This window comes from Lissotriton vulgaris, chromosome 1_1 (assembly GCF_964263255.1).
Source record: "Lissotriton vulgaris chromosome 1_1, aLisVul1.2, whole genome shotgun sequence".
Classification (NCBI taxonomy): Eukaryota; Metazoa; Chordata; class Amphibia; order Caudata; family Salamandridae; genus Lissotriton; species Lissotriton vulgaris.
In genome coordinates, this window is record NC_141685.1 from 481,631,006 (window position 1) to 481,703,094 (window position 72,089).

At 45.6% G+C, this 72,089-nt stretch overlaps 1 protein-coding gene across 1 annotated transcript; it reads right to left on the reverse strand.

Annotated features, from left to right (window-relative positions):
• Window positions 1-26,960: 26,960 nt before the first annotated feature.
• On the reverse strand, window positions 26,961-31,083 carry LOC147747376 (uncharacterized). The gene is made up of 2 exons (XM_086936256.1): window positions 30,765-31,083; window positions 26,961-27,586 (listed from the first exon to the last, which is right to left on the reverse strand). The coding sequence occupies exons 1-2, from the start codon at window positions 31,081-31,083 to the stop codon at window positions 26,961-26,963; spliced, it is 945 nt and encodes a 314-aa protein (XP_086792382.1).
• Window positions 31,084-72,089: the final 41,006 nt, after the last annotated feature.

Here is a 72,089-nt window from a genome sequence, read left to right on the forward strand (position 1 = left end):
GATAATGCAAGAAAGTTTTTAACATCTAGAATGGAAAATCATGAGTACGGGGAAACTATTGGGAAGAGGCTGGCTGTTCAGTTACGGATGAAGGAGTCGGCTAGAAACATTCAGGTGATGAAAAATGCCACTGGTGTGTCGTATTCTGATCCCCAGCAGATTCTTAAGATTTTTCAGCAGTTTTACTCTGAATTATATGCACAGCAAAGAGGGATAGATGATGGATCTGACTGGTTAGAAATGTTGGCAGAGGGCCTAAAAAAACGAGATCCTATATTAGCACAGGAATTGGAAGCCCCGATAACTGAAGAGGAGCTGGAAATAGCCGTAAAGAGTCTCGCTTTTGGTAAAGCTGCAGGCCCTGATAGAATACCTAGTGAGGTTTACAGACAGTTTTACAATATTATCAAGAATGAGTTGCTAGTTGTTATGCAGAAGGCTCAGGTGGGCTTCCCTCCTAGATCATGGTCAGATGCCACGATAGCGGTGTTTTGCAAGAAGGGTAAGCAGCCGGACCAAGTAGGATCTTACCGCCCAAAATCGCTACTAAATGCTGATAATAAAATGTACTCCAAAATCCTGGCCAACCGATTATCTGTATGTATGGTTTCTTTAGTATCGCAACAACAGCATGGTTTAATACTAAAAAGAGGAACGGTAGAGCATGTAAATAAGGTTATCACGCTATTTGATATTGCAGCCGTGAATAAAAATGAGTTAGCGCTTATTTTACTCGATGCGGAAAAAGCGTTCGATCGGGTTCAGTGGGGCTATATGTGGAGACTGATGGATAAAATGGGATTTGGACAAAAAATGATTGTTGCTTTACAGTCTCTTTATTTAACCCCTATTGCCAAGAATTCTGCTATGGGTTTACTCTCAGATTCTTTGAATATTACACGGGGTACCCATCAAGGATGCCCGTGTTCTCCTCTTTTGTTCGCGTTATATATTAATCCTTTTATTGAGCAACTGACTCGAAGTACACTGATTCCACCCTATCGAGTGTCTGAGCATATTTTTTCTGTTTTCGCGTATGCGGACGATATTGCTGTCGCAACAGTTAATCCAGGTACCGCTATTAAAGAAATTGAGCGGTTGGCGAAGGACTTTGGTAGAGTAGCGGGATACAAATTAAATGAGTCGAAGACTCCGATTTTGTGCTCAGATTCATTAGTATGGCAGGATGAGAGAGTGATGAAAGAGGTCACGTACTTAGGTATTCAGCTAAAGGCAAATATGACTGAATTAGTGGATGGTAATTGGAACACATTGATGGCTAAAATTAAGGACGCTTTGGATAGGTGGGAACGACTATATCTTACTATTATTGGACGGTCAAATATTATAAAGATGAATGTGCTACCAAATGTTCTATATCTGTTTAGGTCAATACCTCTAGAAATTACCAAAATAGGATACAGGCTTTGCAGTCGATGTGCGGTAGATTTATTTGGAGTCCAGGGAAACCTAGACGTGCAATGAAAAATATGATTCTACCACTCACTAGGGGAGGGATCGGGGTGCCTGATTTCTTTTTATATTATGTAACTTGTTTTTTATTGAAGATGAGGGTACTGATTACGGGGGAGTCAGTGGTGGATGTTGCTTTTGCCCCCTCTATCTTTGAAATGCAGTTAGGTCCAATCTCAAAACAATCATTATTTATTGAGCCAGACGGGAGTTACTATAAACGGACTCGTTTTAAGGTAGTGGCTGGTGCATTTAAGGTTTGTAAATGGTTTGTTATTACAATGGCTATAGGGAAAATATCTTACTATACGCCTTTTAATGCCTACAGGCTTGTTCCTGGGATATTTTCTGACGATATGGCAACAAAGTGTCAGAGGAAGGGGGTGAGACAGTTAGGGGATATGCATAAGGATGATGGGACTTGCAAATCATTTGAGGAGCTAAAGGATCAAATTTGTTTTCCTAGAATTTTTTTTTTAATTTCTGCAAATACGAGATTACTTACTTCGACGAAAGGTGGTGTTTCAGGAAAATACAGCAGTGGAAGCAATTAGGAGATTGGTAAAAATAGGAACGTTATATCAATTATTGCTCACTGGGAGAAGCGATGATCTAGAAAAAGTTAGGTTGAAATGGGTGAGCGCATTAGAGGACCCAGAAATAGTTGTAGAAGATTTGCTTTTGTTATCCAAGGAGGCGTTAATGTCTGGAAATTTAAAAGCCCAATTTTTTAAGACTTTGTTTGACTTATATTACACTCCGATCCGAATGACAAAATGGGGAGGTGGGAACGAAGGCAAATGCTTTCGCTGTAGGGCTGATGATGCAGACAACACAAATATTTTTTTCAGTTGTGTGAAACTTCAATGTTTTATAACTGGAATTGAAAAGTTTCTCTCTCTTGTCATAAAAATGCCTGTAGAAATAACACCAGCTATGATGTTGCTGGGGAAAATACCGAAGGATAGGTCAGTGGAGCCATTATATCAATATAGGCATTTTATTTTCTTTGCTATGACTGCTGCATGGCTATGTATAGCTACTGAGTGGCTTCAGGAAAAACCACCTGACTTTCATCAATGGTGCGCTAGAATGTATAGTTTATTCAATTTGGAGTGGGGTCTTTTTTCTAATAGAGGTTTCTGGAAGAAAAAACTGGGTATAAAAATTTGGTGCGCGTTTCGTGATTATTATGAGGATTGACAACGGACGACGAAATGTATAGGAAAATTTATGCTATTTTGAAAGATAGGGGTCTATGTACTACGGGCAGGATGAGATGTTCGATTACTACTGAACTGTTTTTGCTGTAATGAATTTGAAAATGTACATGAACTTTGATTTTTAATCTGTGTATGTTATTTGCTGTGAATGCATAAATAAAATTTAAAAAAACCAAAAAACAGAATAATTGATGAAATCTGAAAACGGAGGTATAATTAATGATCATGGAAAAAGTGAAGGTTGCGTTTTGGCTACCTGAAGCCTGTGCAACGATAAGAGATCCCCCTCCACTCCACCACCACCAACCCCTCGGTACAAGGGCCTTGTACAAGTAAAAAGTTGCAACAACTGAATTCTGTCATTGTTAGTGCTACTCCTGGAGGACCTATGGATAGACAGAGTGGCCATGATAGCAATGAAATCCTGGCAGTGAGTGGAGAGAGTGGTGAGAACGCAGTGCCAATAATAGTAGCAACAATGACTGCGGCTGTGGTGGACAGCAATTCATTACAAAGATCTGACTGCGAGCTCCATCTCCAGGATACGGATAAGGCTACAGAATCTGAATATGCTGGATCTGACGGCAAATTTTATTCAATGTCAGACCTAATGACAGTCTCGGACAAGGAACATGAATTGGATAGCTCAAGTAATTTAGGAGACTGGGGAGACCTCCCTGGTGATAATGATATGGAGGACTATGAGCAATCTTCATCTCATGATACTGTAAGGAAAATCGGGGAGACTTCTGAAGGTTTCCAGCATGATCAGCATGACCAGGAGCCGCCTTTAATCCATCTGAACTTAGATGAGGACTTTGAAGAGGACTCAATCACTTTAGGTCTGATATATAAAACTATTATGGCTCATCGTAGTGAAACAAAAGCTGAGGGGCTACGCACTCAGGGAGCCGTAAGCAAACTTCAGAACACCGTACGACGCCTTGTGAAGACTTGTGCAGAAGTTACTACTCGGGTTTACTTTGAAGAAGACTCAATTACTTTAGGTCTGATATATAAAACTATTATGGCTTATCGTAGTGAAACAAAAGCTGAGGGGATACGCACTCAGGGAGCCGTAAGGAAACTTCAGAACACCGTACGACGCCTTGTGAAGACTTGTGCAGAAGTTACTACTCGGGTGGTCGAAGTAGAGGAAAGAGTCTCCTCAGTTGAGGACTCTTTAGTGAAGCAACAAACAGCCATGGAAACTTTGGTAAAATCTAAATCTGATATAGACTGGAAGTTAACGGATTTAGAGAACCGTGCGCGGCGTAATAATTTACGCGTACTAGGTAAAGCCGAAACAAGAGAAGGATCAGACCTGCGTAAGTTCATTGTTCAGTTGTTTAAAGAAGCCTTCCCAGAATTGAGCGCATGGAATTGGGAAATGGAAGTGATACGTGCACATAGGTTTCCTTTCGTGATACGCCAACAGGGAAAAGAACGTCAAGGCAACCAGAACTCATATCCCAGGGCAATATTAATATGTTTGAACAACTATTTATTACGAGAAGTGCTTTATGATTTGGCACGCCCTGGAAAAAAACGGAGTGGCATGGGAAGCAAGTTTTTTATTCGCCCTGACTTTTGCCCTCCTACTGTGAGTGAACAATGGCAAATACGGAAATTGATTGAGCCTATCAAAGTGAAGGGGGCTCAGGTCTTTTTGCTTAATCCCTCTAAATTAAAGGTCATTTTTAAAGGCCAAACAAGGTATTTTACATCTGCTAAGCCCGCACAGGACTATTTAACGGACTTGGAGAAGAGTGCCAAAAAGTAGAAGTATTATGCATGTTGTACCTGCAGGGGGGTGCCATACCCTTGGGGTGAGGTGCACTCTGTCTGTTTTACCTTATAGTGAGGGCTGAATCACGATGTGGTTTTTCGTAGTTTTCTCTTTTTGTCCTCCCTCTTTCCCATGATAGTGTAATTTTTTTTTTCTTTTTCGTTGAATCACAGTTAGACAATCTGTCTTACTTTCCTCTTTATTAAATAGGCAATGATGAAATTGCGTTAGTAATTGCATATGCAATGTGTCATGAAGTCTGAATCTATGTGAAATTATAGTTTATAATATCAGTTGGATAAAGACAGGGTAGAAGATGGTATGCTAAATCTCTCTGTTTTCTTACAGGGTTCGACCAGATATGATCAGTCAAATATGGGAAAGAGGGGCACATGATGGTGGTGGGGAGTGTCAATGGGGGGTGGGGTTGGTCAAAGCACCCGACATCACTGAGGACATAGTCCTTAAGCCTCATTATGGGTGGGAGGGGTGGGGGAAGGGAGGGGAGGGGAAAATATAAAATAATACATGAATATTGGTCGGAAATGAGTTACTATGTTGAAAGTATGTTTTGTTTTCAGTCGGTACATGGAGCTAGATTACTGAAGACTAATATAGTTAAATGGCCGGTAGGGGTATTAGGATAGGCACCTGAATGTTAAAGGGCTGAACTCAATAGATAAAAGACGTCGGGTAGCACAGGAATTACGTGCACTCTACTGTGATATAATTTGTCTCCAAGAGACTCATATTCTATGGTCAAAACGCCAATTGCTTGAAGAGTTGGGATTTAATCTTATTGCTTGTACTAAGTACTCAGGTACGTCAAGAGGGGTGGCAATTATGGGTAAGAGGCATATAGGCAAAACAGGTAAAATTTTTGCTGACGATTTAGGAAGATGGGCAATCGCAGAGTGTGATGTACGGCAGGTAACCTTCACGGTGTGTGCTGTCTATGGGGCAAATCTTGATGAAGCATTAACTTTTGAGTTCTTGAATGTTGAGTTAGCCACTTGGCCTACACCACTGATTTTTTGTGTAGACTTAAACATAAATTTAGCTCTGAACATTCTATGTAATAAAGAAGTTAAGTATTATGGTCGGAAGCCACAGGTGTTTAAGGCCCTGCAGGGATTAGTGATGGAACATGGGGTGACGGACGCATGGGCTTTTTTGAGGGGTGAGGCTCCTGGGTATACATTTTTTTCTTTTCCACATTGTAAGTTAGTTTGGCTTGATTATTTTCTAACTCCTCAGTCATTGTTGAAATCGGCTATCATCCAGGTTTATCCTAGAATTACGTCCGATCATGGGCCGGTGGTTCTCTCTATAACAGATATAATAACTCCTACTAGACCAAGGGCGTTCTCTTTTGACCGCAAGCTATTAGTGGAGTAGCAATTTCTTGAATATATGAAACAGTGGATTGTAACATTTTTTAATATCAACCAGGGGACTAGCAGTGTGGGCAATGTCTGGGACTGCTTCAAAGCTGCATTTAGGGGGGGAGGCCCTGAGCTGTGGTTTATATAATCAAAAACAACAGGCGGCAAACTACAAGAGCTGTATCAAGAGTTAATAAAGGCTGAGGAATCATTGGCGCAGGATATACATTCTGGGGGTGATATAGAGGATCAGATGACGTTAGTGGCTAGACTCAAGGCAAGGCTCAATCTGAAATGGTCACAGGAAAGTTCAATTTTTTTTTTCATTAAACAACAAATCCAGTATGAGTATGGGGAGGCAAGTGGCAGATGTCTTACCCAGAAATTAAGGTTAAGGGAAGCAACACAGCGGATAGATAATATAAGAGACACAAGAGGGAATTTGGCATTTAACGAAACGGGCATACTAGAGGTGTTTAGGCAATTCTACGAATCACTATGTCAAGGAGATGAGTATGACACGGATAGGGCTGCTACTCTCATTGATCAATATTGTATGACAGATCTATCTGATGATGAAAGAGGAAGACTGGAGGCACCTATTTTATTAGAAGAACTAGAATTGGCAGTTAATGGATTAGCCAGTGGCAAGGCTGCAGGACCAGATAAGTTACCCCTGGAAATTTATAGGACCTTTTTCTCTGTTTTAAAAACCGATCTCCTTGTGACGATGAGATCTGCTCAGATAGGTGTACCTCCGGGGAGTTGGAGTGAGGCAAGTATAGTGGTCTTTCATAAAAAAGGTAAACCTGCGAACCTCCCTGGGTCATACCGCCCAATTTCGCTTTTGAATGCGGATGGGAAAAGTTTCTTGAAGATCTTGGCGAATAGGCTGTCCGGTGTGATTTCTAATTTAGTCTCTACCACACAGCACGGCTTTATCCCGCAACGCGGAACGGCGTATCATGTCCGCCGGGTGATTACTTTATTCGATTTTGTTAATGTCATTCAGGAGCCATTATGTTTAATTTTATTAGATGCCGAAAAGGCTTTTGATCGGGTCTCATGGTGCTTTTTATGGGACGTAATGAGGCGAAGGGGGTTTGGCCCTGATTTTATAACATCACTTCAGACGCTCTATTCCCATCCTACTGCCCGTATTAGTACCATGGGACTCGTGTCTGATCTGGTCCAAATACAGAGGGGCACCAGACAAGGCTGCCCTTGTTCCCTTCTTTTATTTTCACTATATATCGAGCACTTTTTAAGAATGCTGGAATCTAGTCCTAGGATCTCTCCGGTAGTCACACAAAATTATTGTTTCAAAGTCCTAGCTTATACGGACGATGATGCAATCGTGACGCCATGTCCTGCAGCTGCAATGCAAGAGATTGAATGTTTGGCTACGAAGTTTGGGGCAGTTGCTGGCTATAAGTTGAATGCAGCTAAAACCCAGTTATTATGTGCTAATCTGCCAAAATACTCTGATTCGCGGGTTTGTCAAGAGGTTACTTATTTGGGGGTCAAGCTAAGGGTCTCTCCAATGGCTTTGGTTAAGTCTAATTGGGAGGATCTAATATTAGGAGTACGGAAACAGTTTGACCAGGCAGAATGTTTACATCTTTCGTTAGTCGGTCGCTGTAGTCTATTAAAAATGATGATATTGCCACAAATATTATATTTTTTCAGGTGTGTTCCTTTAAAAATCTCTATAGCAAGCCTGGCACAGCTGCAGACTCTCTGTATGTGTTTTATGTGGGCTGGGGGTAAGGCTCGTCGTGCCGGTCGCTATATGATCTTACCAAGAAATTTAGGAGGCTGGTCGGTTCCTGATTTCACTTTATAATATTATGCCTGTATGCTTCAAGGCGTGAATGTTTTGCTAACAGGGATAGGTCCTTCAAATTTGGCAGAGAGTCCTTCAATTTATCAGATGTTATTAGGTGTAAAGGCTAAAAATAGTTAAGTTTTATATCAGGAATGGAGTTACTACGAACGTACACGTTTTAAGATTATGATCGCTCATATAAGATTTGGAGAACACTACGGAGAATGTTTGGTATAGAGAAAATTTCTTGGTATACACCATTAACATCACCTATATGTTTGCCAATTGACTTATGGGATCGGGTGGTGTATGTATGGTGGAAAAAAAGATTAAAGAGACTGGGGGATTTTTATAGAGATGGCTCTCTGAAATCCTTTGAGCAACATCGGGAGCAATACCCTCTCCCCAGGGAGGATTTTGCAAAATTTCTGCAAATCAGGAATTTTCTATCTCAGAAAGTAATAAATCTTCAAGCAAATTCTTTAATGGAAGCACACATATTTTTTTCAGTTGTGTGAAACTTCAATGTTTTATATCAGGAATTGAAAAGTTTCTCTCTCTTGTCATAAAAATGCCTGTAGAAATAACACAAGCTATGATGTTGCTGGGGAAAATACCGAAGGGGAGCCATTATATCAATATAACGATTCAGAAAAGGGGGTGGTGATGAACAGAGTGTCTGAATTAAGCAGACCACTCTTACCCAGTCCAAAGATCAGGACTTGATCCATCACCGTTTTTTAGCTCACTGCACCATCCCAGCTCAGAACCTGGCTACATGAAAATTAGTCTGTCCCTGGCCCAGGGCATCACCACCCCCTTTTCTGAATCATTTTTGTCCACCATAAGCGTGGAAGGGTATACTCAGATGTGAGTCCCTTGCTCATTGCACCTTCAGGATTCAAGCAAGCCGGGCCGAAGACGGCTGAAATGCCAGAAACCGGTCCTCGGAAGCTTGTTTCCTTCCCAGTATAAGAATTGGCTTGGTAGTTTGGTCTGCCCTGTTCCCATGATGCACTGGGCCAGGGTCAGACTAATTTGCATATAGCCAAGTTCTGAGCTGGGATGGTGCAGTGAGCTAAAAAACGGTGATGGATCAAGCCCTGATCTTTGGACTGGGTAAGAGTGGTCTGCTTAATTCAGACACTCTGTTCATCACCACCCCCTTTTCTGAATCATTATATCAATATAGGCATTTTATTTTCTTAGCTATGACTGATGCATGGCTATGTATAGCTACTGAGTGGCTTCAGGAAAAACCACCTGACTTTCATCAATGGCGTGCTAGAATGTATAGTTTATTCAATTTGAAGTGGGGTCTTTTTTCTAATAGGGGTTTCTGGAAGAAAAAACTGGGTATAAAAATTTGGTGCGCGTTTCGTGATTATTATGAGGATTGACAACGGACGACGAAATGTATAGGAAAATTAATGCTATTTTGAAAGATAGGGGTCTATGTACTACGGGCAGGATGAGATGTTCAATTACTACTGAACTGTTTTTGCTGTAATGAATTTGAAAATGTACATGAACTTTGTTTTTTAATCAGTGTATGTTATTTGCTGTGAATGCATAAATAAAATTGGAAAAAAACCAAAAAACAGAATAATTGATGAAATCGGAAAACGGAGGTATAATTAATGATCATGGAAAAAGTGAAGGTTGCGTTTTGGCTACCTGAAGCCTGTGCAATGATAAGAGATCCCCCTCCACTCCACCACCACCAACCCCTTGGTCAAGGGCCTTGTACAAGTAAAAAGGTGCAATAGAAAGTGTGTAGACCAAAGAAATACAGGAGGATGTATCTATGAAAACTCATAGCACAGTAAGGGCCCTGCTCTAAAGAAAACCAGAGAAAATAAAAAAACAAAACTAAGAAATCCACGCCCGGTCAAAGCGGGATAAAAGCCAAACCAATTGCTGATAACAGCCCCTTAAGAAAATGGGTACAAGCCAAAGGCGGTGTTAAGTCGATGGTATTAAGACTATCCGGAAGTAGTCCAGGCGAGGGAGCCACCACTGACAATCAGATAAAAAATGTCAGTGTATCTAACAACTGCACATTAATCATGTCTGGTCAAAGCCTGCCTTTGGCTATACCCGACACTCAGGCTGTAACTGAAGCAATTTACAATATGGAGGGCCAAAATAGGGGTATGGGTATGGGCATGAATCAAGCAAGTGCCCTGCCGCAGATTGAGAATGTTGCGGAGAACGATGCTAATAAAGAGGACATATCACTCAATATGATTGTTCAACTTCTGAACAGACAGAGACAGGAGTGCCAGCACCATTATACACAAATGCGTGAAGATAATGATAAAATGCAACGGTCCTTAACCACCCTAGAAAATAAATTTGATGGCCTCACGTCAGAGATGACAGAACTACAACAAAGGGTTGCGGATACAGAGGAATTATCTACACGCACAGAGATATGTGTTTACAAACATGAGACTCAGATTGCAAAGTTGAAAACTAAAGTCGAGGATATGGAGAATCGACAAAGAAGACAACATTTCTGTGTCTTCGGTGTACCAGAAGGGGCTGAAGAGGTGACCCGCGGGCGTTCATGGTTCAGTTTGTCGGAAGGCATTCCCAGATTTATCGGATTGGGATTGGGATTCACAGTTGCAAAGGGTGCACAGAATATCCCTAGCCCAACGGAACAAGGATAATCAGTATCCAAGACCATTTTTGATCTATATGGGCAACTTTTTCTTAAGACAAGCGGTGTCATTAAAGGCTCGACCTAACAAACCAGTCAATAACTTTCTTTGTAAGGTCAGATCTAAGTAAAATCACCATGGAGAAGCGATGGAAGCTGAAGCAATATATCGATCCAACTAAGGCTCTGAGGGGCCAAGTTTTTTTTACAAGAGTCGGCGCACCTTAAAGTATTTAAGAATGGTCATACATTTCTTTTTTTTGATGACCAAGAAGTGGAGAAAATGCTGAATAAATGGAAGTGAGAATCCACTGAAAAATCCACTGAACAGTAGTACAGTGAACAATTATATAAAATGACTTTAAAGTTGATGTATGTAGAGGTACAGGAATCTCCCCTATAAAGGGGGAAAAGAAGCCTCTCCTACTTCCCCTTTCTTCCTTGATCTTTTTTTTCTCTTCTATTAGGCTAAATGAAAGAAAACCTACCTACAGGACTAAGGAAGTAATGGCTCACTGACTTATTATTTTTGTGCTTTATATGATGATGTCTGAGTTGCTGGTATCTGGAGTATATGGGGGGAGGGTTACTGCTGTGACTCTTTTGGCTGCCCAAACCAACGGCAGCTGGTTAAAAAGAGGAATCCTCCTCTAGGAAGAAGTTGGTGGGTGGGTGGGGATGACAAGGTATGGGTTGGGTGGTGGGGTAAGGGGTTTAGAGGTTCTGGGGGTAAAAATTATAAAATTGACATGAGGCAAGTTCTTAGAAAGTCAATAATTTTCAAGGTTCTTTCTTTACGATTTTATCTTTTACTTCTTCCTTGTAAGGGGCAAGGAAAAAGGGGAAAACAATTGTTATGGATAGAGGAAGATGGTTAGCATGGAATGTGGCAGGACTAAATAGCAGGAACAAACAACGTTTAGTGTTTGAAGAGTTAAGGATGTATAACCCGCATATAGCTTTATTGACTGAGACACATATATGTTATTAGGACTGGAAAGTCCTTAAAGAATTAGGGTAGAATATTATCATAAGCTCAGATCTAAATGCGTCAATTCCGGGGGTCCTATACTACAAAATACATTTTTTAAAGCTGAGGTAACTAAAACTTTCACAGATAAAAGTGGCAGATGGGCCATTGCCCAATTTATTATAGAAAGCAAGAAATATACGTTTTGTGTGGTGTATGGCCCAAATATTGATGACCCCACCGTTATGGACAAAATTAACATGGAACTTCTTGAGTGGGAGGGAGAGCGCTTGATATTTGGTGATTTCAACTGTATTATGAATTTCGATATTGATACTACCAGACGGGGAGCATTTAGGAGGATGCGCAAAACACGTGCTGCTTTTAGGGAAATAGGGCGAATCCACAACATCAAAGATGCTTGGAGGTTATTATACACTGATGTTGCTGGATACACCTACTATTCTGCCGCGCATAAACTATGCTCCCGCATAGATATGGCCTGGGCATCAGATAATATTTTGGAAACAAGCAACATGGAGATTTGCCCATGGGTCACATCAGATCATAACCCCATTATTCTCTCTTTTAAGACAATAACAATGACATTTCCAAAGCGCCGCTTTGAAAACATTGTCAGAAATCAGATTCCCAGACCTGAGGCAGAAGCTGGGTCCTGGAGGTACGCGAGTGTTTTTTAAAACTGTGCAACTTGCTTTTAATTGTGTTGACTTGATAACCTTTAAACAGCTTACTGATCTCTGCATCCCACCTTCTTACCACGCAGCCGATTGAGCGCTGCTGCGGTAATTGTTTGATCTCATCCAGCGGCCGCCATCGCAGGCGTGCTCGCTAGCCACGCCCCCTTGAGGCCACGCCCCTTCCTTCTCCTTTATCATGTGCCTGGGCAGGAAACGCAGCGGATGAGCGCAGCGGGAGCGCCGTTTGCGCGCCGAAGGCGCGCCTAAGGCAAGCCCGTCTGCGCCCGTCCACGCCTGGACGGGCCCAGGGACCAGGCAGAATGAAGAATTCATCAGGTACTCCTCTCTAGAGTTGCATTTCTGCACGATCCCGTTCCTCAACCACTCGACCCGTCCACTCACGCCCGCCTAAAGGCAAGCAACATCCTTGCTCACCATCACTCACAAGAACCGACTCCTATCCTCTCTCTAAACTCAAAAAATAATGATCCCCCCCTAAACCTAATCTCCGGACCCTCCGATGTTTCTATCTTAACACCAGATCCCTGGTCAAACACCAACTTGACATATTCTTGCTCCTGAAAACGGATAGCCCTGACATACTCTTTGTCACTGAGACATGGCTCACCATAGACTCTCTGCCAGATATACTCTCGGCCTTACCATCAGACTATTACATCCTGTCTGCAAATAGAAAACCAGGTAAAGCTGGGGGAGGTGTCGCCGCTATTATTCACAAAGACCACACATTTACCTCCTCACCCCCCCTAGACCTACCAGACACGGATAACCTAGTTATCAAATCCGACACCGAGACAGGCACCATGGTGCTAGCATTGATATACCGTCCACCCACATCTATGCCTTCCTTTCCTGCCTCCTTGTCTGAGCAAATAGCAGGTCTAGTCGTTGACTACGACAAGGTTATGGTCATAGGAGATTTCAATTACTGGTACAACAACGCAGATGCTGGACCTCACGCCACAGAACTGTTCGAACTCCTCTCCAATTTAAACTTCCACCAACATGTCTCGACCCCCACCCATGAAAACGGACATATCCTAGACCACATTTGGTCTCACAACATCTCTACCTCCTGTCCCACGGCCTCACCATGCATATGGTCCGACCACCACTTACTGCAATTCTCTATTACCACTCAGGGTCACCAAAAAAACAACGCGCCCCCGGGAGGATCAGTCAGGAAATGGAGATCTCTAAACCTCCAAGACTTTCTCTCCACCCTGACCAACTCCACCCCTACCCAGGGACCAGACATCAATCTGACGGACAAAGCGCACTCTGAGTGGCTCCTCTCCGCATGTAATGAACATGCTCCCCTTACCAAGTTCTCTCGCGCCCGTCGCATGGACGCCCACAAATGGTTTTCCACTGAATTAAAAGAGCAGAAACTAGAACTCCGCCAACTCGAAAGGAAGTGGAGACATAGCTACCACGCCACAGACAGAGCACTCTATAAGACAGCCCGCAAAAATTACAAGGACTCTATCTTATCTGCTAAAGCCACTTTCTTTTCAGATAAAATTTCCAACGCCAAAAACAAATCACGGGAAATCTTCAGAGTCATCAACGACCTTTGCAATGACGCCAGAACCGCCCCCTCCCAACCTGCATCACAAATGCTATGTAACCAACTCAACGACTTCTTTAAGGAGAAGATCGACAACATAAAAAACAGCATTCAAACCAACCACCCTGCAGCAGACGAGTCGGACATCTGTAGAAACCCCAATATCCTGCAAGACATCCCCCCCATTGACCCACCTAAATTATTGGAACTAATGAACCGAGTAAAATCGGGCTCACCCAACGACCCCTGCCCCCCGTATATTTTGAAAGAGGTCTATACCATACTCCCTCAGAGCATACTCCCCATCCTGAACACCTCCCTTTCACAAGGAACAGTACCCGATTCCTTAAAAAATGCCACCCTGGTCCCTCTTATCAAAAAACCAGGTGCCGATCCCTCCAACCTCTCTAACTATCGCCCCATCTCCCTTCTCCCTTACTGCGCAAAACTACTGGAAGCCTATGTAACCAGCTACTTATCCAACTTCATCGAAACGTCAGACTATTTCGAACCCAACCAAGCGGGATTCCGCCAGGCACACTCCACCGAGGCGGTGATCCTCGCCGTGCAGAACACCCTAAGGACCAACGCCGACAATGGAATTCATCAGGCCCTCGTATTACTCGACCTATCGGCCGCGTTCGACACGGTGGACCATACTATACTATTACACCGTGTCGAACAAGCCGGCCTCAGTGGCGCGGCTCTCTCTTGGATTAAGTCCTTTCTGACAGACAGATCCCAGGCGGTAAAGCTGGAGAACTTCACAGCTCCCACTCTCCCAACCACTTGCGGTGTCCCACAGGGCTCCTCATTGTCTCCCCTACTTTTTAATCTATATCTCAAACCCCTTCTGCACTCCCTGAAAAACAGAAAAGTAATTATTTTTAACTATGCAGACGATTTGCAGTTGGTATTCCCCCTCAACTCCCCGGACTCCGTCGAGGAATTCCAAAAGACCATGCTGCATATCCAGAGCTGGATGGATCGGAACCACCTTAAGCTAAACCCAGGAAAGACTGAGTTAGTACTCCCTAGCGACAGCGCACTCAGCTGGGGTCCCCACTTCTGGCCACCCTCAATGGGCACACCCCCATCCCCCTCCCAGTCAGCTAAAAGCCTCGGGGTCACTCTGAGCGCCGATCTCTCTCTGAAAACCCAGGTCGGAACAGTGATCTCCTCCTGCTTCTTTCAACTAAGAAAGATTTAAAAAATTGCTCATTTGCTGTCCCACTCTGCTCTCATCCAGGCAGTACTCGCACTAGTCCTCTCGCGATTAGATTTCTCTAACTCTACCTACCTCGGCCTCCCCCTCACCATCTCTAAACGCCTGCAGATTGTGCAAAATCAAGCAGCCAGATTAATCTTCAAGAGCAATCGCAGGAAGTCAGCCAAACCTTTGCTAGCCTCCCTCCACTGGCTACCCATCACCCATCGGATCACCTTTAAGACAGGCTGCATAATTTTCAAGGCTCTTCACGGAAAAAGCCCTAGGTTCATTAACCAACTCATCAACAAACACGTCCCGACCCGCGAGCTTCGGTCTGCCCACCTATCCTTTCTCACGGTGCCGACATTTAAAAAGAAACAACTCGGCGGATCCAGTTTCGCATACCTCGCCCCAAAAACCTGGAACTCTCTGCCCTTATCTATCCGGAGCTGCTCCAAGCTGACAGAGTTCAGGCGAGCATTGAAGACCTGGCTATTCAAACAAGCGTACGGCTAGAACACGATACCTTCTGACCCTTCACTATCCATCTCTCATCTGTTTTCTTCAGCGTCATGAAACCCCTGGGTGTCCGCGCGCTTAACAAATTCCGCATAGAAATAGAAATAGAAATAGAAGATATTTATTTCTTAACGCAGACTTTATGATTAATCTGAAGACTCATATTAAAGACCTTTTAGAATTTAATCTTGGCTCAGCTCTACATAACGTGGTATGGGATTCTTGTAAAGCCAGTATTATGGGCTTTGCACAGCAGTACATTTTTAGAGAAACTTTGAGAATAAAAAGAATAAAGTTGATACCATAGTGAAAATACTACATGCAGAGGAGCAACTTGCGGCCGCACTCTTACAAGGTTCCAGTTTATCAGAAGAGCTAGGCTATACTGTAATTGATCTTAAGTCCACTTTAAAACAAAAACTGAGAGAAAAAAGCTTAATTAAATTGCACACATATCGTCTCTCTCGGTATGAGGGTGGGGAAACTATAGGGAAAGTGTTAGCTTATAAGGTAGCAGAAAATAGGGCCAAAACACTGGTTAGGACTATTAAAGGCCATGATAACGCGATATATAACAGTCCTCCTCAAATTCTGGAACAGTTTGCAAGATATTATAAAAATCTGTACACCCCTGAATGCTGTCCAGGAACTGGTGATATCAACTTATATCTACAAACCAATGCAGTGAATCGTATTAGCGAGGATCATCTGGAAAAGCTGAACAAAGAAATTACTTTAGCAGAGATCCGACTGGCAGTTTCTTCTCTACCCTCTGGTAAAGCATCTTTGTAAACACTGTATTGAGGAACTAGCCCCTATACTTAGCCAGGCGATCGGACTTACGGGACAAGAGGGAACAGCCCCCGAGTCTTGGACTATTATGCAAATGATATTTTTCCTAAAGAAGGGCAAAGCGGCGGACAAGTGTGGGTCGTATCGACCAATTTCATTAATAAACACTGATGCAAAGATATTTGCTAAAATATTGGCAAATCGACTTTCCCCAATAATCTCTACTTTGGTATCTTCACAACAACATGAATTTGTACCGGGTAGGGACACTACAACTCCAATCATGCCAATTAAGCAGCCTCCACAGCATTTTACAAACTCAAACTCCTAAGAAAAATAATTCCATTTCTCTCAGAAAATGCAGGGAAAACGGTGGTGAGCTCACTGGTACTGCCCGCCTTGGATTACTGTAACGGTTTATTTGTGAATGCCCAAGCTCAGTTGGTTGCCAAGTCACAACTGGTCCAGAATGCGGCAGCAAGACTGCTATCTGGGACCCCCAAATATAAACCGATTAAACAAGTAATCAGGAGCTATCACTGGCTGACGGTTAAAAACAGGATTAAATTTAAAACATTGTGCCTCACCTTTAAAGCCCTCCATCAGCTAGGGCCGGAGTTTCTTCAACAGAAGCTCATTTTTTATCGCCCCACTCGACAATTAAGGTCAATAAATTCACTTCATCTTATTGTACCAAGAACTAAGACAGTCACTTGGGGAGACAGATGCTTCACCAATGCTGCAGCCAGACTCTGGAACACGCTCCCAGTGGTGATTAGATTTACACCCACATTGTTACAATTTAGAAAATTGTTGAAGACATGGCTGTTTGACCAATGAGTTCCACCTCCCCCCCTTATTATTTTTCATGATTAAAACTGTAAATTGAGCATATTGAGGCACCTGTGAGTCTTAGCGCCAAGACGCCCACGGGCATATGATGCGCTTTATAAATTTAAAAAATAAATAAATATAAACGCAGCTTTTATTGCCTTTGATGCTGCCAGGGTTAGTTTCACCCCACTCGGTATGATACTACTAGATGCTGGGAAATCATTTGACCATGTGGGGTGGGACTATCTATGGTCTGTTTTGAACATGATTGGCATTAGGGCCCATTTTTGCAATGGATAAAGGCTCTTTATGATTATTCTCGAGCCAAAATATGCTATGCAAGGGCACAATCAGATATATTCTCTGTCCTGCGTGGCACCCGTCAAGGGTGTCCACTATCACCTTTATTATTTGCTTTGGCTATTGAGCCTTTTTTAGTGGCACTACAAAACAATAGACACATAATTCCGTTCTCATCTGGCTTAGATACTCTCAAGATGATGGTATACGCAGACGATATTGCGGTCTACTCTACAAATATAGACGAGACTATGACAGGGATCATCACGGAGGGTAGGATGTTTCGTATAGTATCTGGCGACAGGTTGAATACTAATAAAACTCAAATAATAGTGAATTATAAACCAAAGGACTCTATTCAGGGGGTATGTAAAAATGCCATTTACCTGGGAGTTAAAATTTCAGCATGTCCAGAAGAGACAGCTACGATGAACTATGAATTATGGCTAAAGGAAACAGCCATTACTGTAAAAAAGTGGCACAAAGTTCCACGTAGCTTAATTGGCAAAATTAATTTAATTAAAATGAAGATTCTCCCCAAGTTTATTTATTTATTTCGGTCTATTCCACTGCGCAGTAACAACCTTTTTTTAAGCGATTAGACGGCATACTAAGTAGCTTTATTTGGAGTTATAAAAAAGCACGTCATGAACTAGAGGTACTCAAACTACCATATGTAAATGGTGGCTTGGACTTTCCTGATTTTAAAACATACTTCTGGTCAGCATTTTTAGGGTGTATCCGTAGTTTGTTACACCCTGATAATGAACCTTTTTTTATTATACATTTATGATGGGAACACAGTCTAAAATGTTCTTATACCGAATCAACGATCCAAACTACTTAAAGCGGGTCAAATTTAAGACTGCACGAGATATAGCATATATTTGGAAGGCTATTGTCAGTACATTTCAAATACCGATATATCACCCTAAACTATCATTATGGGATAATCCAATCCTCCCTGGAATTTTTCATGATAGGGCAGAGAGACAATGGGCATATTGTGGGATCAAACACTATGGGGATCTACATGACAACACAGGTTTTTTAACGTTTGTCAAACTTTAACAACTGTATAATGTCACCGAGAGCATGAGTTTTAAATATTATCAAATCAGAGATTACTTTCAACGTAACCTTAAACTTACTAAACCGACTGACTCTAGTATGTGAGAATGTATTTACTCAATAAAAGATAAATCGCTGATCAGCTCTGTATATAAAAAATGTAATTCTCAAAAGGAAGGTGACTGTGGGAAATTAGCTACACGCTGGAGCCAGAGGTTGGGGTCTACTATTACTGCTAATTCAATACTTCTTGCACCTGATACTATTAGAAAAACAGTTCAGTTCTCCAGCTTAAGGTTACAATCATATAGAACTATCTGCTTTCTTTATTGCACCCCTGCACGTATTTCAAAATGGGCAGTAACTAATTCAAATAATACAGGTAATGATTGGACTAGATGCCCAAAATGTGATCTATATGCAGCAGATTTAGAGCATATGTTGTATACATGCCCATCATTACTATCATTTTGGGGTGTAATAGAAAGGATTATGTCTCAGAAACTTAAAAGATATATCCTATTTACGGCTATAGACATTTTACTGGGGCGACAATTTTGTGTCAACAAACAAAGAGGTCCCACAGTTGACCCTGATTGGGTAATGCGTTCTTAAGGGTGCCCAACGTTATATCTTTGCAAATACCAATCACACATTGTTGTACTTGAAACTTAAGATTCTATCAGTCTATAAGGCGGCCAACACTCAGATATAAACAGTAATTTCTGTAGGTTTTGTCAGAATTTAGAGAAGGACAAGACATTCAGGTTTTAGAAAAATATAACAATTGTATATTTATTTCAGAGTAAAAAAAGTCATTCGCAAAACACAGGTAAAAACAATTGATACAATAACTAATCTAAAAACATGGTTAAAAACATTCAGTGATATCGGCAACAAACAAATAATTCATACATTGAATTTATAAACACAACAGATTTATCAAAAAAATTTGTTTTACAAGAACAGGGGTCGACGCAGCGTTTCGGTTTTGGGAAACGATTGGAATCCTTCTTCAGGACCAAGTTCTAGAAAGAAACATAAAATTACTTCTTTTGCGTATGACAGATACTAAGTGCATATAAATAGTATTTCCTCTTTTTTACAACAACCTTCTCAACCTAAAGCGTATCCTTACAGTTATTGAAACGGAACACTTAGTTTTTATTCGTAGTGGGCCATACCCTGTGTCACTGGGTTAAGTACAGATATTGGTATTTGTAAAGAACATATTGGCTTCAAAGTGGGGCATGTCGCTGGTGGGTGTCAGAGACTGGTATATATAGTTTGTCTCTGCAGTAAGGTTAACAACGATTACCTTAATGTCTGTTAAGCTAAATAAGTAATTCTGACATGTCTAAGTGTCATACACATAGGCAACTTCTTTTTAGTCAAATGTTGGGTAGTCAGTGTCTCTAACTCAATATAGATTGTTATTTAATAAGGCTGATTTACCTTCAGTGTATAATAACTTTTACTCCCAGTCATTCAGGGGAGATTTACTGCCCAATTCTATTTTTGGGTTTCAACTGGGTTGCATATTGCCAGGTCCGCATATAATGCGTATTTCCTATGGAAAAATGGTAATGAGAATGTTCACGTTAGATACCAACCATAAATAGTGTCTAAGATCAAGGTATACGTAATTGATTGCAACTACCTTGTAGTATCTCTCTGGAAGTATTTACGATAGAGGTAGGAGCCACCGATATGTGTAGGTCATAGGTCTGAAAAATAAGTCAATAAGGAGTTCGCCTCCAGAGCAAGGAGTAGCGCAGTATCATAAAGCAGCGCTCATCAACACAGCGCCATATGAAAAGGTTGTGTTGGATTGGGGATCCAGTAATGAAAAATCTGGGTAAGTTAAATACCCCATATTTTTGTGCTTGAGCAATAATGTGACAATCCCAAAAAAATCGCCACTCAGCACTCCTTATTGACTTATTTTTCAGACCTATGACCTACACATATCGGTGGCTCCTACCTCTATCGTAAATACTTCCAGAGAGATACTACAAGGTAGTTGCAATCAATTACGTATACCTTGATCTTAGACACTATTTATGGTTGGTATCTAACGTGAACATTCTCATTACCATTTTTCCATAGGAAATACGCATTATATGCGGACCTGGCAATATGCAACCCAGTTGAAACCCAAAAATAGAATTGGGCAGTAAATCTCCCCTGAATGACTGGGAGTAAAAGTTATTATACACTGAAGGTAAATCAGCCTTATTAAATAACAATCTATATTGAGTTAGAGACACTGACTACCCAACATTTGACTAAAAAGAAGTTGCCTATGTGTATGACACTTAGACATGTCAGAATTACTTATTTAGCTTAACAGACATTAAGGTAATCGTTGTTAACCTTACTGCAGAGACAAACTATATATACCAGTCTCTGACACCCACCAGCGACATGCCCCACTTTGAAGCCAATATGTTCTTTACAAATACCAATATCTGTACTTAACCCAGTGACACAGGGTATGGCCCACTACGAATAAAAACTAAGTGTTCCGTTTCAATAACTGTAAGGATACGCTTTAGGTTGAGAAGGTTGTTGTAAAAAAGAGGAAATACTATTTATATGCACTTAGTATCTGTCATACGCAAAAGAAGTAATTTTATGTTTCTTTCTAGAACTTGGTCCTGAAGAAGGTTTCCAATCGTTTCCCAAAACCGAAACGCTGCGTCGACCCCTGTTCTTGTAAAACAAATTTTTTTGATAAATCTGTTGTGTTTATAAATTCAATGTATGAATTATTTGTTTGTTGCCGATATCACTGAATGTTTTTAACCATGTTTTTAGATTAGTTATTGTATCAATTGTTTTTACCTGTGTTTTGCGAATGACTTTTTTTACTCTGAAATAAATATACAATTGTTATATTTTTCTAAAACCTGAATGTCTTGTCCTTCTCTAAATTCTGACAAAACCTACAGAAATTACTGTTTATATCTGAGTGTTGGCCGCCTTATAGACTGATAGAATCTTAAGTTTCAAGTACAACAATGTGTGATTGGTATTTGCAAAGATATAACGTTGGGCACCCTTAAGAACGCATTACCCAATCAGGGTCAACTGTGGGACCTCTTTGTTTGTTGATCCATTCTCCCCTGTCCCGGAACTGACAGTTAAGGGGGCCTCCTTCATTTTTATTTGCGACAATTTTGTGACCATAACCTGAGAGAACTTATAAGTATTATAGTGGCTTGTGCTAGGATAACTATTGCTCGTGCTTGGATTGCTCGAGCTCCACCATCGACGGAGGAATGGTGAGCTTTAGTTAAGGATACATACAATATGGAACATACCTTAGCTAAAACTCGGGGTGTTAAAGCATTATATAAATTAGGAACATTTTGGGGAGAATTAGTTTAGGTATCAGTATAAAAATTATTATTGTTTTTCATTTTGTTAAAATACCAATTCTATATTACATTTTATTAAGCCCCTTTGTGCTTTTATTTCTAAGTTGCTATCCAGGTCAGTCAGTTTGACTCAGCAGCCCACCTGTACATGGTTTGGCTGATTGGTCTGTGGCCAATAGGTGTATTTGGGCTGCTCTTTCGAGGCATCTTAGCTGTATAGCTGAGATTGTTTTCTGTAGAGCAGCTCATAAATCTGCCCTAAAATGGAGAATGGGTATTATCAGTTTAAATGTGTGAAAGCAGCTGATACAGGCTAGCAGAATTAATTACATTTTCCCCTGGCAAGTGGTTAACTTTTCCTTTTTTGGTGAGAGCTCTTGAACTTTCGTGTCTTTTCAGATCTCATCTGAGCAGTGAGTTACTCCCTTTAAGCATAGATATAAAGTTGGCTACTTCAGATCCCCATATTCTCCTTTGACCTTAAACATTAGCACTTGTTTTACCTTCTTTGATTATAAAGATGAGCTAGCTGCTATTTCAGAAAGTGTATCTGGTAAAGCTACTGGACCAGACAGCATTCCCATGTCCTTATTTAAATCTAACATAGAGCGGTGGGCCCCCTTTTGTCTAACATATTGAACCCTGTAAGTCATTCCACATTACTGTGCCCCTGGTCTAATTCAATGTTGGTCCTTGCATTCAAGAAGGGCAAGCAAAGTGATGCAAAATTCTATAAACCCATCTCGTTAATTGATTCTGTTATTAAAGTAGGGGGGGGGTCTTGAAAAAATGTTTAGCTTTGTCCTCTGATAACAATACTCTTGCGGACGTCTAATATGCTTTAGACAGCGAGTATACTGTGTCAAAACAGGTGTTCATCTATTTAGCTTTTATGGATTTGAGCAGTGTGTTCGTTCAAGGTAATAGATCAAAGCTCCCACAGAGCTTATTTTCTATGGGTCTTGATGTATCAATTATCCATTTCACTGCTACTACTAGATTTGCAGATTGGGAAATATTAGATTTGCAGATTGTGATGAAGACTCTCAGGGGCAGATTTACAAGGAACTGACTCATCTTCATAGATGCGTCAGTGTCCTTGCTCCAGCGGCAAATGTCTTTGCGCCACCATGGATGCGCTGCATTTACAAAACTGTGCTCCATGGCGCAAGGATTAACAGATGCGTCAGAACATCTGAAGCATCTGTTGGCCCAAAAGTGACACATTGCTGGAGTTGATCGTGAAAGTGACGCAACTCCAGCAATGCACCACAACAGATAGGTGAGGCCCATTCACAAAGCCCTGAGTCATTCCTCACGCCTGGTCTGAGCAAGCATAGGGATTTTGACTCAGTGAAGGCATTGAGTGACGCAGTGAAATCTTGTAAATTTTATTGCGTGTGTTATGCATGGCTTTTTGCGTGGGAACGCCCTCCCTGCATACATTATATATGACGCAGTATAATGTGAAGCAGAGCTTTACAACGTGATGCATCTCCCTAGATGTGTCACATTGTAAATTGCCTCATTGTTTGCACCACTGTTGCGTCAAAAATGTGACGCAATGGCGACGCAAGGAGGCATAAGGGCCTTGTAAATCTGCCCCTCAATCAAAAAATAGTCTTAGGGCCATATGTATGAAGCAATTTTGCGATCGCAAACGCCGATATTCACAGAATTTTGGCATTTGCGATTGCAAAATAGCTAAGTGGTATGTATGTAAGCAAAATAGCCTCGCAAAATAGGAAATCGCAAATTTGCTATTTCCCTATTTTGCGATTGCATTTAAGGAATTGAAAATTGCGATTCCTTAAATGCAATGTATGAGGCCCAGAAAAAGTGCAATTAGGCCATAAGAAATCGTAAATTACCACCAACTTCAAGCTGGTGGTAATTTGCGATTTCTTTGAAAAATGCACTTTCTTGCATTTTTCAAAGTGGCATGTGGCACACATACATGCCCTTAGGGCATGTATGTGTGCCACATGGGCATTCATGCACATTTCAGGGGTGCAACAGGGTGTCCTTTTGACACCCTGGCACCCTTGAAATTGCATTCTCAATTTGCGATTCTCTAATTGAGAATCGCAAATTGAGAATGTCTTCCCATTCACTCCTATGGGCCTCTAGGCCCATAGGAATGAATGGGGAGGTATTCCTTAATTGCCAATTGCAATTTGCGATTCGCAGTTAAGGAATATGTAGGGTTCGCAAAATTATTTGCAAATCCTACATACATAGCATTTTGCGATACTTAAATAGCGATTCACTAAAAATCGCTATTTGAGAATCTCAAAATTTAACTTTCATACATATGGCCCTTAATCCTTATCTAATCTCCTAGGTACAAGATATGCTTCAAATTGCGCAAAAGACTACTAGCTGGATAGGTCATCACGCAGAGGGTGCTGTTTTAATTTATCAAAGTGCTAATGCCTTGAAAACATTTGTAGATGATCTTGTCATCTTTATGGATTGGAAAGTGATATTTCTAAAACCCATATGTGGGCCAAAAACAACTAACACCAAAACCAGTGTGAAAACCAGAACACTGAGAGAGTTTATCACTTCTGGAGGTTACATTTGATCATGCAAGTAACATGCAATGTATTAAATGTGCCCAATCTGTAGGGGCTGTTTCTAAATCTGTCTCTAAATTGGGACAGAAACCTCTTGATCGGATGTTAGTGATTTACAAAATTAAATGTGTCTCTATTTTGTTCTATGACACTTTTATTTCAGGTTATTCTTCCAACGCCAAACTACAACAAAAGGAAAAGTGCCTCTGCCATAGGTTATTGTGTTTGCCTTCTACTACTTCTCATGAATGATGTAATGAGGAGTTTGGTCTGTCATACATTGAGGCTTTCATTCTGTTGGATCACTTATCATTGTGGCTATCAATTTGATCTAACCCTAAAGCCTCTCTTAAAAGGTCAATTTTTAATGATTGTCTCAGCTCCTGCGATGCACTTAGAATTCCTTGGCTGAAATATATTAAATCCTTGTTCAGCAACCTCACCAGATTGTCTCTATTGTATAACTTCATTAAGTTAAATGAAAACAGGGTTAGGTAACATTTATTTTTAATTGTATGACCTCACACAAGGCATCTGAGCTTCTTAACCTTCAGTTTGTGTGTACCTTTCGTTCCATAATGTATTAGACCATGGGTTATACTTAACAACTGTTATTATCCCTTGGGAGAGGCATTTCCTTTGTTGCTTCAGGTTGGGCGCAGTTTGCTGTATACTTTTCCAAAGGGGGGACACAGCTCTGAGTCCATCTTTTGTTGTCAATGTTATCTCTTTTTGCTATAAATCATTTTCTTTAAAACTGTTGATCTGTTTGCATAAAGCTTGTGGTGTTATCAGGTGAATACCCACTCTCATGCATTTAGAGATGCTGTCTGATTTCAATGTTTATTATGCAACAGTGTCTTGTATTAACATATGTGGTTAAGTACCTTAACTGGTTATTGTACTGCATTTCATGCTCCTGGTTTCAGTATTACGTTTGTGTGTTATATTATAATACTTATTGTTATGATTGCTGTTTGTGCTTTCATTGCATTTTTATGCAGCTGAATAAACCTTCCTTTGATTAATCGATTGACTGTTATATAGTTTTAGCTTACATTTACTTTTTTACTGTCTTCAATGTCTTGAATCAAAATAGAGTGGCAGCGGGAAGTGCATCGCAATAGCAGCTGTGTGATGTGACTGTGCTTGGGTTATTCCTATATTCTACAGAAGGCCATAACATTAATTAGGCCACAACATATTATTACTTCTGCCAGATGGTTAGTGGATAGCATCTGTACTCAAATTTTCAGCACAGTTTTTAATTTAGTCTATTACAAGTAAATTAAGGTACTGTAAAGGTGGACTGTAAATGTGCCTGAAGGCACTCTTCTGATTGTCATATTAATATTAGGTGTTTTATACTACTCGCCAAAGCATAATACACAATACTAGCACCTTTTGAGGGTAAACAACAGGTGTGTCCTGTGGGAGAACATGGTGTCTGCTACGTGAGCAGCCGCTTGCACCCAGAGCACCTCTCTTCCGTTCTAAAGCAGGATACCGCATTACCTGGTTTTGTTCATGCGTTGAGTTGACGGAGGGTTTTGGGGCACACCAGTAGGTGCGGGGGGGGAAAGCACTGACACAGACAACCAAATTGTGTGAAAAAGGCCGCTTTATTGGAATCAGGTGCACCTACAACAATGTCCCACCTGGCCTGTGCCGAACAAAACTACTGCTCACTAAATAATAACTGCCTGACAGCCCCCCCCACCCCACCCCTAAAATGTTACCCCAAACATTGCAACTGTAATACAACACATCCGCTCAGCAACCTACCCCTCTACTGAATGCCCCAATGACCTCCATGACCTCACCCCCGCTTCCATACAGTCCCAGGCCTGCCGCAAAACCACCCTATCTCCTTAGGACAGCGCCCCAGAAACCGCACCTGTTCCAGCGACAACACAACTGTAACCCTAACCAGTGCACCATCAACCAACAAAACACCTCAAAGCCAGTACCAAAACCCCCCAACACCCCAGAAAGAACCCCAAAGGACCAAATTTTTCATGTAGGGTGGGTGGGAGGGCCACGAAAATGCCTATGCCCTGGCTGCTGTGTCACCACAAACAGTGTGCGGTGACACAAAATGGCCGGTTAAATATACAACCAGCCCAAAAAGGGGCCTAAACCACCCGACCAGCCCAAAAACGCCAGCTATGGCGAGCCCCTGGTGTCACACTTCCTCCCCTCCCTCCCCTGGTGCCCCAAACTTCCCCGGGGGGGCGAGCCTCCCGCTGGTCGGCCACCCCCCCAAATCCCCATTGGGGCACACCAGTAGGTGAGGGGGGGGGGAAGCACTGACACAGACAACCAAATTGTGTGAAAAAGGCCGCTTTATTGGAATCAGGTGCACCTACAACAATGTCCTACCTGGCCTGTGCCGAACAAAACTACTGCTCACTAAATAACAACTGCCTGACAGCCCCCCCACCCCCACCCATAAAATGTTACCCCAAATATTGCAACTGTAATACAACACATCCGCTCAGCAACCTACCCCTCTACTGAATGCCCCAATGACCTCCATGACCTCACCCCCGCTACCATACAGTCCCAGGCCTGCAGCAAAACCACCCTATCTCCTTAGGACAGCGCCACTCGAAAGTCGCTTATGACTTTTGACCCCCCCCCCCTAGGACTCCTGCCTCCTGGGATACCTGAGCACCCCCAAAGCCCCATCCAAAGCCTCCTTCAGTTGGACTATATACAGCTCCATGCCATACCTGGACGGGTGAACCCCATCCTCCCGGAAAAAATAGATCGCACCATAGCGCAACTCCGGGTGCTCCATCCTCCCCACCCCTTCCCTGGCACAGAATTCACGCATCTCTCGATTGATCTTCCTCCGTGCCCTGTCAATGGCTCCTGGACGCTCAGCCCCCCTCCACACCCGCCTGGGAATAAACTCAGACCAGATAATATGGCAGCCCGCCCATTGCTTCTTGATTTCTCTCAGGTCCCGCTTCATTTGCTTGAGTAGTGCCAACCCCTTGCACTGCACCAAATCGTTCTCGCCCAGATGAATCACTACCACATCCGGGCAAACCCCCCCCCCTCTCACCACCATGTTCAACAAGGGCAATAACTCATGCCAATGCCTACCCCCTTTTCCCCTCCAATGACACCTGTACAACCCCGCACCCAATCCCAAATTGAGTGTCCGATGCCTGTCCCACTCCGCCTGTTCTGCCCTCTTGACGAATGAATGTCCCACAATATATACATTCAGAACAGCCACTTCCGGCCCCGCCACAGCACCTGCAAAGACACACATATCAAAATAGGGCATCACTGTGACAACAACCCTTCCGCCTCCCTCAACCGCACGTCCCCCGCAGGTCCGTCTTCGAGCGTCGCAAACGCACCGCCACCTCCTGAGCTCGCACCTCCACATCCCCCCACAACAACCCCCGCCTCCCCTTCGCGCCCAGCAACTCCGACACTCGAAACGCCCCGAAGAAAAGCCAAGACATCAAGGTAGAAAACCATACCACCTCGCCTTCATCCCTGCACACCCCCGGGAGAGCGCAGATTACTCCTTCCAGCAATTCCACCGTGATGGGATGGCGCAGCCGCACCTTCGCACCCTTTTCTCTCACCCACCCCTCCAGCAAACGAGTCCCCAGTTCTCCCGCCGACGGGGGGTACCCCCACCACATCTTGCCCATGAACGCCACCGCCGACAACTTGCCCGCAATTGACACCTGCGACATACCTTTATCCATGAGCGCCAGCATGAACCTTACCTCCTGATCCTCGCGCCGCCACCGGTCCCCTTGCCTCACCGCACCTGACTGCAGGAATTCCTCCCAAGCTAGCTCTTAAGCCTTCCATGTAGACACCGCTACCAACCCCTTCACCAGCTGAAAGACCCGGCATCGCCCACCGACCACAGGTCCTCCGGCACTGGCGTCCTGACTTCCTCCGCTGTCGTGGCTAGCCCATGGAACCTCTCCCACTGTGAACGAGACAAAGCGTCGGCAATGTCATTGTCCACACCCGGGACGTGGGGCGCCTGAAACAGTATGTTATTCTCCAAGCAGCGCAACACAAACACCCTCATCAATTTCAGCACTTGCGGGTCCCTGGCCAACTGCCTGTTCACCACCTGCACGACAGCCATGTTGTCCACTCGAAACAACATGCGCTTGTGTGCCAACGCCCCTACCCACACCGTGACTGCCACCACCAACGGGAACAACTCCAAGAACGCAATGCTCCTCCCTCCCGCCTGCCAATGCTCCGGCCACTGCTCTGTGCACCACTTTCCTTCCCAGTACAGACCGAAGCCGCCGTCGCCCGCCGCATCCGAGTACATCGTGACGTCCCACTCCCAGTCCTCCGCCGGTGCCATAGGTACACCATTAAACCGTTCCAAGAACGCCAGCCACATGCGCAGATCTTCCTTCATTCCCGTGGAAAGACGCACATGGTGATGAGGAAAAGACAACCCGGACAACGCCAACCCCAAACGCCGGCAGAACGTTCGGCCCGCCCGCACCACGCGGCAGGCAAAATTCAAATGACCCAACAACACCTGCACCTCCCGGACCGTCACTTTCCTCCTTGACAACATTCCATCCACCAAAACCAGCATTGCAGACCTCTTGTCATCCGATAGGCGTGCTTCCATGCCGACCGAGTCGAGCTCAATACCGAGAAAGGACAACACTGTACTGGGACCGCACGTCTTCTCTGGCGCCAGGGGAACCCCAAAGTCCCCCATCAACCCGGCCAAACCATCCAGCTGCCGCTGACAGTCCTCCTTACCGGGCCGCCCCACCAGGAAAAAGTCATCCAGATAGTGCGTCACTGACTCCGAGCCTGTGCGCCTGGAAAAAACCCACTGTAGGAATGAGCTGAAACGATAAAACAGCGCGCATGAAATGGAGCACCCCATAGGCAGTGCCTTATCCACAAAGATGAGACCTTGGAACTGGATCCCCAGCACCTGGTGATCCGCCGGGTGCACCGGAAGAAGTCGGAAAGCCGACTTGATATCACATTTCGCCATCAGTGCGCCCCGACCCGCCGCCGCGACAAGCCTCCGCGCCACGTCCACCGACGAGTAGGTCACTGACGCCAAATCCGCCGCAATGTAGGCATTGACCGACTCCCCCTCCGGCCAAGACAATTGCTGTATCAGTTGGAACTGCCCCTCCTCCTTCTTGGGCACCACCTCGATGGGGGAAATGATTAAGCCCGGCAACGGCGGTGCCGTGAAAGGGCCCGCCATTCTACCTTCACTGACCTCTTTGAAAAGCTTCTCGCGCACAATGCCCTTGTGCGCATTCACCGACTTCAGATTGTCCACCCAGCGAGCAATCCGGGGGCCCTCGTACCCCAGCCTGAATCCCTCCCGGAAACCCGACGCAAAACTGCAGCATCCTCCGCCCGCAGATATGCCGCCAACCAGGGCTCCATCCGCTCAATCCTTACCGGCGTACGAGCCTTTGCCCTGGGCCCCGGCTCCCCCCCTCTGCCCCTTCCGCGTCCCCCGCCCGGTCCCCCTCTGGCTGGGGTCCCTCCCTGAGCGGGCTGCTGCCCCGGTGGGCCCCCGGGCCTCCAGCAACGCAGCACTGGATGCCTCAGTCCGCACGACGAGCACTCGTGCCGCCCACCCGCAGGCTCCTCTATTGAAGTCCCAGCAGGCCCCGACTGCGGCCTGACTGCCAGAGTCTCCCTGACCCACCCCCCCATGGGTGGGGCAGGCCGCAAAGGGGGGCGACACCAGCGGCAAAACCGCTCGCTGTGTAAATAGTGTGGCCGAACTTGGCCCCTCCCATCGTTTGCTGGTACAAATCCGAATCCAGCTCCCCCCATTGCGCTTCCGGGTCGGCCGCCATGCGCGCCCGGAATTCTTCGTCGTAGTGGGACCACGCGTACCCGCCGTAGGTCACCTGTGCCCTCCGTACTACATCCATGTATTTGAACAGCGCGACGCACCGGTCCGGGAACTTCTCGCAATACACGCTCGCATAAATAAGGAAAGCCGCCGACCAGTTGTCTAGCGTCAGGGGAACCTTTGGGCGCCTAGCTAACTCCTGCTCTTCCTCCTTTGACCCTTCCTTGGACGTCAACTCCCTGTGCAGAAGCTTCAGGATGTCAACGTATTCCCCTTTCCAGATCTTGTCCTTCGTCGCCGACGAAAGGTGGGCCCCCAGCGGCTTGGTCAGCCCCATGTACGGTAATTTCCGAACTGGAACCACACAACTCTCCTTTCCCCCCCTGCCGTCTCTTTCTCCCCTGCCGCCGGCGACCCGCCGCCCGCGCTTGGCCCCTCCCCGCCCTGTGCCGCTCCGTCTGTGCCAACGCGCGCGTCCTGCACGTACCGTCCCCGCAAAAGCCGCCACCCATCCTCCCCGTTGCCCCCCCGTCCCCACTGAAACCTGCACACAACGCCGCTTGCCACCCCCCGCGCCATCATCTGTCTTACCTGGCGTCAAGGTCGGCGTTCTTGCTGGATCCCGCCGCCTAACCAGTGGAGCTGAGGGGGCCGTCACCCTTGGCGCTTCTTGCCTTGCTGGCACCTGTAATACACTGTCAACAACATTACATGCCCCCCCGTCCGCCCGAAGCTCTCCTTCTTCCTCCGACTCTCCAACAGCCGGTTCCACACCACCCCGGCCCCCCACTTGGGGTTCCAGCCGGCTCAAACCCGCTCTTTCCCGACACACCCGCATCAAGTCCATCAAGTCCACACTCGCCCTCCCATCCTCCGCACTTGCATTCATATCAGAAATATTCACATCCATCCTCGCTCCTCTACCCCCGGTGGCCTTAAAGACCCTTCGGGGAGGGGCCGGCATAGACGCATCCCGCCTCCATTCGCCATGGTCATGATGTAGGTCCCTCGCTGGAGCTCGGCCGCCCGCACCAAACAGAGCCGGCCTATCCACTCGGCGGGAGAGCCGCATGCTGCTCCCCCAAGCGCCTCGCAAACAGCTCCTGCCAAGGAAAAAAGGTGGAGTCCAGCATGCCAGGGTAAAAACCACTCCCGTCACCCCCCCACGCACTGCCCCCACCCCCACCACGCCATCGCCGCTCCCCTCCCCCAACCCGCCGAGTGACCTCCGCGCCGCGACGGGATCCCTCCGCCCCCCAGGTCCCAACCCCCCTCCCCGTTCCACCCCCCCGGCCCACCCCACCCCCCGAAACCCCATCTCAGCCCCGCACCTCCCCCATGCCCACCACAGCATACTCCCCCCCAAGTCGCACCTCCACTCCCCTCCCTTTCACCGAAAACCACCCTCTGCCCGCCACTTCCCCCCGCCCCCTCACTTTCCCCCGCCACCCCTCCACTACCCCCACCGACCCACCCCACCATCCCCGGCCCACCCCTCCCGCCCGTCACACCGCCACCTCTGCGCACCCCCCCCCCCCCCAACGCCTCAGGTCTGCCACGGCCCTCCGCCAAATCCCCATTTTCTTAGGCTCTGCGCTGTATTTTGAGCCCTCTGTTGTGTTTCTTTGGGGATGTGTGTAGGATCCCTCGTTGCTCTTCATTCGTCCTGCCTTCCTCATTGGAGCAAGGCCGCCCTGGAGCTGAGGGGGGCCGCAGAGCGATGGCTTGCCGGTTCCCTCGGGTCAACGGAGGTACCTAAGGTACCTGAGGCTGCGCCAGCATCAGCCACATTTTCAAACGAAGTTACATCTATAAACTGTACAGCGTTCCAAAACTATCAGGTTAAAGGCAGGAGTATAATGTCCGGGAGGAATAAAAGGAACTCTCCATCAGTAAAGTCAGGCTTACTCCCTCTCAACCCTGGCCAAATCATTAACCACGGTTACCAACAGTTCACATGTGTCAGCACCTGATAAAACCATTTAGCAGGTTGAAAAGAACCATGTTGTGATTGTCAGTCATGAGTGCGGTGGGGTGGATAAAGATTCTGAGTTCCAAGTCCCGGGGGGGGCCCCATCAGTCTCAATGCAAACTCTGTTTGCCTCGTTAACAGATGATATAAAAAAAGAGCTTCTCTTTATCGGCTACCAATCAAGGCTAGATTAGGGAGTGTTGTGAATCCCTAGAGAGGAAAGTTGATCTCCTAAACACCAGGATGGAGTCCCTAGAGAAATCTGTTGAAGAATTAAAACACAATCTCGGGTTGCAGAGGTTGAAATCCAGTCACTTAAAAGGGAGGAAGCAACACTTCATGATAGAAAGGAGACGTTGGAGAACAACTCGCATAGGAATAATCTCCGCCTTATGAACATTCCGGAAGGGAGTGAAGGGTCTGATCCTAAAGTGTATATCTGTTTACTGCTTAAGGAAGCCTTGCAGCATGATTTTTTTTTAAACAATTTTATTATTTTCTGAACAATCAGTTTGTTTCAAAATACCATTGCATCCGCCTTCAATTACCTCCCCCACCTCCCCCATGATCTTGTTCCCACCTCCTTGTACATTGCATCATTCAATGGATTATCTTGTAACCTTCTACTTGTCTTACTTGAAACCCCACCCACTACCACCCCCTCCCCTCCTCCCCCAGTGTGTCGGACTGTGAATATCCATTTCAAACTGCATTCTGCATTTACACTACAGCGTGGCCAATCCTAACGTATACCAGCTGGGGATTTACAATTTCTAGTAACCTTGTCCTAGTCTTCTTCCTGGTAAGTGTCAGCTAGTGCTTGCACCATCATTTCCCAGGCGCGTGCTGTTTCAAAGTCATTTTCTTTTTTTGTACGTTTCACCTTTTTGAATCTGAGTGCACTGTTGCTGCTGGCCCACTTCTGCAGCTCTGATTTCCACCTCCCGCTACAGGGGCCCTCTTTTGCTTTCGGGCACCTCTTTATTTCCCTTTTCGCTAACAGCAACCCCAGGTCCACAAATTTACTAGTCAGCTTTGTTTTGGATGTGTGTAGGAACCAGTGTACTATGCAAGTTGCCATGTCGAATGTTAAATTTCTTTCTGTTACCTCATTCAATATGTTTCCCACCTCCTTCCAATAATCTCCTATCTTCGGGCACTCCCACAGCATGTGTTCCAACTCCACTTCCTCCCTCCTACATCTGGGACACACCGCTTCTTCCACATTAAAATACTTCTTAATCTTTCCAGGCGTCAGGTATGCTCTGTGCAATATAAAGAAATGCACTGATTGGAATCGCGCATTCTTCGTGCCCTTCCAAGCTCTACGCACTATGTGTTCCCATGCCGTCTCTGATATCTGTTTCCCGATTCCCTCTTCCCACTTTACTCTCAAACCCGCTAGGGGCCCCAAATATTCATGTAACATTCTTAAATATAAACACGTGACCGCCTTAAAAGTTTCCGCCGCCATTACCACGTATTGACATGCCTTTGTCACTTTGGGTTCTTTTGTTCCTTCTCGCCACTGCAGTCGTATGGCATGCGCCACCGCCGCGTGCAATAAGAAGCCTCCCCTGGGAAGGACATACCTGTCCTGTAAGGCCCCGTATGGCAACAGTTCCCCGTCTTCATACAAATCCCTAATTATCTGTATCCCAGCTTGCTCCTATTCAATCAAAGGCGTCCAGTCAATCCTGTGCGGTAACGCCGTAATCATCCCCAACGGTATTTCTGGCGCATAAGGATGTAGCACTCCCGCTTTGCGCTGGCTGCGATTCCAGCACAATCGTAGTTTTTTCTCCTCCTGTGTAAGGTGGGCCAGGTCTAATTTCTGCTGTAAGATTATATAGGACAGCACAAGTCGTGGTATTCCTGTCCCTCTTTTTTTATCTGGGCCTTTAAACTCCGTCGCGATCTCCTGTGTTAGCACCTGGAGTTGTGACACTAAGTAATATAATTCAAAATCTGGAACCGCTAAGCCCCCTTCAGCTTTCAGATGTATCAAGGTGTTCAGTGCAACCCTTCTTCTTCCTACACCCCATAAAAAGCTTATTATCAGGGAGCGCAAAGACCTAAAGACTAAGTTCGGTATCCAAACAGGCAGGGTCCTAAGGTAGTATAGCAGTCGCAGTAACGCTACCATTTTCAATAAAGCAATGCGGTCCATCACAGACAATGGCAGTGTGGACCAAAAGGTCATGTTACCCTTCAAGTCTCTCACACATCGTCCTAGATTCCCCCCCAGAATGTCCGTCACTCCAAGGTATTTGTTCACACCTAGATATACCAGACACGTCGGCTCCCAACGCACTATGCTCATCCGCTCCGGTGGGCGCCCACCGTGCTTTATTGGGAACAGGCATGTCTTGGGCCAATTTACATGGAGCCCTGAAACATCTTCAAACCCTGACAACAGGGCTGCCACTCCATCCAGCGCCGCATCAGTGTCTCCTAAAAACATCAGTAAATCATCCGCGTATAGCGAAATATACTGCTGGTCCCGCCTGAAGTCTAGGCCCTCATAGTGTCTACCCAGTCTCGCTCTCGCCGCCAGGGACTCTATCGCTAATGCAAACAGTAACAGGGAGAGCGAACATCCTTGTCTTGTGCCACGTGCAACTCCATATTGATGTGATATCAGCCCCCCTACCTTCACTCTAGCCACGGCATCATTATATAGCACCCTCGTCCAGTTCACAAAATCTTCCCCTAACCCAAAACGCCCCAATGTTGCACGCAGGTACCTCCATTCTAAGCTGTCAAAGGCTTTTTCTATATCCACAACACCCCAATTGGGTTCAGAGCGTCTGGATTTACCTCTCCCATAATCCGTATCAGCTTCCGTATGTTATTGGCTGTATTCCTGGTTGGAATAAACCCCGCTTGGTCGTCATGGACCAGACCTGTCATGTGCTGCAGCAGTCGTTTCGCCAATATCCTGCTCAAAACCTTATAATCTATGGTCAACATGGATAGTGGTCTGTAACCCGCAATATCTGTGCTATCCTTCCCAGGCTTAAACAACGGGATAACAAGCGCTTCTCTCATGGTACTAGGGAGACAACCCAGCTCCTTCGCTTCATTATAAACCTCCAGCAGTTAGGGGGCCAAAAGGTCAATAAACTGTAGGTAAAATCTATCGGTAACCCATCCACACCTGGTGTCTTATTATGGGCCATATGCTTAATGGTGCACCATACCTCTTCCAATGTGATCTCCTGACCTAAACATTTCGCTTACTCCTCTTCTAACTGCGGTAGGGGAACAGTCTACAAGAAGGCTTCTATGTCTGAGTCCGTAGCTACCAGAGTACTTTCAGATAGCTTTCCATAATAAGCTTAGAACCTGTGCAAAATTACTCGTTGCGTAAAGACCGTGTCACCTCCTCGTTCCGTTAAGGCCCAGATCGGAGAACCCCATGTTATCGGATTGGCTAGCCACGCCAGCAACGATCCTGCTTTATCACCCTCATCATGCGCTCGTGTAATATAGGCCTTGTAGACATAGTTCCTCAGTCTTTCCACCTCCTCTGCCACTGCTTACTTGGCTGCCACCAGCTCCTACTGTATTTCAGGGTGACCAGGTCGAGGTAATTCAACTGTCTTCAGCTTACTCTCAGCTTTTCCTACTTCCTGTAGCAAGATCTTCCTAACCCCCATGTGTTTACTGATGCAGATCCCCCATATCACTACTTTAAATGCGTCCTACTCTATCGCCCTCGTGGTTGCTCTGTTCGCGTTTTCAGAAAAGTAATGTGTTATTCCCTCTCCTATGCCGCTGTGTAAAGCCGGGTCTTCCAACGTTTCAGGCCGAAGCCTCCACGTTGGAATAGCCGACCGCACTGTCAACCAACGCAAGTCAAATAATAGTGGATTAGGGTCTGATAACGTTCGTGTGAGATATTCTGTGTGCGCCACTGTGGGAGCTATCTGCGACGAGCACAAGACTGCATCCAATCTAACATGTAACTCGTGCACTGCTGAAAAGTAGGAATATTCTCTGGCCTGCGGGTGTTGTGTGCGCCACTCGTCTATCAAACTCCATTTAGTCTGACAATTCGATCATCCCTTGGCCGTTCTATGCACAGGAGAGTCCAGTAAAGGTGGGTGCAATCTGTCCAAGGACACATCTACAATAGAGGTAAAATCTCCCACTAATATCACTGGCCCTGCGATGTAATGTCCTAGTGAGGAAGACAGTTGTTCCAAAAAAAACGCCTGTTCAGTGTTTGGGGCGTAAATACTACACAGTCCAACTTCCTTCCCTCTCAATCTCCCTTCCATGGCCACAAATCTGCCCTTTGGGTCAATAGTTTGCTTCGTGACCTGGAACGGCACCCCTGCCCTTATCCATATCAGTACTCCTCTAGCAAAGGCTGAATATGCAGTGCTGAATACCTGCCCTCTCCATCTTCGTTGTAGAGCTATTTCCTCTGCCTTTGTAAGGTGCGTTTCTTGGAGCAGCACTATGTGTATTCCCCTTCTAACCAAATAGGCATGCATCTTGTGCCTTCTTGTCATCGTGTGCAAGCCCCTCACATTCCAGGTAAGACATCTTAAATCAAGTGTTGTCCCCATTGCTGTTCAGTACCACCTTCATAACTTCATTCCTCGTATCCGACACACTGGTGGTTCCCCCATTCTCTCCCCTTCCCTAACTCCTCTGACCCCTCCCCCTCCCAAGAACAGGACCTAGAACAACATTGCTAGGCCCCATCCAAACCTTTGTAACAACTAAGTCGTCACTTAGCCCACCAGTCGTCACAGATGGCCTGCCTTAAGGGCAACGGGGGGAGCTTAGTGCCGGTCGGCAACCCTGTGCTTTTCGGTTCTAAACCCGCCGCAAACCCCCTCCAGAAACATGACATTCCCTTTCCCCTACCCCCCTTCAGACACTATGTCAGACCTCCACAACTACTCAACCCTTGCCCTGGTACGCCATTGTGGACTCCGACCCTAAGGTCATCTCTACTGTGCGTCCAATAGGTTCATCAATAAATCTGTATCTTTATTCAGCCATCATCCCTCGCTCCCAGCAACCCCATTTCACTCAATCATTATCTAGTTCTACTCATCCAGCAGTTCATTCACCGTTCCCGGAGTGACCAATGGTGCTTGTACGCTTTCAGCTCCTGACGTGTTAGTGTCCGAGTGCTCAACTTCCTTCTCATCATCTGTGTCCTTCTGCGAGTTTCCTAACAGTTCGCTGGAGATATCCATTACTGCCTTCAGGACATCCCGCCGTTCCACCTCAGTCTGTGACAGCGTCGGTTTCTGCAGTCCGCGCCGTCGGCATCGTATCCACTGCGATTTACAAAGTCCTCCACGCGGTCAGATGTTCAATGCTCTGGGCCATCTTTACCCGCTTTGTAGTACTCTAACCACTCCCGCGCTTCCTCAGGTGTTTCGTGAAAGTGAGTCTTTCCATCTAGCGCTATCCTCAATTTAGCCGGGAACAACAACGAGTACTGCAAGCCTTCCGCCCTCAATTCCTGGAAGGACGCCCTTCGGCGTTGGATCTCATAAGTATAGCCCGGGAACAGGGTCACCTTACTATTGCCTACATGAAAGGGGCCATCAGTACGGGCTCTCTGGAGCAACAAGTCCCTGTCCCTGAAGTGCAGCAACCATGCTATCACCGGTCTGGGGCGTCAAACCTGTTGCGGTGGTTTCGCAGGAACCCTATGCGCTCTTTCTAGGGTATAGTAGGCTGACAAACCCTCAGCAGCTACCACCGTTTTCAGCCAGTCCTCTAGGTAGCGCACCATATCTGGCCCTTCTGCTTTTTCCGGCAGTCCCACTATGAGTATGTTGTTTCTTCTGTTCCTACTTTCCGCATCATCGGCTCGTTTTTCCAGCACTCCAATGCGCTCCAGCACATTAGCCACTGTCACAGTTAGCGCGGTCTGCGCCGGTGCCACCTCCTGAATTGCCTTTTCCATGGTCTCCACTCTATCTTTTAATTTTGAATGGTCCGCTCGCAAGAGTTCTAGGCCTGTCGCCACTTGAGCTATGTCTTGTTGTAGGGCTGCTCGGGAATCCGCTATGGCCACCAAGATTTTGTCAAACTGTAATTTTATGCCTGATTCCTGATGCGTCTCCTGCAATTCCTGTTCATTTTGGGACTGGAGCTCAGTGTCAGATTGTTGCTGCGACTCCTCTTTTTTCGCTTTTGGCTTGCCCATGATAACGGTTAGTAAATACCCTTAACAAGGTTTCACGCTCCTTCCCTACTTTTGTTGATATCCGCGGGACTCCTTGATCCCTCTTTCCCAAGTTCGCCTTGTATGTACATTCCCCAGTCTGTACTCCCTTCAGACACCGATTCAGCCCAACGTCTCTCCATCAGATATCCCCACACTAAGCGCCCCTCATTCGCGGCGGCTCCTGTGTTGCGTTCGGAAGGTCGCAGTCTCACCTCTGTCTTGAAATCGCCCTTAGGTTGAGGTGCAATTCTCTAGGACACACAATTCCAAACTACGGTCCGTGTATCCCTGTCATGCATCACACCTTGGGTCTCATAAGCCCTGCATCCTGGCCCTATGTTGTGGCGTTTCTCTTATCGCCGTCAGCTTCTGATGCAGGCAAGATGGCGCCCTTGTTTCCCCCAAGCGTCTCACGAACATCCTTTCACTCAGCCCGTTGGTGCAGAGGAACCTGCTTTTCTGCCCCTCTTGTGCTTTCCTGCCATATACAGGGGCCTATCAACCTCCCACAGCTCTCCGTGCCATGCTCAATCCAGTGTGCAGATCGCTGTATTCCCGGGGCTCCTCCGCCGCCTCCAGGGCACGTCGCTCCATTTCCCGTCTGTGCTCATTCACCCATGCAGGACCGCCTGTTGACCGCGTGGCCGTTTATCCCCTCTGAGAATGTTCGTCTCTGTTCTGCGCACCGTAGGATCTGCGCTCCGGTGGTGTTCGCGCTCCTGTTCTCAGGGCTCCAGCCTCCCTTCTCCCCTCACTGCCTATGGGCCGCTGTGTGGAACCTCCCAGTAGTGTGTACCGCGATCCACCCCTTCAGCCTCACGCTTCCCGATTTTCGGCTCCTCGCAAACCTTCTCCCTGCCTGATGTGTTCAGTGCCCTCGGCTGCTCGCTGGCAGTCCCGGCTCCGCACTCTCGTGGTCCGACTTGGTCGACCCCCTCATGCAGGCGGCACCATTTTCTTCGTCTTCTCAGCCTCCCTCCTCCTTCCAATTCTCTTCCCGATAGCCGCGATTTATCTCCTGCTCGGGAGCGAGTTGCTGTCCCAGCTTGGTCCCCTCGTCCACTCTCACCGTCCGGAGAGGGATCGGGTACGGTTTTATGCACTTTTTCAGGATTTCTACAGAGGTTTTCAGCGGAGCCCAGCGCTCACGCTGCCATCCACATCAGCCGCCAAGCCACGCCCCCGAAGCCTTGCAGCATGATAAGTCACTCGAGACGCTAGGTAACGACATACAGAGAGCCCATAGAGACCAGTTACCTAGGAACCCAAAAATTCTTATTAATTTTCTCACTTACTCACTGAAGGAGAAAATACTTAACTTGGCTTCAAAGGCAAAAACTTTAAGGGTCAGAGACTTCTCCGTTGAAATCCGTTCAGATCTTGCCAGAGTTACCCTCGAGAGACAGTGGGAACTAGGTAGGAAGATGGATGACTTCAAGAAGATTGGTGCAGTGGTACAGCTGAAATTCCCCGCCTTCCTGCAAGTTATGCATAACAATAAAATGCATACTATTAGATCAGTTCAGGAAGCTGAAGAGTTGCTTGACACCATCGGAAAAAGAAAGTCCCTCAAGAGTAATTCTCTATACTTTGGGTTTAATTTAGATTAAGTAAGGGGCTTGCCCTTTAATATCAGATCCCTTTCTTTCCCCCGATCTTGTACAAATTGAAATGAGAAATAAGAATGAATGAATGATGATTTGAACTTTGATTGGCTCACTTATTTACCTATTCTCTTATGCACTAGAGCTTTTTGAATGTATTTACCTTCTGACAGGGGTTTGAATTTTGTTTTGTTTGAATACCACACATGTTTGGAATGGGATGGATGGGGTTGCTCTGGGGTGCAACACCTGGACAGCACCGGTCCAGATTATTGGGTGATCGGTTTTCCGGGGAGTGAGAGGAGTCGGGGGATGGCATTGGGGAGCACAGGGGCATAAAATATAAAAATTCCTAATTTGCCTCAAATATATTAGAAATAGCCCAGTTAGCTGCAGGGAGATTTCAAGGGGTCTGGAGTTTTTTTTCCTGGTTAGAGCAGGCTTGGAGTTTTAGACTTAAGCCTCCATGAAATCGCTCTTGATATTTTCCTGGAATGTCAATGGCTGTGCATAAGGTCTAGAAGAGCCAGAATTTTGCAATATCTAAGGGAATCTCCAGTGCAGGTAATTGTCATCCAGGAGACACATCTTCTAAGGGAGGAAACTAAGGAGATTCTTAAATGCCAGATATGGGTTGACTCCTTTATTTGTACAAACCAGACGGCCAACATTAGAGGGGTTCTGATTCTCTTTAAAAAGCAAGCCAATGTCCAGATTCTACGGCATATGGATGACCCAGGTGGCAGATGGATAATATCGAAGGTTGCTATAATGGGCATTCTTCTTACTTTGATTGGCTACTATGGTACGAATCAGTATGACCCTTTAGTCCTTAAAACAATATTCTCGCATCTATTAGATTTCTCAAAACCGGTTATTATGGCCGGTGATTTTAACATCGTTCTCAACCCTACAAATCTGCGAATAGTAGAGCTATTGTCCCGTCAAGATCTAGGATGTATCTTCAGACCATGATGGTTGAAAATGGTTTATGTGATATATGGAGGAAAGGGATGGGTCAGTAACTGGGAGTATCATATCGAAACTTTAAATACAGACACAATTCAAGAATAGATTATATCTTAGTTGGCCATAGTTTGAGGAGTAAGGTTAAAAATCTACTTGTCATCCCATATGTCCGACCATTCAGGAATACTATTAGATCTCGAATGGGACCAGGCCTGGGAGTCGAGAGCATGGTCTTTAGACTGTACTTTGCTCCTAGAAGAGGAAGAGATGGCCTTCTTACATCGAGAGACCGAATTCTTCTTGAGAACCAATTTGGCCACAGCAACTATCACCGTGGTCTTGGACTCCCTTAAAGTCTTTTTAAGCGGCATTATTACTAGCAGGTCAATTATAGGAACAAAAAGTATAGGGGGGATATTGCATCTCTGGAGGCTGAAATGTTGGCTGAGGAGGCAAAACTGAACAGGCAGGCTCCTGTGGGTAGTCAGCAAGAAGACCTGGGTAAATTTAAGAGATTAAGGGAGCAGTTGGAGAATATCCTTTCAAGCAATGCTTATGCGTAGATGGGAGGCAAGTAAGATTGCCCATGTGGAGTACGGGGAAGGGGGAGGAAAATGATTGGCATCGAAGGCCAAAGTAGACCGGCTACGCAATCAGATTAAGGAAATCACAGTTGGGGATGAGGGAGATGTTCTATCCTCTGATAAAGAAATCGGTCAGGCCTTCTTTGAATATTTTCAGGACATATACCAGGGAGACTGTATAGAGGATAGACCAAAAGTCAAAGACAGGTTGGAAAGGGCTGCATTGACATCCGTGAGTCCTAAACAACAGAAGGACCTAGAACAAGACATCACTGAAGAGGAAGTATAGAAGGCTTTAAGGGCCTATAAGAGAGACAAAGCTGTTGGGCCAGACGGGTTACCAGCCGAGTTATATAGAGCATTAGGCGAGGTGATAATTCCGGTATTAACACAATTATTTAACATGATACTAGCAGAGGGTATAAGGCCCCCCGAGTCTTGGAATGACACTTCAGTCATTTTGATATTGAAACCGGGTAAAAATCAAGCAAGATGCGGGTCATACCGGCCCATTTTGCTCTTAAATGCGGATTTTAAAATCTTTGCCTCAATTTTGGCAGCAAGGCTGGTGTCTGTGGAAGATGACATCCTCCATCTAGACCAAAAAGGGTTAATTAAAGGAAGACACTTATAAGACCTCACATATGATCGCATTGGAGCAATAGATATTGCCTCAACATATTTACTCCCTCTTGCAGCCTTGACTCTAGATGCCACCAAGGCTTTCAATAGGGTCAATTGGCTTTTCCTATTGGAATTCATGGCAAAATTTAACATGGGTAAAAAGTTCTGTCATACTATTCAGTTGTTATATCAAAAGCCGTCAGCCAGACTGTTGGTCAATGGAAATCTGACGAAACCTCTCAAGATTACCAGACAGGGCTGTTCCCTCTCCCCTCTTCTTTGGACATGTACATAGAACCTTATGAGCAGAAGCTTAGAGATTATCCTAGCATTGTGCCTTTTAGTTATGGAGAGAGGGAGAGGAAGGTGGCCTTGTATGCTGATGATATTTTGGTTATTTCGGCAGATCTAGAAACAACGCTCTCAGCAGTGATTAGACTAGCACAGGAATTCGGGCAGGTTTAGGGTACGAAGTGAATGCCGGGAAGACTGAGATCATCATTTGGAATCTTGACAGGTTTCAACATCGGGTCAGTCCCAGAATGTAATACTTGGGAATCAGAATCATTCAGGATTTAGCCAAGACTGCAAAAGTTAATTTAGCACAAGTCTCAAGGCAGTGTCAAAAACAGATGCAATCCAGGGCCCACCTCCCTTTAACCATATTGGGGAGGGTGAATTTAGTAAAGATAGTGAATCAACCCAAGACTACCTTTCTCTTTAACTCAATCCCCCGACACTTTGATATACCAGCCATTGATAAAATTCAGCAGGCGGTAAACTCTTTTACCTGGGCATACAGAACCACCAGAATAGCCTGGAAAAAGCTAAGGCGTAGGAGAGAGAAGGGGTGGTCTTGAGCTACCTGACCTACATTACTAGAGCCTGGGCCTTTCAGCTCACACACTCGCAGATGTTTTTTAAAATGCCTGTTAATACTGGGGCAGGAGAGATGTTCCTAGCTATGTTAAGGAGGGCCAGTCTGCCTGAAGAGGGCTTTTTGTTTAAATTCGGTCCACCAAAATTCTTTAAAAAGTTTAAATTCAAAGTCCTGTATGGGCTAGACTAAAACATCTGGTGGGCCTCAATTATTTTTCGAGCCTAGCCCCGTTATGGGATTCTCCGGGTTCACCGGAATGTCTTCAGGTGTTAGGAATCGAGCTAGTACTGTTTCAATGGCCATGCCTTGCTATCATGTGACCAGGGGTAGGGAGATAAATAGTCAGTCCTACCTTTAGCTCATTGCTCGATATTGCCAGTGTTTGGATTCCCTTCCTGGTTGTTGGATGCTGGAGGCTGCAGAGCTGATTTTTTCCTCTCTGTGGTCCTTTCCCTTGTTTGCTGAGCTGTACCCTCTCACGGGCTCGTGAGGAGGGTCATTCCTGTTTTTTACCTCGTTCCCGTCCCTTCCCCGTCTTTTCTCTCCTGTGTTAGGTATTTAGAGGTATCCTGGTATCCTTCCCTTTTTCCCTTTCTTTTCTCTTCACGTCACTGGGGGGTTTAGTTTTGCTTTCCGTTTTTTTGTTTGAGTGAACCGGGGGCTCCCGGTCGCTCTAGCGAGCCTGCCAGCGTATCGCGGTAGTGCTGAGAACCGCCGCTACACTTTAGCGCGTCCCAACCTCAGCGCTATCCGCCTCCTTGTTTGCGGAAGTGACGTTTCGGGTCACTCCGCGGCGGTTCTGATTTTACACAAGCGCTGTTTGGAAAGCGCACGGAGGGTTCCCTGTTCACTGCCCCTTCGGATTCATGAAGTCCTCTAACGGGGTTTTTTGGTAGTGGCTGCTTGCCTTCCCTGACCTTTTTCCCCGATTCAACTTTTTACAGCGCCAGTGTCATGCCCCATGCTCCCACATTGATACTGCTATAGTCTATTCAGCAGTCCGAACCTTACAACGTTTGTTTTTTCACGTTATACAGCATCTTTGCGAGGCCAAGCCTGCATAATACACAGGTGAGAGGGGCTAACTGGTGGACAAGGCATGGTCATTGGGGGTTGATATTAGTAGTGCCCAGTGTATGTACAACGTGTTCTTTTTCCCTACTTGTGCTACAGGTGCAGAAGCGTAAAGATCGTGGGAGCAGTGTCCTGGTGCTGTCAAGGGTGGCAGACTTGGTGTCTTCTTCATATAGCCACCCTCTTTTCTAGTCCATAGGTGCACCCACAGTGTGGTTCCTGTGGGTGTCCAGTGGGCAGGAGAAGGGGACTGGTGCATGCTACGTCCCTGCAGTGTTTGGGCCGGTTGGGGATCTAACAGAATATCGAGCCCACGTTAATATAACACTGCCCGGACTAACATGGATGAGGATGGGAATCCACTGGGGGGTGGTACGGGGGGCCCCTCAATGCAGGATATTATGGGAGCTGTTCACACCCTGCAGGCACAGGTGCAAGAGTTGCAGCAGGAGAATGTAGGGCTGAAGCAGGAGTTAGTAGCAGTAAGAGCCCGAGAACAGTCACAGCAGAGGGGCACTACTCCAGTGATTCAGCCAGCTACCTTCCAGTATACTGGAGGAGCGGGATCTAGTACAGCTAGCGGCGGTTCACCAATAGCAGTAACAGTCTCCACTCCTGTGGCAGTGCCCTTGGCCCCCCCTGAGAGATTCACAGGAGACAGTGACAAATTTGGCACCTTCGTGAACCAGTGTCAACTGCACTTTATGTGCAGAACTAATGCCTTTCCTGACGACTCCGCTAAAATTGCTTTCATATTGTCATATCTGGCTGGTAACGCGGCCCAATGGGCAATTCCGTTAGTGGAAAATAACGACTGGGTGTTGTACAACTACCAGGCGTTTAAAGTTTTAATGCATAGTCTATTTGCCAAACATGCGTTCATGCAGGCCAGTGACGCCGAGCTGTTGAAACTGCGGCAGGGCAGGCAGGACTTGTTGTCTTATATCGCCAACTTCAATTGCTTGGTCTCTGAGACACATTGGCCGACGGAAAAGAGGACGTCCCTTTTCTATCAAGGGTTAAACGAAGAATTGAAGGACATAGTGTCTCAAGTGGTGGATCCTCCAGAAGACTGTGCGGCATTCATAGACTTGGTAGTGAAACTTAACCATAGGGTGACAGAACGGCGAGGTGAGCGTAGCAGATTTCAGTACTCAAGAGGTGGTTATGTGAGACCAGAGGTAAAGGCGGGAGGTGAGAGTAAAGCTACACCCGAGCCTATGGAGATAGGTGGAGTACGAGGCCCTTTGACACTAGAGGAAAAGAAGAGAAGGAGAGAGAAAAATGTGTGCTTGTATTGCGGACAAGGGGGGCATTTTGCACGTGATTGTCCCGTGAAACCTTCTGGAGCAGGGTTTGGGAAAAAGGTGGCATGCATACAAATAGAACGGATAATGGAGAAGGAAAAGACATTACAATATGAAGTGGTGGGGGCGATTGATCAGGCCCCTAGGCATTTTGTGATTAACGCGCAGCTATTGATATCCGCGCAGAGCCGTGTCCCGGTGTCTGTGTTGCTTGATTCTGGGGCCACCGGGAATTTCATGGATATATCAATGCCGGATAAATTGAAGGTTCCTTGTCAGCTAAAGGAACAACCGGAACCAGTAAGGGCCATTGATGGAACCGAGTTGACTTCGGGGTGTATCACCAGACAGACCGAGCCCTTGGGTTTAGTGTGTGACAATGGGCATGTGGAATCCGTGGTTTTCGATTTGATTGATGCCCCCTCGTTTGGCTTGGTTCTGGGGGTCCCGTGGTTACAAACGCACAACCCCAGGATTGACTGGGTACAAAGATTGGTCACCCTAGACTCGGTACACTGCTTAAAGAACTGTTATGTAGTGGCGGCGGAGCAGATTAACCCTTTGTCCTGTGCGGCTACCGAGACGTGTAGAATCCCTCCACAGTATGCGGCCTATGAGGAGGTGTTTGACAAAGAGTGTGCCCAAGGACTCCCTCCCCACAGATCATACGATTGTAAGATCGACCTCATACCGGGTGCCCCGTTGCCATGTAGTCGGGTTTATGCATTATCTGAACCAGAAGAGGCTCATTTGAAGACCTATATAGATGAGATGTTGTCATTGGGGTACATACGCCCTTCCTCTTCGCCCGTGTCATCGGCCATCTTTTTTATACCCAAAAAAGAGGGGTCCTTGAGGGCCTGTGTGGACTACCGCACCTTGAATTCCGCAACGGTTAAAAATCGTTACCCTCTTCTGCTCATCTCCGTGTTGCTGGACCAACTCCGCAAGGCTACAGTATTCACTAAACTGGACTTGCGGGGCGCATATCATCTTATCAGAGTCCGGCCAGGGAATGAGTGGAAGACGGCTTTTAAGACGAAGTACGGATTGTTCGAATACACTGTAATGCCGTTTGGTCTATGCAACGCGCCCGCGGCGTTTCAGTTCTTCATCAATGAAGTACTTGGTAAATATCTGGACCAAACCGTTATAGTGTATTTGGATGCCATTCTCATTTATTCGGAAAAAGGTCTTGATCACACAGAGCATGTGAGACAGGTGTTAAGGACATTACAGGAACATCATTTGTACGCCAAGTTAGAGAAATGTCAGTTTGGGGCTTCTGAAGTGGAGTTCTTGGGATTTGTTATTTCTGCGTCAGGCATTCGTATGGATCCAAAGAAGATTCAGGCTATAGTGTCCTGGCCAGTGCCGACGAATGTAAAACAAATACAGATGCTTCTAGGATTCGCTAACTTTTATCGGCGATTCATTCTCCATTTCTCCGAGATAGTGGCCCCAATGACTCGCCTCTTGAGAAAGGGCGCTCCTTTTGTTTGGACTGGTGAAACTCAGGAGGCTTTCCGGATGTTGTTGAAACAGTTTGTGTCTGCCCCTGTATTGGTGCATCCTGATCCTGCCCTGCTGTATTTTGTTGAAACAGATGCGTCCTTGTGCGCGGTAGGAGGTGTTTTGTTGCAGAGAGACGAAGCCACTGGCCATATGCATCCCATTGCGTTCTTTTCCAAGACTCTATTGCCAGCAGAACGCAATTATACGGTGGCAGAGAGAGAACTGCTGGCGGTCAAACTAGCGTTTGAAGAATGGCGCCATTACTTATGGGGTGCTCGCCATGTAATCACCATCTACACCGATCATAAGAATTTAGAATTCTTTCGTTCCGCAAGGGCATTAACACCGCGTCAGATGAGATGGGTTTTGTTTTTTAATGAATTCGATTTCGTTATAACATATCGACCTGCAGCCCAACAAGTGAAATCTGATGCGCTCTCTAGAATACATGTGGATAAGAAGGAAGAGGAATCTTTGAGTGCCAGTAGATCCATGATAGATCCGGAGAGAATCGTAGGGGCATTGACACTGGAAGAATTTCCTGCTCTAGTAAAAGACCAGTTAAGTCACTTGGATCTGGCCCCTTGGTTGTCCTTGCCACAAATTGAGATGAAGGATGGTCTGTTGTACAAGGAGGGCAAGTTGTTTATTCCCCCTGAACTGAGGAATGAGGTGTTGGAGTGGTGTCATTCTTCAACCTTGGCAGCTCACCCGGGTATACGAAAGACGAAGGACCTGTGCATGAGGTGGTTTTGGTGGGAGTCCATGTCAAGAGATGTTCAGGGTTATGTAAGTGCGTGTCCAGTGTGTGTAACGAGCAAGCCCTCGCATTGCAGACCCTCGGGACTTTTACAGCCTTTGGCAGTAACACCTGGTCCATGGCATTCCTTGAGCATGGATTTCGTAACCGATCTACCTACGGTCACAGGTCTTACTACTGTATTGGTGGTGGTAGACTTATTTACCAAGATGGCCCACTTTATCCCGTTTCCCAAGATTCCTACCGCAAAGGAGATGGCAGTGGTGTTCATGTCCTCCATTGTGCGTTTGCATGGGCTACCGGAGGTGATTGTATCTGATAGAGGGGCCCAGTTTGTTTCACACTTCTGGACTGAGTTATGTCAGGTGCTTAAGACCAAGATCTGTCTCTCTTCAGCATACCACCCCCAGTCTGACGGTCAGACTGAGCGCACTAATCAGACGATGGAGCAATACTTACGGTGTCTGATAACGTCCTTGTCGTGCGATTGGGTCACTGCATTGCCCATCGCGGAGTTTGCCTATAACAACAGTGTGCACTCCGCCTTGGGCATGTCCCCTTTTTTCTGTTCCCTGGGGTACCATCCAAGGGCTATGGCGATACAACCCACGGGTCGCGTGCCAGCCATTGACAGTATATGTAGGCAATTGGGGGAAGTCTGGACCTTGGCGCGAAATAGTCTCTTGGAGGCAAAGGAGGCTATGAAGACACAAGCAGATAAACACCGAGTCCCTGCGCCTACCTACAAAATAGGGGATCTAGTGTGGCTGTCTTCCCGCAACTTGAGGTTACAGGGACCACGTAAACTGCAGCCCAGGTTTGTGGGTCCTTATCCCATCCTCCAGGTTATCAATCCGGTGGCTATGAAGCTTGAGTTACCACAGGAGTACAGGGTGCACCCTGTTTTCCACACTTCACTGCTCAAACCCTATGTGCCAACTGATCAGGTGCTACCACCCCCCCCTGCGGTCCTGATTGATGGACAGGAGGAATATGAGGTCCAGGCTATCCTTGATTCGAAGCGCGTCAGGGGACGTTTGTACTATCTAGTGGACTGGACGGGGTACACTAAAGATGACAGGTCCTGGGAGCCTGCTGGGGAGGTTCACGCCCCGCGGTTGGTTCGAGTATTCCATAGATCGCACCCCTCTAAGCCCAGACCGGTGGGGAGGATTGTCGGGGGGGGGTACTGTTAGGAATCGAGCTAGTCCTGTTTCAATGGCCATGCCTTGCTATCATGTGACCAGGGGTAGGGAGATAAATAGTCAGTCCTACCTTTAGCTCATTGCTCGATATTGCCAGTGTTTGGATTCCCTTCCTGGTTGTTGGATGCTGGAGGCTGCAGAGCTGATTTTTTCCTCTCTGTGGTCCTTTCCCTTGTTTGCTGAGCTGTACCCTCTCACGGGCTCGTGAGGAGGGTCATTCCTGTTTTTTACCTCGTTCCCGTCCCTTCCCCGTCTTTTCTCTCCTGTGTTAGGTATTTAGAGGTATCCTGGTATCCTTCCCCTTTTCCCTTTCTTTTCTCTTCACGTCACTGGGGGGTTTAGTTTTGCTTTCCGTTTTTTTGTTTGAGTGAACCGGGGGCTCCCGGTCGCTCTAGCGAGCCTGCCAGCGTATCGCGGTAGTGCTGAGAACCGCCGCTACACTTTAGCGCGTCCCAACCTCAGCGCTATCCGCCTCCTTGTTTGCGGAAGTGACGTTTCGGGTCACTCCGCGGCGGTTCTGATTTTACACAAGCGCTGTTTGGAAAGCGCACGGAGGGTTCCCTGTTCACTGCCCCTTCGGATTCATGAAGTCCTCTAACGGGGTTTTTTGGTAGTGGCTGCTTGCCTTCCCTGACCTTTTTCCCCGATTCAACTTTTTACAGCGCCAGTGTCATGCCCCATGCTCCCACATTGATACTGCTATAGTCTATTCAGCAGTCCGAACCTTACAACGTTTGTTTTTTCACGTTATACAGCATCTTTGCGAGGCCAAGCCTGGATAATACACAGGTGAGAGGGGCTAACTGGTGGACAAGGCATGGTCATTGGGGGTTGATATTAGTAGTGCCCAGTGTATGTACAACGTGTTGTTTTTCCCTACTTGTGCTACAGGTGCAGAAGCGTAAAGATCGTGGGAGCAGTGTCCTGGTGCTGTCAAGGGTGGCAGACTTGGTGTCTTCTTCATATAGCCACCCTCTTTTCTAGTCCATAGGTGCACCCACAGTGTGGTTCCTGTGGGTGTCCAGTGGGCAGGAGAAGGGGACTGGTGCATGCTACGTCCCTGCAGTGTTTGGGCCGGTTGGGGATCTAACATCAGGATAGGCCCGCTTTACCAATTAGGGAAGTAGGTTTGAAAGTATGGGGAGATTTGGCCTATGAGGGTACTCTCATTTCATGGGAACATCTGAGAGAGAGAGTAGGAGTGTGCCTCTCAAGGTTTAAGTACATCCAACTGCAGAGCTGGGTTAAATCCCAGCAAAGCCAGAAAAAATCCATAGACTGGGGTAACAGTCTTGAACTACAGGTAGTAGCCAGGCCAGAAGGGAGGAGGGGGTCTCCTATTGGTACTGGGCAATAGAAGAGGCAGTGGATGGTGAATTTAAACTTGGAAATAAAGTATGGAGTCAACATCTTCCAAATGTACAGTGTGAGCAATTGTGGCATGAGGACGGAGGTCCTCATCGTCGGCTCCAACCCTTCAGCCTGGGGCAACTCCTGGTGGCCGATGGCACTTGGGGCAGCCCCGACACCCACCGACCACGCACACAACCTGGGAATCATCCTTGATTGAACTCTCTCAATGACCAAGCAAGTCAACGCTGTCTTCTCCTCCTGCTTCAACACCCTCCGCATGCTCCGAAAGATCAACAGATGTATCCCGACAAATCCAAGAAAGACAGTCACCCAGGCCCTCGTCAGCAGCAGACTCAACTATGGAAATGCCCTCTACGCGGGAGCCCCAAACAAGCTCATCAAACGACTACAACGCATCCAAATCACCTTGGCGCGACTGATCCTCGACGTACCACGCTACGACCACATCACCCACCACCTGAGAAACCTGCACTGGCTCCCCGTCAACAAGAGGATATCCTTCAAGCTCCATACCCACGCACACAAGGCAATCCACAAGACCAGCCCAGCCTACCTCAATAGACGGCTCTCCTTCTGCATCCCCAACTGCCAGCTACACTCCACCGACCTCTCACTCGCCACCGTCCTGCGCATCCGAAAAACAACCACTGGTGGGAGATCTTTCTCCCACTTCGCCGCCAAGACATGAAACACGCTCCCACTGAGCCTATGACAGACCCAAGACCTGCTGACCTTCAGGAGGATACTCAAGACCTGGCTGTTTGTTCAATAGGGCCCCTCCCACAGCGCCTTGAGACCCTCGTGGGTATGTAGTGCACTTTACAAATGATTGATTCATAGATTGATTGATTCATTTAAGACTCTCTTTAACATAGTAAAACCTGCTTGGCTCAAGAGAAACCACATATTCACTGTTTACAGGGCCTATCTTTCCCCACAAAGGCTGTATACGTTTTCAACGGGGTCGCAAGTTAGCTGTACGAAGTGTGGTCTTGTCGAAGCTTCGGACATTCATATGTTTAAAGCCTGTCCTGGTATTCTTGTGTTTTGGGATACAAAAGAGAGTATTTTGAAAGACCCAATTTAAAAAGATTTGACTCTGATAATTTACAGTCTTACAAAACAAGTCACTGGTCTAGCTATCTCACTGTCATTTTGCTAGCCGGGAGGCAAATTTGTAAGTGTTGGATTGACCCTATCCCTCCCACGCACTCTGAATGGTTGGCCTCGATGTGTTTGAGACTTCTAAAATTGACCTGTCCAGAACCTGTGGTAGAAAAAAGACAGCATTTTTGGACTTGCTACTTAAGTGGGTTGATGCGTAAACGATGATCGGGAGGCATACTCTTGTTTTAACAATGCACTCAAGAACAGCGGGTCCTATGATTATGCCTTCTTGCAACTCTTCGGGCCACGTTGGGCACCCTGTCACCTGCCAAAGAAGATGTCCATCAGGTTCTTACGGACCTAGTTGAAGAGAAACCTCACCTCCTTTTAGGGGGTAGTAACATGCAAGCCTGCCGGGGGCGGAGCAAGCCACACCTGAAGCTGGCCCCTGATTAAGCGGGCTTCATCGGGCGTCCAACTATCCTGCAATTATCCTGCATCATAATTTTGCTGCTGTGGCATAAATATAAGAAAATGGTATAGGAATATCATCCCGATCCGATGATCTGACTTTTACAAAATGTGCAGAAATAAGCCTGGAAGAGATCGTGGAAGCGTTGCCTATGCCACGTGAGCACGCTGAGAGTGTTAGCCTCGTGAGGCTACGCTGACGGCTCCGACCGAGCTTCCGTTCCACAGAAAATATCCTACGAGCAAACGACTGTGCTTGCTGCTACCAGCGGTGAGGGCTGGAGCCGCTTGCCTGCTGACGATGCTCGCCCGTGGTGACCGGAGGTGAGGGCGATGAAACAAGAGACCTCTAGGGGTGCTGTGGTGACTGGCGCCCATGCTTTCTGCGAGGTGACATCGCACCGACGGCTTAGGGGTCCGACAATGGCAATTACGGATTTCAGCCAGCTCCCTTGCTCCTCGGTACTCAGTCAAAATATCGAATCTTTAATTTCGACCCACACTTATATCGAGTTGCTAATATTGAAGGGACAGAATATCGATGTCCAGAATATCGATGGACAGAATATCGACCTTAAGGTAAGTAATATCGAAATTACTTATATCGATAGCATATATATCGATGTAAGTAATATCGAAATGACTTATATCGATAGCATATATATCGATGTAAGTAATTTCGATTTACTAATATGTGTTATAAATTTTAGTTAAGTATTTAAATTAATTGTTATAATATGTGTTTAATTTTTTTATATAAATAAATATATATAAAAGTAAATTATATGTTTTACTACCAGAGTGGGTTGTGGGTTTTTAGGGGAATAGGGTGGGAAGTAATTTAATTGTAATTAATTAAATATTTTTTAATGATTAATTTATTTTGTAATTAAATATTAATTGGAAATGAATTATTTTAATTGATTATTTGATTATTTAATTGATAATTTATGTATATTTATAAGTAAATGATATGTTTTACTACAAGAGCGGGTTGTGGGTTTATAGGGGAATAGGGTGGGAAGTAATTTAATTGTAATTCATTAAATAATTATTAAGCATATTTTAATTTGTAATTAAATATTAATTGGTAATTAATTTTTTTAATTGATAAATTAATTCTTTAATTGGTAATTAATGTAATTTTTAATTAAATGTTATGTGGTACTACTGGAGCGGGTTGTGGGTTTATAGGGGAATAGGATGGGAACTGATTTAATTACAAATAATTTATTATATTTTTATGTATATATTAATTTTTAATTAAAAAATTCTTTGCAATTAATTATTTCAATTGATAAAGTAATTATTTAATTGATAATTAATTTTCAATTAAATGTTATGTGTTAGTACTGGAGCGTGTTGTGTGTTTATAGGGGAATAGGGTGGGGTGGGAATAGTAATTTTTTTCCCTTACGCTATCCAACACTTTCCCTACTGTTGCACCCTCTGGAGTGGGAATAGTAATTTTTACCCCTACGCTATCCAACACTTTCCCTACTGTTGCACCCTTTGGAGTGAGAATAGTAATTTTTACCCACCCGCTATCCAACGCTTTCCCTACTGTTGCACCCTCTGGCGTGGGAATAGTAATTTTTACTCACCCGCTATCCTACGCTTTCCCTACTGTTGCACCCTCTGGAGTGGGAATAGTATTTTTTACTCCTACGCTATCCAACACTTTCCCTACTGTTGCACCCTCTGGAGTGAGAATAGTAATTTTTCCCCACCCGCTATCCAACGCTTTCCCTACTGTTGCACCCTCTGGAGTGAGAATAGTAATTTTTACCCACCCGCTATCCTACGCTTTCCCTACTGTTGCACCCTCTGGAGTGGGAATAGTAATTTATACCCCTACGCTATCCAACACTTTCCCTACTGTTGCACCCTCTGGAGTGAGAATAGTAATTTTTACCCACCCGCTATCCAACGCTTTCCCTACTGTTGCACCCTCTGGAGTGGGAATAGTAATTTTTACCCTTACGCTATCCAACACTTTCCCTACTGTTGCACCCTCTGGAGTGGGAATAGTAATTTTTACCCCTACCCTATCCAACACTTTCCCTACTGTTGCACCCTCTGGAGTGAGAATAGTAATTTTTACCCACCCGCTATCCAACGCTTTCCCTACTGTTGCACCCTCTGGAGTGGGAATAGTAATTTTTACTCACCCGCTATCCTACGCTTTCCCTACTGTTGCACCCTCTGGAGTGGGAATAGTAATTTTTACCCCTACGCTATCCATCACTTTCCCTACTGTTGCACCCTCTGGAGTGAGAATAGTAATTTTTACCCACCCGCTATCCAACGCTTTCCCTACTGTTGCACCCTCTGGAGTGGGAATAGTAATTTTTACCCCTACGCTATCCAACACTTTCCCTACTGTTGCACCCTCTGGAGTGAGAATAGTAATTTTTACCCACCCGCTATCCTACGCTTTCCCTACTGTTGCACCCTCTGGAGTGGGAATAGTAATTTATACCCCTACGCTATCCAACACTTTCCCTACTGTTGCACCCTCTGGAGTGAGAATAGTAATTTTTACCCACCCCCTATCCAACGCTTTCCCTACTGTTGCACCCAAGGAGTGAGAATAGTAATTTTTACCCACCCCCTATCCAACGCTTTCCCTACTGTTGCACTCTCTAGAGTTGGAATAATAATTTTGACCCTTACACTATTTAACGTTTTCACTACTATTTAATTTTCTTAATTGGGAATAGAAATGTTACAATCTACGCTATCCAATGTTTTTATTACTGTAGTTATTTTTATACTTTAAATAGTAGTTTTATTTATTTATGTATTTTATATATTTTGTAGTAATTTAGATAATGTTGTATTTAATTAACGTTAAAAATATAGAATTATTTAATTAATATTTTTTAAATATATATTTATTTATATATTATATTAATTTATGTATGTAAATACATTAGTAATTTATATTATTTTTTTTAAAATTATAAATAATTGAAATAATTAAAAATAAATATTGTTAAGTAAGTATATATTATATATGTTTTGTTAATTTTTTTTTATTAAATATGTATTATTTATTTATTTTTAACATTATTAAATATGTTTAAATATGTTTAATTAATTTATAAGTATTATTTATATTATTTTACATGTTTTTTTAAACAGAAAAAAACGATATATTAAACAACGATATTTTTAACATCGATATTATTTTTTCGATATTTTGGTACTTACTATGTTGTAGATAGGGCGTCGATATTCTTGCCATCGATATAATAGCGTCGATATATGTGTAGGTCGAAATTCTGTCTGTTGAAATTCTGACATAGATCCTTGCTCCTCACCCGATGCGCTGCCTCCAGACCCTCTCCGGAACCCAACACTACTACAAATAGCACTACGCCAGACGCTGCACATGCAACACATACAGGAAAGCCTACCAGCTACTGCTGGTGTTGCACCACCCCTGGAACAGTTCTGCACTTCCCTGGTGGCCATAAATCACCTTGACCCGCCCTACAACAAACATCACTGTTGGATTACACGCGGCCTGGTGTCTGCTTACTGGCTCCCGGAAAGAGGGAATACTAGGCCGCACGAACTGAAGAGCATTCACAGCACACATACCGGCAGGGGCTATCATCCTTCGAATCAAGGTGTCGCGTGACCACGGCACTGACCTGCACATACCTCGCCGCAGTCTTAGGTGCAGGGCTGTCAGCTCGGAACCTGTGATTTTGGTGGGCCGCTGACATGGAGGCCTTCCACAGCTGCTTCTTGCTTTATTTCCCCTACTATCGCATTCACAACGTTTTGCGAGTGGGCGACACCCGCCTGCGCTGTACTTTCAAACTGTGCTCTGCTAGGCCTGTGCTACCACCTGGCCCACACACTGTGGCGGCTGCATCCTCTTGCATTATTGCATCATGGGCAAGCCTGACAGAAACCAACCCAAAATTAACTTTGAACTACCGAAAAAAACAGTTGAGACTGACCCCAATGACCACACCGCTGAGCAACAAGGGACAACAACGGGTGGTAGGATTGCTACTGAGGGTGTGCAGGCCATGTTTTTCTTGATAAAATCTGCCCTTTCTACCATTGCTTAAAAAATACACTCTCTTACCACCCGGGTGGATCGAATGTCCAAACGCCTGGACAAGCACACTGAAAGGCTGGATATGGTGGAGCGCAGGATATTGGAAGCATAGGATGCTCAACATCAAATGGGCGCTAAACAAGGGAAAATGAGCAAGCACCTTGAAACACTGTTGGCGAAGACTGAAGATCTAGAGGCGCGCTCTCGCCGGAGTAACATGCGCCTTATGGGAATTGCTGAAACGACCAACAATGGGCCCATGGAGCATTATATAGAACAACTGCTAATAACTCTCTTAGGAAAAGACACTTTTTCTGATGTTTTCATCGTCGAGAGAGCTCATAGATCATTTGCCACGCCACCGCCTCCGGGAGCCAGACCATGTCCAATAATTGCAAAAATTCAAAACTATCGGGACTGGGATGTAGCACTCCGCAGACCTCGAGAACTGGGACAATTAAAGCATCTAGGTATGGATATATCAATCTATCCTGACTTTACACCACTTGTCCAGGAGGTCCGGAATCGATTTGCATCTGTTAAAAAGAAATTACAAGAGCAGAACATTCCATATGCAATAATCTACCCAGCCAGATTGAGAGTGTCGGATGGGGAAAAGACCACGATCTACAACGAGCCGAAGGATGTGCTCAAATTTCTGCAACGGAAGGGATCTCAACTTCCACGCTGGGAATCACAGTGGGGAGAACAAGAGGAATAAACTGATACATCGGACATTGAGTAGCAAATCATTATGCACGGACCTACAGCCTGGCCACTGAGATGCACAAGTGGACTAAGTGGCAGAGACACTTTAACATTGCAGATAAGTGCTTAATGGGTTCATTACCCCTCCAGGCTCATAGAGAATTGTACGATATGATTCAATATATTGTTTTTATTGCTGGTTAAGTTGTCTATAGCCACAATTACACTCCCACATTAGTATTGGTGGAAAGCCAGATCCTACATACATAGCGGGCTTCGACGCACGGAGTGACTCACTCTGATGTTGGGCGCCCCCTGAGTGACACTCGTCAGCAGGGTTCCTTGCTGGCGGCTCCCGCCACCCTGTGTATCCCACAACCAGTTTCAAATATTCTCAGGGGAAGGGTGGGGGGGTAGGGTATTTTCATGGTTCATTGTGTTTGTCTTCGTTGTAATTGGGATGATGAAGTGGGAGGAGTGGGTGGAGGGGTTAGCTGGGAGGGCTCGACAGTTATGTATTTTACTGTATCACACCACTATACAGGTTTCAACTGATGGTATTACTGTACGAGTACATGATAAATTTTTAATTATGTTCAATATAGCACCACATATAGGTGACCCAAGCGCCACACTGACATATCCAAAACATGTCAACTGGAAATACATTGATGCACACTAACGCTAACCCTACACCCTTGAAACTTGTCACCTGGAATGTAAGGGGTCTTAATAATCCTAGAAAAATCAGACAAGTCTTTGTATACCTAGACAGACACCACGTAGACATAGCCCTGTTACAAGAAACTCATTTGATCAAGGGCAGAGCGGAGGGCTTTGACAGGTGATGGGCTAAATTGGTAATATCATCCTCTTACTCTGCATATGCCCGAGGTGTGATGACCCTGGTCAGAAAAGACATGCAATTCCCGTTGGAACAAACATTGACAGCCACAGAGGGACGATACATCATAATTACTGGTATATTATGAGGTACAAATGTGAGCCTCATTAATACATGCGAGCCAAACATAGATGATCATGACTTCTTTGCGAATGTATGCACCAAGTTACGAGAGCTCCCTCCTATGGAGTTGTTGTGGGGCGGAGATATGAATGTGACACTTGATAGTATTTGTGATAGATCAACCGCCATGGCTGAGACTCATCCTCAAGCTGCAGCTGTGGTATTGAGCGTGCTGGCAGATTTTCAAAAGCATGACATATGGCACATGCGCAACCCACACACATATGAAAGTACCCATTCCTCCTCTGAACATATTAGTTGGTCCAGGATGGATTATTGGTTACTCACAGACCAATCATGCACTTGGACACAGGACATTAGACACCTCCCTAAAACACTATCGAATCACAAACCTGTCCTATTAACCATGCAAGTCCCGACATACATTCCACCACCAATTATATGGACCCTCCTCTATGCCGAAACAATTCATCAGCGATAGAGGACTTTTTCACTATAAACAAATGATCGGTAGATAGTGCAGGTAGTCTTTGGGAAGCCTTTAAAGCGACTCTGCGCGATATCTGCTTTAGCACAACTGCAGGGATCCTTAAAGATATTCACATGCAGTTGCAGCAATGTGAGGCGCATATCCGTAAGCTGGAAACAGCATTCGACAAAACTCGAAGTGCAGATATATTAGGAAGTATTCAAAATGAAGTAGACACATATAACGAATTAGCAGACGATGAATTGAAATATATCACTAAACACCACACAGCATGTAAGATGGGTGAGGGGGGCAGACCGGGCTGCATACTTTCACATAATATACGACTGGAACACAAGCAACACACCGTTCTACAAATGGTAGATGGTAATAATATAACGCATTATGACACTGGCGGGATTTTACGCACATTTATGGACAAATATGGAGAATTATATAAAACACGCAATACTGCCCACACGCAGGAGATACTAAACTATGTTGAGGATATCTCATTGGCATGGCTGTCCGACGGACAGCGTGAGTTCCTTGCACAGCCAATCACTCTTGAGGAAGTACAAGCTGTTATAAAAACACTTCCAAATGGCAAAACACCAGGGACTGATGGCTATACGAATGAGTTCTAGAAAGCATTCTCTGACTTACTTAGTCCATATCTGCTAAAAATGTATGACGAGGGATATCAGTCAGATGGTCCCCCAAACTCTGCGTAAAACATTATTAGTGGCATTACAAAAACCTGATAAAAACCTGGAAACAGCAGACTCATATCGGCCATTATAATTTATGAACATAGACACTGAGATACTGGCCACGATTATTGCGACTAGACTACAACCACTTATGACAGCTATTGTCTTACCTGACCAATCTGGTTTCATACCCTCTAGGTCTAGAGCACATAATCTTTGCACCATATTTGCCCTCTTACATAAGCTTAATCCAGAGATGGAGGCTGTGGCTGTACTACTCGATGCAGCCAAGGCTTTTGATCCGATTGAAGGGTCCTATTTCTTCACCATACCACCTATGCTGCTTAATTGGATTAAACTCCTTTACACTAAACCCACTGCACGTATAAAAGTTAATAGACATATCAGATATATCAATACAACGCGGCACACAGCAGTGTTGCCCACTCTCCCCCCTGTGATTTTATATTGCTTTGGAACCATAAGCCTGTAAAATACAACAGAAATATGCGCATACAGCCTTAAAATTCTAATTACGTCCCATTGCCATTTCGCTATATGCGGACAATATTGTATTGTATGTCAAGGGCCCTGTTACCAATCTCTCACCGATACTTAGAGAATATTTAAAATTTAGTAGGCAATCCGGTCTTCAAAAAAATTGGTCCAATTCAGCAGTCATACCATCACTGAAAATACAAAGGAGATGCACATGGATTTTCCACTAGTCTGGCAGGATGAACCCATCAAATACATTGGAATTTAGATTTACCGCGATTCTAAAATAGTACTCCAAACAAATGATGGCACTGCAGTTGACAAATTAGAAACACAAATAGCCTGCTGTATCATGCTCCTGCTGACTTTGGCGGATATAATATCTCTTGTGAAAATGGTGGTCCTTCCTAAGCTACTCTACCTTTTTACTAACATACCTATCACAACGTCCGCACCTATTTTTAAAAGCCTCCGTACACATTAGGTTAAATTATTATGGGCGGGGGAACAAGCCAAAATAATTGTACAAACAATGACATGCCATATGCCTCAGGAAGGTTTACAGTTCCTGATCTATACCTATGTTATTAATGCGCTCAAGTGCAATACGCATACTATTGGTTCCATCCGATCCGCTATATGCCACACCTCGCGGTAGAAGATGGGGATGCCCATCCTATCGAACTAGCACATATATTAACGCATCACCGACCTCACTTGACAAAACATGAAATAAACACCATAAGCACTGCATCCCTAGCATGGAAACGTATTAGTCACCTCACATTCAAAACTAGGATCTACACCCCAAACATGCCGCTGGCTCAATTCTCTGCGCTGTCTGTAACACAGGAAAAGGGAGCTATGGATTTATTCAAGCAGATGGGCATTGCAATGATGAGTGATTTATACCCAGATGGCGCGTTCATAGCTCCGACTGATTTAACATATGTGAGTAAACAAACACTACTGTTCCGATTTGCGTACCATAGGCTACGTGCATCTCTCCAGGTACTCTACCCTACATACCCAAATGAACCACCCACATTAGAAACACTACAATTACTAATGACCACCCCGGATAATACCAACTTAGTAGGACAACTCTACAGATCTTTGCAGAGGGAAATCGGAGCTAACACCCAAAAGTCACTTGACAAATGGAATCTCATACTCGATGTGCCATTGACTAGGTACGAATGGCAATCCTGTTGTGCACTCACCGAACCACTCACTCCTAATGGAAATGTGTGTATTATTACAAATACTTACACCAGATCTACCACACCCCATTTCACTTACACAAAAACGGCCTGTAAACAGACACGAGATGTAAATGCTGTGGAGCTGACTCGGCTGACTTTGGGCACCTGGCATGGCACTGTAACAAGGTAAAGATATAATTGGTACAGGTTATATCTATACTGGGTGAAATCTTGAATCATAAACTGGACTGTACATCGCAATTATGTCTACAGGGGCATCTAACGCATTTAAAATCAGCCAAAAAGAAATTGGCGGCCATAGAGCTACCATTCGCAAAGAGGAGGGTAGCAATTCATTGGGACAGCGGGAAAGCGCCCACTGTACATTACTGGATACTGGACTCTATACACTGTAAGTAGTGTTCCCTGTAACCTGCGTGCCTGGGCTCCTGCGCACCTAAGTGACCCCGAGCGCGCAGTGTACCGAGTGAAGCGCGCACACTTCCCGGGAGAGCATTCGCAAAAAACTGCGATTTTGATGTTCCAGGGTCGAGTGCTAAAGCAAGTGTCTCCTGCACTTGCTACTTTTCTCTCATAATGGGTCATGGCTGCGGGCTGATTGTGGGCCATTGCGAAAATATTCCTGTTAATTGCAGCGCAGTAGGGTGCTGCAATTAACAGTAATACATTCACAAGTGCCCACAATCAGCCCGCAGCCGGGCTCTATTAAGAAAAGGCATGCATCAAGTTCAAAAGCTTGACGTGTCAAGCGCATGTCATGCTTTTGGGCTTGCTGCATTTCTTCTCTTAATGGAGCGTGACTGAGGGCAGATTGTGGGCACTTGTGAATGTATTCCTGTTAATTGCAGCACCCTACTGCGCTGCAATTAACAAGAATATTTTCACAATAGCCCGCAATTAGCCCTCAGCCTTGCTCTGTTTGGCTCTTCATTGAGTGCCGCCACCGAGGCTGCTGAACAGTTTCAGTTTGGTGGTGCCTGCTGCTTATTATTGCCTGTGTGTTGCATGTAGCACAACAGTCTTTCATCCTCTGTTTGTCCTTCCCACCCACCCCCACATCGGTGGAATTGGAATGATGATCATAGTAGTTAACCTACTTAATACATAGATACATTTTGGGAGTTTGTTTTAAAACCAGGACATATACAAAGTAGCATGTTAGGTTTTAAATATATTGGATTATTGGAGTTTTTTTTGTCGGTGACTGGGACGTGTAGACACAGTACTGTGCACTGCCCGAGGCACAGAGACAGATAGATACAGAAACAGACAGATAGAGACAGGGACAGACTGACAAATAGAGACAGACAGAGGCAGAGACAGATAGAGACAGAGACAGATGGAGACATATAGAGACCGAGCCAGATAGAGGCATAGACAGGGACATACTTACAGAGGCAGAGGCAGATATAGGCAGGGGCAGACAGAGCTAGATAGAGGCAGCGACAGGGACAGACTGACAGAGGCAGAGACTGAGATAGAGACAGGCAGAGGTAGAGAGCAATAGGGGCAGAGAGAGAACGAGAGAGACAGAGATAGAGGCAGAGACAGATAGAGGCAGAGACTGACAGGGATAGATAGAGGCAGAGACAGACAGAGATAGAGACATAGTCAGACCAAGATAGAGGCAGGGACAGAGAGACGGAGAGGGAGACAAAGGGAGGGAGACAGAGACAGGGACAGACCGAGACAGGGACAGACAGAGACAGGGACAGACACAGACAGAGGCAGAGACAGACAGAGATAGAGAGACAGAGAGACTGAGAGAAGGAGATGGAGAGGGAAACAGAGGGAGCCAGGGAGAGGGAGGGAGAGGGAGGGAGAGGGAGGGAGAAAGAGGGAGACAGAGGAAGGGAGACAGAGAGAGGGAGAGGGAGGGAGACAGAGAGAGGGAGACAGAGAGAAGGAGAGGGAGATGGAGGGAGACAGTGAGAGGGAGGGAGAAAGAGGGAGCCAGAGGAAGGGAGACAGAGGGAGGGAGACAGAGAGAGAGGGAGGGAGGGAGACAGAGGGAGGCTGAGGGAGACAGAGGGAGGGAGTCAGGGGAGACAGTGGGAGGGTGAGGGATACAGACAGACAACAATAGAAGGAGGGAGACAGAGGGAGAGAGACGGAGAGGGAGAGAGAGAGAGACAGAGAGAGAGGGAGACAGAGGGAGACAGATAGAGGGAGGAAGACAGAGGGAGATAGACAGAGGGCGACAGACAGAGGGCGACAAACAGAGGGAGGGAGACAGATGAGGGACAGAGAAAGACAGACAGAGGGTGCCAGACAGAGGGAGGGGGACAGAGGGAGGGAGGGAGATAGAGGGAGGGAGTAGAGAGCAACAGGCAGAGGGAGACAGACAGAGGGAGGGAGACAGATGGAGCGAGAGAGACAGAGAGGGAAGACAGACAGAGGGAGACAGACAGAGGGAGACAGACAGAGGGAGGGAGTCAGGGGAGACAGAGACAGAGGGAGGGTGAGGGAGACAGATAGAGGGAGACAGACAGACGGAGATAGAGGGAAGGAGGGAGGGAGCGGGAGGGAGTCAGAGAGAGAGGGAGACAGATAGACGGAGACGGACAGAGAGGGAGACAGAGGGCGAGAGACAGAGGGCGGGAGACAGAGGGCGGGAGACAGAGGGTGGGAGACAGAGGGAGGGAGAGAGGTAGAGAGAGGGAGGGAAACAGAAGGAGGGAGAGACAGAGAGGGAGAGAGAGAGGGTGAGGGAGAGAGAGGTCGACAGAGGGAGAGAGAGAGAGGGAGGGAGACTGAGAGAGAGAGAGATAGAGAGAGAGAGGGAGACTGAGGGAGGGAGGGAGAGTGAGGGAGAGAGAGTGAGTGAGTGAGAGAGAGAGTGAGTGAGGGAGAGGAAGGGAGGGAAAGAGAGAGGAAGGGTGTTAGAAACGGGTAGCATGGTGCAGAGCGGGTGGGCCAAACTCTGGAGGAAAAGTATAAAGCATCCACGCAGCACACACGCTGACACACAAGGCACACTACAAAAAGAGACTCCACACCAGGTTTGGTGAAAAACAGTATGTGTATTGTAAAATAAACAAATCAGAAGGGAATCACAGGTGCAGATAAACTGTTAGAGTTGGCACTGGGTAATAATTCACAGGGGGACTATATACAGGGCAGCGCCAATCGTGCTGCTGCGGGAACCATCAAAAGTCCAAGGATAACTGAAAGTCCATAAGCAATAATGTCTCACCGGCCGTACCTACTGGTGAGTAGACATGCACTTGGCATAAATCACTTTAGGCATTTGTCAAGGTAGGCCTAAACATGAAACTAGCCACGTAGACATTAAGAAAAAACAGTAGCATAAAGGCATTAATCCTGAAAACACATTATGCATAACTTCAGGCATAAATCATTGTTGCTGTAGCCTGGAACGGGAACCTCAGGCATAGTATGCAGAACACCAGCATTGCAGCCTTAGGGGAAAAGAAACCATTAGCACTAGGCATAAAGGACACAGTGGTCAGGCTTAAAGCCTGAATTAACACCTTAGGCCTACCGTCACAGTGGACCTGAAAACATGAATACATTAGGCATAACGGGTGAGCATATTCTGCATATCATTAGGCACACCATACTCAACTGGGGCCTACACCATGAGAGCATTAAATCACCATAGATTCGGCACTTTACGTAGGAACTCCACAAGGTAGCATTAGGGTAAAAGCATTGCCAGCATTAATGCATTAGGCATACAAACAGTATGAATAACCTATTAGGCGGGAAAAGCATTAGACATCAACCTGTGGGCATAAACATAGTAGGCATGAAGCATTCTCATTAGGGTAAAAACCCTAGGCAACATCACCATGCATATGGCACCTCCTGCGGTACATGGGGCATACACATGAGGCATTTCATCATTGCGCACATTAGGACAGAACATTAGCATAATGGTGCATCCCTAGCAACCCCCAAATATCTGTAAGCATTAGGGGAGAAAAAAACCATTAGCAATATAACCACATGCATTAGGCATGAGCAACATTAACAGTACACTTTATGTAAATACACCTGGAATAGCTGCCCCAAGGTTGCAGGTTTGCTTCTGGCACTACTGCGCCTGGGGAGCCCTTACTCTGGGGCTCTTACATTACCAATTGCCCCAAATCAGCACTGCAAACCAGAGGGAAAAGCATTAGGCATCATCCTAGGTACAAATGCATTATGCAACAATAATATGCAAGAAATCATATTGGACAATAGGCCTCACCAGCATAAACACAGTTTGCCCCAATAGGGGGCACAACACTCTGAAACTGGCCCCAGGCCAACTGGCCTCTCTGCGGGGCTCAAATGCTCTATGTCCTGCAAAGTCAGGGCTGGCTGCAAAAACAGCAAGTGCAAAGTGTGCAAAGCACTGGGGCAGGGCAGGAGTGTCTCTTACTCCTCTTTCTCTTCTCCTGGGGAGAACAATGCCCACCAATACATTGCAGCTGACCACTGTCAACCAAGCAGGCAGGGGGGAATCCCACATGCCTGGATCCCCTCGTAGCACTTTACAATCCCGGAGCAGCAGATGTCCGCTCCTCTTCTCCTGGGCACAGTTGTAGCGCCTTGGCAGCAAGCAGAGCACAGTCAATGCACATATGGCACTCTGGCAGCACCCCAATGTAGCACCCCAATGCAGGACACACGCAGGGGAATTGAAATACAGCGCTTTGACAGCACAGCGCTGCAGGCGTCAGCTCCTCTTCCCCTGGCACCTTGAATATAGCGCTTGCGAAGCACTAGGTCCCACTAGAAGCTTCAGGGACTGAAGATAGTGTACCTCTTTTGGTAATCAGGAATACAGTGCCCACCAGGCGCGAGACTGCAGGCAGAGCAGCACAGTCACTTCAAATATAGAGCTCACCAGGAGCTAGGTGACTCACAGTTCCCGGGGTCCCAACGGTGGGAGTAGCGCTCATGCTCCTCACCTCCTTGGAGTGCAGGCAGTCAAAGTATAGCACTCACGAGGCGCTAGGGCAGCAGATTAGGCAGGCCAGGCTGGGCAAGATCAGCAAACAGTGGGCACTCATCAGTACAGGACAGCAGCTCCTAGAAGCAGTCATCCCCCATAAAGTGGCACTCCTCCTGACACAGCAGTCCTCACTCCAGCAAAGGCTCTCATTGGCCCTGTGGACAGCAGAGAGGTACAGATCGGCTTAGGGGCCAGCACACAGGCCCTTGCGGTGGTACCTCCTGACAGAGTGTCCCCTCTCATTCCAGTCCACCCTAAGTCTGAGCACATGCCATCTCTACTGCTCTACATATACACCCCTCCTCCCACCTACCTGAAAGAGCTGGAAGCTTCTAGAAGGTCCCTGGCAGTTTCAGCCTCACTGTCACTGGGGGAAGTGTAGAGCACCTTGTCACCTCAAACACAAGACCGCCATCCCACATCAGGCAGGCGTCACAAGCAGACAGAAATAGAGTCCAATTTAAAAGTGACATTTCTGCAATGGTGAAAATAAAGGTGCGTACACCATTACACAGAATTTATTATTTTCCTCCCACACCACACATGGCATATACATTTCTTACTATTGGGTAGACGTCCCCTAAAGGGGGCGGGGGGGGGGGGTCCTAATATACCTATGTAAGGCAGAAAGCGCAAACACTTTGCACTGCTAACCGGCACCAAAGTGTCCAACATCCTGAACCCACCAATTCCATCACAACGGAAGGGTTAGGGGAAAGGCAAAAAGTTTTGGGATGACCCTGCAAGCAGGGCCAAGTCCAACACTGGGAAAGAGAGAGAGAGAGAGAGAGAGAGAGAGAGAGAGATGTGTGTATGCTGGGTGTGGTGGCTCAGTAGATGAAGGCGTCCGCTACAGGGGCCTGTAATTAACCTCATGGTCTTTATTTATTTGTTGCTCTAGCCTTGCCCCCTTCTCTCACTGACCCCGCCCCCACCGGTGCAGCCCTCGGCCACAAACCACACTGTAAATTTGGCCCCTGAGAGAAAGTTTGTGATTACCCATGATCTACACTAAATAAAACCAGTTTTGTTTTCTGTCCTTCCCCCTTACTAGCTTGCAGCTCCATAATATATTCTTTGATCTAGTTTCACTTTGGGCCGGCCTACTCACTAGACCTGCGACTCATCTGATCTTCCCGCCCTGGAGTCACTCACCACATAACCACCCCCCCAAGACAGCAGCCCTGCTTCCGTGTTTTTTGGCACTGAAGGCAGAATGTTAAAAGAAGAGAAGGTTGCCATTGCAATGAGTAACCTCCTGCTCTATCTCTAAAAAGTGAAAACAAAAAAAAAACTTTCTTTGCAGCTGGGTGTCTGTTGTTTAACACTGCTGAAAGCCGACATCAAATCTCCCCTATAGCTAGCTAAATATGTATTTAAATCAGCAATTTAAAAAGGAAAAAACACACAATATCCACATAGTGATTAACAGACAGAAATTCATTGTTTTTTTAATATTTTTGCCATTGTTAACTACCAATATTTTGCAACTTACTGCTTTCGATATACGTTTGATACCACATCAGTTTCATGCCATAGCAAAACAGGCTAGCCACGTGACATGACCATGTGTTTTCTGGGGGCATTAACAAACCATTTGAATGTCCCACTTGTAGTTTATGGTAATTAAACATTTCAACCAATGGAAACTACAGATTTTTATCCATGTTGTGTTGTGGTGCTACAAAGCCATCGCAGGATTTAGGTGACGTGCAGACTACTCCTACTTGAAGCTCTGTAATTTACTATCCTGTCACTACAACCCATCACTGTCTTTAAAGGAAGATGATAATACCCATTACATTTTACACGTTTTTCTTCATTACATGTGCCCAGAGGCTAATTTGAGCCGGTGTTCTCACCCTCACTCGTTTTTTGGGGACTGGCATTTATTATTCCTCATCTCGTATGGACGGCCAGCAAGAGAGAGAGAAACACACCAACTGGAAAGAAGAAGGAAGAGAAAGACAGGAAAACAGTCACAAAAGGAGAAAGCAGAGAGAGACAAGAGTGGAAATTGGTATTTTGCTGCATCTATTTGTCTCTGCATCCAGATTTATAACACAACAAGTAACATTACACCTACAGCAGTAAAATCTTATGATGGTACCACCATTGGTGTCTTGTGCTTTTCTAAACTAGAAGTGTACTTGCCTGTGTCACCAATTCATGCCATGGCATGTGTATCCAAATTGCAAACCTGCCTTAAGACCCTTAACGTAGTGCTGTATTTTTAGAAATGCACGTCTTTTCATTTTTTTAAGCAAACATTTGGAGTGATATTTCTCGCTGAAACCACACGCGCGGTCTGGTTCCTGGCACACATAGGCATGGCTGCAGCGCACAGAGACACTACACTGCCGCACATAGAGGAAAAAAATTAGAGGGTATATTGACTGTAAAGATAATTTGTTGTTATATGCAGAAGAATTGCCCACAGCTGCTAAACCCTCTAATTTCTGGGAGCCTCTTACTGTCTACCTCAGAGAATATCCAAATCTCCTTAAAGATGAGGTGGGGACAATGTGATTACTATCCTTCTGTGTTGTTGCTTGGATAAGTTACTGATATGCTGATTGTTAAACATTCGGGTGCTATGTACAATTGCGAATTGTTTATCGAGACAGATTGTGCAGACTTGATACCATTTGTAAACACTGCCTCATACAATGAAAATCAATAAAAAAAAATATTTAAAAAACATCCAAGCCTGCCAATGTGCCTTACAAGCCGAAGGCACTGTGAGATTCCAACATAACGCCTACACTCCTCGGACTGTGGAGATTTAGTATGAACAGCTTAGCCGTTGAATGGGGTTTGTGGCAAATGAGGACAAAAAAAATATACTAGCAATTTTTACATTTTAAGAATCCTGGACATGTTTCAAATCTTAAATTGAGAACACAGCAAGATTCAGGAATCTCACTCAGTAAGGCTGCCACTTCTGTCTATGCTTACATTTCGTAAAGTAGAAGTACTTTATTACACACAAAACTAAATACTACACATTACATTAAGATGAGCACAAAAACAGACTCTAGCTCCTTTTCAGCCAGACGACCAGTTGTCGTTATAGAGCTTAGTCGCAAAGTGCTATAACCTCATCAATGTTAACACTAAGGGTACTGGTTTTACATTGGTGATCACAAACACAAACACCATATCCACAGACCTCAACTCAGATACATGGGCCCAAACAGTCAGAAGTGTGTGCATTTGCGCATTCCATTGAGTTGCAGTTTAACGATCACATGACCCAGTTCATGTGTAGAGAAGAGTGCTGTGCAAGCATGTTTTTCTGAACTGGAGAGATTGTGCACAAATTTCAAAGGCTGCAGTGCTTCACAGGGTCTCTGTAGTCGCACACAGAGACCACTCAGGCCTGAACTAAAGCCGACCACCCTAAATGGCCAGATGAGCCTACCTTGACTTGAGGATGCTGTTTCAAACAGAAAGGAGAGAGAAATGTGGTAATGGTGTGTTTACTGGAGTCGATCATGATGGCTAACTGAAGGTGGTCTTGATCTCCTTTCAAGGGCATGCCAATGCTTTCAGAGATTACTGGAGAAAGGTGCTTATGCTTTTGCAACCAGTAACCATGGTTACAGTTTTAAAAACAAAATTGATTTCTTTCTAACAATAGGCACTCACTGTATTGTGAAATGCTCGGTTTGATTTTATTTGTACAAGGTTGCTCACAGAACTAGGGACGTGGGTGGGAAACATATTGCAAGTTTGTGAGTTTGGGATTTTAAGTGCAGCTATATCTTTGGAACCCCTGAACAGATTTAAACACTGTATGTGGTGCTAAGATCAGCAGCATTTCTCTTGGTATACCTCTGACAATATCTAAGCCAATCTCTAAGCCAGGAGATCGAACTGAGGCAATCTTCAAGGTCTCATGGAGGCAACTACAGACAAACTAACTGAGGTCAGTGGGAGAGGGCTCACCGCCAGACTTTGAAGGTTTCAATCCTTTGCACTGTGTTTCCCACTATGGACAACATAGCAGATGTTGTCCTTCCAAGTTAGCTCCTCCAGATACTCAGGTAACTGGGTAATGCATTGCTTTCATGCATGGTATCCTTTTTACGATGAGGTCAGCAGCACACTCACGTGGCACACAGAGCAGTCATTCTTCAGGGTGTCCATCATCATTCTGGCTCAAACACCAGACTAGTATCATGCCAGTACTCAGCTGGCCCAGTACCTGGAACACATCAATATCTCAATTGTACTGAAGTACAACTCCCTCTTTGTTCAGTGAGGGATCCTGGATCTCTGAAAGGACCAGCTCGACCATTTTTTATTGAAAGATCTGGCAGCCTGATCTTGTGCACTGTTTGATTTTCCGGAGGCTCCTCCAATCAAAAGATACTTGACCACTGCACAAATGGCACATGCCAGGGCAGTGAAGAATAGGAGCCATTACAAAACTAGTTCCAAGCAGTTCAGATGTGTATTTGGGCTCAGACAGTAGTCTAGAGCTTTTGTGTGGAATTTTAGGCAGAATGATGGAGTGAAGTTGAGAGTGCTCTATAAACTGTAGGCAACCTCAAATGGAGAATACTATGCTCCGCCCACACACCTCTGTAACACTCTACAGTAAGGCACTGGTGGAAGAGAAGAAATGCAAAGGTGCAGTATACCAAGGCAGCAGAGATATGCTTACTTTTGCACAAAGCCTTCCTCCCATTTTAATTGTACTGATGAATCCGGTGATGCTCTCTATATTTAGGATTCTAAGTGGTTTATTGTAAAGATGGAAGATGTTGGGGGACAGGATTGAGTCCTTGAGTACTCCACAGGGGATAAGTAGTATGTGGGAGCCTGAGGTCCTTGGTGTTGGTTTGTGAGGTTCAACATGAATCATTGCAGAACATAGAAGCTTAAGCTCAATTGCACCATTTGGGTTAATGCTTGGTGGTTAACTATGTGAGAAAGTGGTTAGTGTGGATGAAAGTCCACCACAAGTAATCATATCACATCATGTTAGGTCCAGTAAAGGTTTCAGTCATTTAAACCTGAACTCAACCCATGATAGCCGTGGAACAGAGCAGACAGCATTCACTTAAGAAAATATGTAAAGCAGTTAGAAGCAGTAAAACAGTTAAAAGGTTGAAAGCACAATATAATAAAAATCCCACTTTAATTTGTAAAATTTGAGAATAATTTAATGAAAATAGTATACCAAAATGACAAGCATCTAATAAGAGGGACCGTAGAATCACATTTTTTACAGTGTTAAATGAAAATAGTGCCAAAAAGCATTGAGCGCCAACTGCGGTCAACTGGTTGCAGTAGACTGGGACCTAGGTCGAAAAAAAAACTCCTTGGGTATCCTCTTCCCATTTCTGCAGCGGGTCCTGTGTGCCTTACTGCAAACAATCCCAAAGTACCCCCTTCTGCCTAATTCCAAGAAGTTGAAAACCTTTTGTAGTTGTGCAGTGCCTGTATGCTCACCCCAGAAGTGTGGCCAGGGAAATGAGCAATCGTCCCTCCTTTTTGGTCACCTCAAACCAGTTTTGGGGGCTGCTCCATCTCCATTGTGATAGAAGAGTACATTTCCTTAATATTTATTCAACATCCGACTTCACCAATGAATTAGGCTTTTAATACATATTACAAAAGGTCCAAGAATTGATATTTCTACCTGTTTGCATCCCAGAGATTTCATATGGAACAGCTAGCCTAACTACAGTGAAAATAACTTTTGGAGGCTTTTCATTGTAAGGACATGTATAGCATTACATTCCTACATGTCCTACTTTTGTATGTTGAAAGGTCAAATTGCAATTTTTAAACTGTCACAGTCAAGCAACAATTATATGCCTGAAGGTATGTTTACTAGGGGTGGGCGTTTAGAGGGAATCCCCCTCCTACACATATAGCACCTTAGCGAGTGCTTCACATTTTCACATACCACATTACCACTTACATTAAGACTGCACCATCACTTATTTATTGGTCCTGAGGAAAGCCAGTTTTAACAGAAAAGGCCTGGCTGAAACATGTAGACCACACCTGGATGCTGTAGGCCATAATATATACTCCTATACATCCACTAGCCTTCTTTTAATGCTAACAGAGGCCCAGTCATTAAAATACTGTTTCACCTCGGGTTCTGGGACCTCTGTATAGCTTTTAAACTTTCACTTCCACATAACCACACTGCACACTCAGAAACATACCTGCTCCGCTGTAATCAGGCGTCGAAGCACACCCGGGACACATTCGGTGTCACTGGGTGGGCCCGATGATGAAGCATGCCACCAACCAGGTTGGTGGGTGAGGGTTTCATGATCAAACCTAATGGTTTACCCCCTAAACATACAAACTCTGAGTCATTTCACTAATTGGCTAGTCCTTTTTGATAATACACATACCACAATTGCCCATCACAAAGGCTCTGCCTGAGCTCACTCACACAGGGTTTAGGCCAGTCCATTGTGACCCCCAACCAATCTGGGGGCTAGGGCAAGGAGGCAGGAAATTCCAAACACTTCTTGGAATTTCCACTTGAGCCTTCTCCTACTTCAAAGTGGGGACCTGGTCTAAATATTGGACCTTTAGACCCAACTCTTTGGTACACACATCTGGACCTGAAGAC

What these genes read in the sequence shown, in the direction of transcription:
- LOC147747376 (XM_086936256.1), bottom strand. Translation starts at nt 31,083, where the DNA reads ATGGATGTGAATATTTCTGATATGAATGCAAGTGCGGAGGATGGGAGG. An exon ending in AACGCCGACCTTGACGCCAG is followed by an intron (nt 27,587 to 30,764) that starts GTAAGACAGATG and finishes GTGTCTTTGCAG; the next exon opens with GTGCTGTGGCGGGGCCGGAA.